Source organism: Notamacropus eugenii, chromosome 4 (genome assembly GCF_028372415.1).
Source record: "Notamacropus eugenii isolate mMacEug1 chromosome 4, mMacEug1.pri_v2, whole genome shotgun sequence".
Taxonomy (NCBI): domain Eukaryota; kingdom Metazoa; phylum Chordata; class Mammalia; order Diprotodontia; family Macropodidae; genus Notamacropus; species Notamacropus eugenii.
This window is the reverse complement of record NC_092875.1, coordinates 49,669,854-49,741,942: the sequence shown is the minus strand read 5'-3', so window position 1 is coordinate 49,741,942 and position 72,089 is coordinate 49,669,854.

The window sequence follows — 72,089 nt, the reverse complement described above, 5'->3', positions numbered from 1 at the left end:
CCTTGATGTCATGATCATGACATTATAAGATCACACAGCTAGTCATGACAAGAAATGATGTCATGACTTGTAGTTGATTTTGATTTGAGCGAGGGAGGGCTTTGCAAGGTCACCAGTCTCACTTTCTGCTCCAGAGCCATCTGTGTTCAGTGACCACATATTCATCAGGATGGCTGGGGATGGCTCAGTGTGCAATGGGAGACCCTGGACCTTTTAATGGCCAATTCTTCAAACTCATCCCAATACAGTGGAAGTACTTCACACCTTTTTAGTTTGAGTATCCAAGTTGTTGCATCTGGTTTATCCTCTGATTGACTGACCCATTCTGTAACTCAGTCAAAGAGGCATTCCCATCCCCTGATAAAATACATCAGGGCAAAGAACATATTGATTGGGTGTGAATGGGCATGAAACCTCTGCCTTACTGTGCTAAGTAAGCTGAGGATTAAAAAAAAGGCAAAAACAACCCCCACCCTTGAAGAACTCACACTTTAGCGGGGTTTGTACATGCAGCTATGTACAAACACAGTCTATACAAGGTATATTGGAGATAATTCAACTGGGAGAAGACGCTGATATTAAGGGATTCCGAAAAGTCTTCTTGAAGAAGGTGAATTTTAACTGAGACTTGAAGGAGTTCAGGGAGACCAGGAGGTACAAATGTGGGGGGAAAATTCCAGGTTACCCCCTGGAACAGTCAGAGAAAATGCCTGGAGCTGGGAGGGGGAGTGCCTTGTGTGAGGAGTAACCAGAAGGCCAGGGTCACTGGATCCAAGAGTACATGTCAAGAAATAAGGTGTAATAAGACTGGAAAGGAGACCTGAAAGGGTTTTTAAAGCCTAATAGGATTTTGTAGCTGATCCTGGAAGGTGTAGGGAGACACTGGAGTTTATTGAATTTTTTTGAGGGGTGACATGTTCATGTCTGTGCTTTAGGGAGACCATTTTGACAGCTGAGTATAGAAGGGACAGGAGTGGGGAGAGATTTGAGTCAACTGGACCCACCAGCAGGCTGTTGCAAAGTCCAGGCATGGAGAAATGAAGGATTACATCAAGATGGGGGCTGTATGAGTACAGAGAAGGAGGCTTAGATGAGAAGTGATTGCACAGTCATGTCTGACTCTTCATGACCCTGTTTGGCATTTTCTTGACAAAGATATTGTATTGCTTTTGTCATTTCCTCCTCCGGAACATTTTACAGATGAAGAAATTGAAGCAAACAGAGTTAAGTGACTTATGCAAGGTCACACAGCTAGTAAATATCTGAGGGTGGATTTGAACTCAGGAAGACGAGTCTTCCTGATTCCTAGCCCAGTGTTCCATCCATTTAGCTACCTAGCTGCCCTATAGAATTGATAGGACTTGACTATTGCTTGGCTGTTGGGAGCATGTGTGTGAGAACTTAGGCCCATTAGTTCATATAAGTCTTCCCAGGTTTCTCTGAAACCATCTCTCTCTTAATTTCTTACGACACAATAGTGTTCCATCCTATTCATATACCATAACTTGTTCAGCCATTCCTCAGTTGATGGGCACTCCCTTAATTTTCAGTTCTTTACCATTACTAAATATTGTACACGAGTCCTTTTCCTTTTAATTTGATCTCTTTGGTGGCATATGCCCAGTAGAGGTATTTCTCAGGTATGTATGGATTACCATAACCATTGTAACTGTGTCAAAGTGGGTTACTTAGGAGGTGATGGGATCCCCCCTCACTGAGGCCTTCATACAGAGGATGGATGAACACTTGGCAGTGACCTCATAGAGGGGGACTCTCAGTCAGTTACAGTTTGTCCTCCATGATCTTGGAGCTTCCTGCAGACTTCGAGATTCTGTATTTACAAAGGAAAGGCGAAAACATGCCTTCAGTGATGATATTCCATGCACACTTCATTGCAAACACAAAAGTTCTAGGCTTAGCAGTGCCCATGCTTTCTAACCCAATATTCACTGAGGAACTAAGGTTCCTCAAGTCTAATTTGGTCTTCATGATCCATCCATCCATCCAACAAGCCAACATTTATTAAGTGGCTATGACCAGTGGGACACTGTGCTGGATGCTCCCTCTCTGCACCTTGATCCTTGCCATCCCCTATGCCTGAATTCCTTCCCACCTCATTTACACCTCATAGAAGAATCCCTAGAATCCTTCACAACTCAACCACCATCTTCTACATGAACCTTCTCTTGATCTGCTCCAATACTAGTGCCATCCCTCTCTTTCTTACATTAACTGATTATTACAGAGAACAGAGCATGTATCTCATATTCTTTCTCTTGGTAAAAATATGGAAGACTATGGATGCGGAATATAGTATATGCTGTTTGACTTTTTTTTCTGTCAGTTTTGATTAAATTTTTTCTACTGTTACAAGAGGTCAATAGTGGTGGGGAGTATATGAGGAATGACACACACATATACACATATGTATATATGCACATATATGTATATTATAATATATAATAATATAGCTATATGTCATAGTTTATCTGTATATGTATATATTATTATGAATGGCATACATCACATATAATGTGTGTGTATACATTATTATGTATAAATCGCATACATGTATATTAAAGAGCATACCTAAACGGTATCAACTGAAAAACAAAACAAGATACGAAAGAAAAAAAGATTAAGACCTCAAGCAGGTCATGCCTGAGACAAGCCCAGCAGACAGTTCAGAGCATCGCTGAGGGGATGTGCGTTGCTAAGTAGGGAAGCAGTTAAAAAGAAGGATCTGATACACAGAAAGAAGAAAAGTGTCCTATTCTGGGGGTGACTAAATGGATTCATTTAAGTTTTAATTTCACAGGCTAACATGAAAATGCTTCAGAGATGTGTTTAATCTTCAGATCTGAGTACACCCCATCCTCCAGCAGGAAGAAGAAAAAGAGTCCTACAAAAGGGTTTTAATTAAGTAAAAAACAGTAGTATCATCCAGGGACCAATTACTATATTTTATTCTGTCTCAAGTGAAGAAGCTTGGGAAGAGACAACCCGCCCCATCTAAAGACTTTTTGGCAACTATAGGAGTTAAGACCACATCTGGGCTGCTAAGGAGTTTTCCACAAAGGGTGGGGGAGCAGGGAAACCCCACTCTGGTACCTTGTGGCAAGAGAAGCAAGTCAGGTCCAGTATGAGTGGTAGAATCTTAGTTGGAATCTCTTGGTATAATCTCCAAGTTGGAAGAGACTTCATTGGCTATGGCTAACTCAGACTTGGATAGTGATTTCCTCTATGCATACCCATCAAGTGGTCATTCAATCTTTGTTTAAAGACCACCAGTGATGGGAAACTCACTATCTCTCAAGGCAACCATTCTGCAGTTTTTCAGATCTAGATAACCCACCAGAGGCCATCTAGTCTAATCCATAACTGGATAGGAAATTCCCTCTGGAACATCTCCAACAAATGGTCATCTAGCTTTTGATGAGAGATCTCCAGCTATAGGGAAACCACTATTCCCAAAGTAGTCCATTCTATTTTTGGACAGCTCTATTGCTTCTGAAGCTTCTGCTGAGGTAAGACGCCTTTTCTGAAACCAGCTGATTGCCAAAGGCACAATGGGGAGTTGGACCAGCATGGTGGAATGGAGAGAGTAGTGGGTGTAGAGTCTAAGACCTGGGTTCATATCTCAGCTCTGTCATTCACTACCTGTGTGACCTTGGGTAAGTCACTAAAACTTGATGATTCTTAGTTTACTCATGTATAAAATGAGAAGTGTGGATTAGATGACCCCTGAGGTCCCTTCCAGCTCTATACGGCTAATACATACTCTATATAGCTAATCTGACACAGAACATTTACTCTCTCTGGGCCTTAGTTTCCTCTCTGTAAAATTAAGGAGTTAGGTTGCATATTTTTTGATGTCTCTTTCAGTTCCATACCTATGGTCCCATCTATGAATATAATATATGTCTATAAACCATAAATGCTTGTACCTGGGATAAATATATGAGGTTGGACAGACTTTGAGAGATAGTGGAGGATAGAAAGGCCTTGGGTACCATGATGATCCATGGGGTCACAAAGAGATAGACATGACTAAACAACCGAACAACAAAAAACCTAGGACAAATTTAGTTTGAGAGGGAAAGAGACAGGCCATATTATAAAAGGAAATGAATATTTTTTTAAAAGCACCAGCTATGTGCCTGGCATTGTACTCAGTGCTTTGCAAATATCTCATTTGATTCTCACAACAACTTTGGGAAGTAGGTGTTGTAATTATCCCCATTTTACAGTTGAGGAAATTAAGTCAGACGGCAGTTAAGTGACTTATCCAGGGTCTCACAGTTACTAAGTGTCTGAGGTCAGATTTTAGCTCAGGTCTTCCTGATGCCAGGCCCAGTGCTCTATCAAATGCACCACTTAATTGATGTTTTAAACACAATTCCTCCCTGGCTAGGGATCATTCATTGACCTCTACTGCTGAGAAACAGTTCACTTGCTGGGAGGATAGATCATGGGATTCCAACTGTGTGGAGTCATTCACTGGCCTTTGCTGCTGACAGGTCATTCAGAGGTCTCCCTTGTGTATTCATCATTCACTGGACTCTTCTGAGGAGAGGCTATTCAATTAATGATCAATCAATCAATCAAAGGGCGCTTCTTAAGTGTCCAGGATGTATCAAGCATTGTTCTTGGATTGGAGAGAAAAATACAAAGAATGAAACAATCTCCACACTTGAATAGCTTTTAGATGTATATATGCAGAATAAATGTAAAGAGAATAGAAGAAAATCAAGGTAGATAAATAGACCATAGTTTGGGAGGGAGGGCACTAATCATATGGAGAGCGGTGAAGGGTTAAGAAAGGGTTCCTGGAGATAGTGGTGCTTAGGAAGGAATCCCATGGCATGAAAGGGAGGAGGGAGGGCATTCCAGGCAAGGGGGCATGGCCAGTGCAGAGACATAGAGAAGAAAAGGGAGAAGACCAGCTTGTCTAGGTTAGAGAATGATGAGGTAGGTGGGGTAATGTACCCTGAGAGTGGAAAGATGGGCTAGGCCCAGGGCTTTAAAAGCTTAACAGAGGATTTTTGATCCTAAAGGCAATGGGGAGCCCCTGCAGTTTTAATGAGTAAGGGAGTGGCATAGTTAGATCTGGACTCAAGGAAGTTTGGCAGTTGTGTGGTAGATGGATGGGAATGCAGAATGATTGAGGAGATGTCTGCCTGCCCTATTCCTGGAGCTTGGCAGAAAGGAGGGGAAAGAAGAAGAGGAGGGAGGGAAAAGAGGAAGAAGAGAAGCAGAGGGAGAGGGAAGAAGAAAGAAAAATGATGAAGAGGAGAAAGTGTGAATGAGAAAGGAGGGGAGGTGAGAGGAGGAAGAGGAAGGAGAGGTGGAGAACTATGGGTATAGAACATGGCATATATGTTCAGACTTCTTTGAAGGGTTGTTTAATTTGATGAAGTGGTTTTTCTTCCCTTAAAAAAATTATTTGATATAAAACCATGACTATCTGTGGAAGGGAAGGAGGAGGGATATAATGGGAAATGGAAGTGATTTAGAAAAATGTTTAAAATGTATTTTTTTAAAAAAAGGAGAAAAAAGAAAGCAAGGGAGAAGATGAAGAGCACAGAAGAGAAAGGAAGGGGAGGAAAAAGAAAGAGGAGGAAGAAAGAGTCAAAGGAAGGAGAGAGAGGAGAGGAGAAGAGGAGGAAAAGGAGAGAGAGAGAGAGAGAGAGAGAGAGAGAGAGAGAGAGAGAGAGAGAGAGAGAGAAAGAGCGCGCCTCAATGGACCTGTAGTTAGAACCTTGGCTAGCTCAGGGAAGACAACCTATCTAATCACTTAGCTTATTTCATGTCCAACCCACTTCAAAGAAGGGAAACCCATTTTCCCTTCTTCCAGCCCCTGAACCCTGTGGGGAAGTTCCTGGCTGATCTCTTCAGTAATCTAGATGCTAGGTTGTTGGGGTTCCAGTTGGGGGAGCGGAATATGAGCATGAAGAGCTGGCTGACAGCTGAGCAGGTTTAGAGGTCAGGGGGATGCATCATGTTTAGCATTTCCAAATACCTGGAATCACCTCCACACTTTTGCTTTCTAAGAAACTTATCACAGAATCATGGACGTAGAATTGAGGGCGGGGCATGGTGTGACTTTCCTTAGAGTTACTTGCCCAGAGTCACGCTGCTAGTAAGCATCAAAGGTGGGATTTGAACTCAGATCTTCTTGATTTCCAGACCAACACATGATTCACTATTGTCTAAACAAGATGAGAGGCCATGTGGTGTTAGTGCTTTTGGGCACTGCAGCATGGCAACTCCTGCGTACTACCATAAGAGAATAATGGGACAGTCTGATGAGCTTCTGGTTGGATTTCTCCCCTGCTCCTCCCTGACAGCCCCCACCCCCAGGATACCAAACAAAATAGTATTGAACTAGCCTGGGAAATCATTCTGCCTCTCTTAACTTTAGAGCTGAAAGGGGCCTGAGATGTCACCCTCAATTTAGAGATGAGAAAACTGAGGCCCCAGGTGGTGAAATGACCCAAGTTCATGTAAGTTTAGATGGATGAAAATGAGTAGGGGGTATATTCTAGTAATAAAAGAGGGCAAAAAAGTGTTAGCCTCACTTACTGGAGTCTTTCACACAGCTTCCCCCTTCCTCCCTTCATCGTTATCATCATCGTTGTCATCCTCGTCGTCCTCCTCCTCCTCGTCGTCGTCGTCATTGTCATCACTAGTGCTTAATATGTGCTGAGTATTGTGCAAAGTACTTTGTCATCTTATTTGCTCCTCACAACAACCTTGGGAGGTAGGTATTATTATTAGTCTCATTTTTTCAGATGAGGAAACTGAGGAATGCCTTCTGACAGCAGAGAAATTATTCAGGACACAGACTCAGGGGCTGCACCATGGAGCTGTCCCAGAGCCATGTGCTGGGGTCTGTTTTCCTGATGCCACTTAAGGAACAGGAGGGGAGGTAGGGACCAGGGCCAGGGTGAGGAATCTTTCTTACCGTCTGCTGTCTCTTTTCTAACGGAGTTTGATTCCATCAATATTGTTTTTGCAAACACTCAATTATGATTGACCAGAAGGTATTGGAGTTTTAGCAAATAATAAATAAAGGGAGCTACCAAGCAGTGACAGATCTCAATTGATCCCTCATTACTGTCTAATATTCACTTAATTAATGGGAAACCTTTGCCTTTTCAGGGATTAATGAAACATCAGCTGTATTCAAAGGCTACATGGGACAATTAAGCCTAATCAGTATTTCTGGCCCAAATGAGACATCCTCTTCCCCCCAAGTTGCCAATGGAACTGTGACTGCATCCTTCTGTCATTGGGTCATGCTTGTCTCAAGGAAGCTGGAGCTGATGGCTCCAGACTGCAGGTGCAGAGGGTTGGGGTATTTATTTGGATTTATATCAGGATTTATATCAGGTACATACCCTTAGGTATGAGCAGGGCAGGAGATCTGGAGTCACTTGAAAGCACAGACTGAGAGCCACAAGGACACATGTGCTGATGAGCTTCTGGTTGGATTTCTCCTCTGCTACTCCCTGACAGCCCCCACCCCCAGGATACCAAACAAAATAGTATTGAACAAACTAGCCTGGGAAAGGACATGTCTAGTCCAATGCCCTTATTTTTGCAAGAGAGATTACCAAAGAACAGAGAGGGAAAGGGAGTGGTGAATGGTCACACAGCTAGTAAGCTGCTGAATTAGGAAATGAACTCAGGATGTCTCTCCTTGTGTGATCTTGGGCAATCACTCAGTGTCCTTTCCCTTAAACAGACGACCCATCAGTAGCATAGAAAATATAATTTAAATTTGATCAAGCCACCTCCTATTAGCTGGTACACGTGTTCTGAGGGTCTTTGGAGTCTGAGTAGCTCATTCTTGGTCTCACACTTCTGTTCTGCCCTCGTAGTGTAGTAGAATGAGAGTTTGGATCCCACTTCTGGCACTTTGGGCAAATCACATTGCTTCTCTGAGGCCAAGTTTCCCCATCTATAAAATGGGGACAATATTAATAAAAATAGATATTTCTAGATCTTTAAGGTTTACAAAGTGCTTTACATGGACATATGACCAAATCTGAGCCTCACAAAAACCCAGTGATTTTTATATCCATAGAGATTATCCATTAGAGTATAAGCTCCTGAGGACATTTTTTAAAACCTTTTTTTGTATCTCTAGTGCCTGGTACATAGTAGGTGCTTAATAAATGTTTTCTGATTAATTGATTGAGAAAGAATCAATTTATGGCATCCCTGGCAAGGATTTTTATTGAAGACATATAGTGAGGGGGAACCCGCTCTGTCCCAGAACAGTCCATTCAGCTTTTGAATAATTAATTGTTGGGAAGCTCTTTACCCACAAGCTTCCTAAATCTCTGCCTCTTGACAACTTCTGCCCATTGATCTTGGTTCTGCCCTCTGGGGTCAAACAAACAAACATAAAGCCTAATGTCTCTTCTGAATACATGAAGATCCGCATCAGATACCTACCAAGTTTTTTCTAACTATGCCCAGTTCCTCCCACTCATGTGGCATGAAGTCCAGATCCTTCCCCATCCTCCTTTCTGCTTATCAATGTCCATCCTAAAACATGGGGCCCTGAATGAGCACAAGAATCTGTAAGTAGTCTGACTAAGGCAAAGCACAGTGGTACTATCATCACCTTACTTCTGGAAACTATGCCTCCTCCTCCCCCACCCCTCCTCTTTCTTCTTTCTTCTTTCTCTTTCCCCCTTCTTCTATTTCTGTCTCTCTTTCCCCCTCTCTTTCTCCTCTTTCTTCTTCTTTTCTCTCCTCTCTCTTTCTTTCCTCTTCCTCCCTCCCTCTCTCTTCTTCCTCTGTCTTTCTTTTTTCTCCCTCTGTCTCTTTCCTCTCTCTGTTTCTTTGTCTTTTTATCCCCCTCTATTCTCTTCCTCTTTCTGTGATTTTATAGATGTAGGGAACCCCCTACCTACATAAGCCATCCATGCATTTCATGCATATTTGGAGTCTAAGGCTGGTTCTCCACTATTACATGCTATCTCTCATCCCTTCTAATGAAGCCTAAATCCCATAAATTCTCCATTATTTATACATGAGGAAACTGAGGCTCAGAGACACCAAGTGATTGACCTATATGACTATGCAACTGGTGTCAGAGGTTCCATTCCAATCCAATCCTTCCTGCCTCTAAGATCAACCTTTTCACTTACACCATCCTGCTCCTCTAATCCCTGCACTTCTCATAGGGCTGTATGAGTCTAGAAAAAGATAACATATGTAAGCTTAATCTACTTTTATTACTCTCCCCTATTATTTTTTAAGTTGTCCCAAGTAAGTGTTGAGTGCTTGGAGTAGAGGAGAATGGGATAAGGCTGTAGACAGAACATGGACTAATTGGGGAGACAGAACATGCATCAATCTCATTTGTGTTTCTACTTCTATTCTTAGGGATGATTTTTTAAAAACTTGCTTAAGTAAAGCCATCATCTTTGTTTAGAAGTATTTATTGGACCTCCTTCCTGCTAGGAAGCCCAAGATATGGGACTGCAAACACATTTCCTATCTAATCAAGGGAGAGGCTCTTCCTCAAACATTTAATGTAGATATAAGTGCAATCTTCTGTAATCCTTCCTGTATTTGGTTCTCAAGACAGGAAGAAGTCAGAGGAGAGGGAAGGTGGATGTGGTTTTGGCCATGTCCATGAGCCATGCATGAAGACCAGGAGGATGAAGGACAACTTCACCCAGGTCTCCTAGGGATGTACCCATATGTACCATCTCAAGTGCAGTTCCTCTGCTACTTTCTGCCTTATTTGCAGGGCTGCTTTTTAGTCAGCATGTGTTTACACTGACTCTGTACCAGGCACTGTGTTAAGCAATGGGGTGACAAATTGTCTCCAAGGGCCATTTGCATGGGACTATCCTCGTTGCTGGAGATGGATTGCTGAGCAAACCCATGCAAATGGTAAAATCGCATTTCCTGCTCTCAAGGAGCACATATTCTCATGGAAAGGACCAAAATAGAGACTGGAGCTCTGATTTCATAGATATAGGGAATTCTTGAGTGAGGAAACCACTTCTACCAATGCAGCTTATAGTCTTAGGAAATTGTCTAAAACACTCTCATCAGTGGGACCTGCACCCAAGTCTCTTTGGCTCCAAAGGCAGATCTCTATCCACTATGCAACACTACCTTTGTTTTGTAGTGTAATTAGGGTTCTATAGCTATGAACGTTCTGATGACCACAGATCATTGTGAACGACCTTAGGCTGACCCTGCCCATCAAACCAAAAAACTGGGATGTGACACACTTTTTACACATTAGAAATGAATGTTCCAACTGTAAAGATGCAAGTGAAGAATGATAGAGACCCCTTCTCCCTGCCAGGACCTGTTTTTAAGAGCATTTCCTTGATCCACAATCAATGGACCAGACACAGTTAAGATCTCTGCCAGGGAATGCCAAAGAAACAAACAAAATGAAAAAAACATTGGTTGCAGGAACTTCTGTCTGCACTGGGTCCTAAGTCTATGTCTCTTTAGGTTAAGGAGTTGTCTTGGGTTATCCAGAGTTCCTGGGTTCTTCATATAGTTATAAACTCTGTTGGAGTCAGGAGCTAAATTGTATTTTTATACTCCATTGCTTGCTAGTGAGAATGGCTATGGCAAAGGGGAAAGGGATTAAATAAATGAACTGTATTTTTTTCTGGAATTCTTGGATTTGGACCATTCATAGTCCATACTGTATGGATATGGAGTGTTAGGAACACAGGTGCACTTTATATGGTCTATTACAACTTCTTGTGCAAACATATTCAAAGCTTTCCTTTTTAATTTTACTAATTGAGATGTTTAAGAAACAAATGGGTATGTTCAAGTATGATTTTCTTTTTAAGAATATTTTGAATGCCTCTATTATTGAATGTCCATCTTTTCTCATTTATGGTTAGACTTAGATGTGCAGGGTAGGTCACCTTGGGCTATGCCTTGAGCTCCATTATTCTTTGGTACACATTATTCCATTCCCTCCTGCATTTTCTGGTAGGTGCAGAATAGTCTTGTGTTATTTGAATTTCCTTTTCTTTATACTTGAAGGTTTTTCTCCTGCTCACCTGCAGAATTTTGTCTTTCTCAATGGAATTGTTAAATTTAATCATTCTATTTCAGAATTAGGAATGGCCTCTATAGGTCTTTTTTTTTCTTTTCTGGAGCTTATCTATGAATTCTTCATATTGGTCCTTTTTTAGTTTGTTTAGCAGTTCTGGGTAGTTTTTTTGTATTCTTTCTTGCATTACGGTGTTCAATATTTTTTGGCTTGTGTTCTTCTGGGTGACCTGTAACCCTTAAGTTGTCTGTATTCATCTTGTCTTTGAGATAATATTTTGCTTGGATGGAGAGCATGCTTTCTTTGAATGTGATAACTTTGTCTTCTCTTCTTCCAGATTGTCCTTCATTTCAATGTGTTCAATGTGTCCCCAGCAGGTATTCTCTCTTTTGTTTCTTTGGTGAGATTGCCACAGTGGAATCACATTTTTCCATTATACCAATACCTTCTGTTGTGAAAACAAAAATTCTGCTTTCAAAATTTTATTTCTATTTTAAACCATTCAGGTCCCAGGCTCTCTTTAAAATCCACAGGATCCCTTGCCTCATCAGGTGTTGAGTCATTTGTGTTGTTTTGCAGTATTTATTCATAGATGCCTGAACTCTTCTACTAAATCTGGAGGTGTTATTTTCCTTTCCGTGCCTTCCCTCTTGGTTTATCTGTTTATACTTAAAGTCTTTGAGTGTTTTTCCTCCTGAGATCTTCAGCAACTTCAGCTTTCCCCTTTATTTCTTTCTCTGTTGTTTAGTTTGGATTCCCTTCCCTCTGATGGTAGTTTTTCTGGGGGCTGGATTTCATCTCAGCCTCTCTCCAGCTTGGGCAATTCAAGGGTTCACTAGCCTAGGTCTCTACCTCAGATGACTTCTAGGTGGGTAAAACTGATCCTAGCTGGAGGCTGGAGTTTTCTCCTCAGGCTTAGTGGAGTGCCATATATCCCCAGGCATATTAATCCTGCCCACTCCCTCTGTTCCTCAGTTCTCTGGCCCAATATAGAGCATCACCACACTGTTCTCACAGCTTGATAAAATTCCTGCCTTTTGAAGTTTAGATCCCTATGGCATTGGGAAAACCCAATGTGGGGAGGGGAGCTTGCCACATGTTGTGCTTCGTTCCCTTTGTTTCTACTCTGGGGTTCAGGTCTGTTGTAGCATGTACCTGTCTTGGCCTGAGCACATATCTACCTTTGGACTTTGGATCTCCAGAGTACTGGGAAGGGGTAGTGGTAGTTGATTTGTGGAGTTGAGATGCATTGCAAACCTGAGAGTCAGCTTGTACAACCTTGCTGCTGGGAACATGACAGCGCAGTGGGGAAGGACTGACTGAGCACTCTCTAGGGGTTGGGGATTATTGACCTTCTCTGCTATCAGTCCATTGAGTTTTTAACTTGTTTGAGTTCTTGGATTCCTAGATAATGGAGACAGCCAAAATTGCCTTACCTCTGGCACATCATTCCTATTTGGAGAGATTTGAGAGGTGGTGAGGCTCAGACAACATGCCTAGTTCTCCATCTTGCCTATTCCATTTACTAAAAGGTTTGAGGTTTAGGTCAGAGGCAGGAAGTGTCTTCATTACTTCAGTTATCAGCCAGAGAAGGGAGGAGAACCCTTGAGGGTGAAGTGTCTAAAATGTGAGTTAGTGATTCAAGGAGGACAGTTGTCTAGATTAAGGTGCTATTGTATTAGATCAAGCAGAATTTTAGTTCTATACTATGTAACTATGTCCTGAAATTTTATTAAGTTCAAGAATTCTATAAATGTAACTTTGAAAATGTCTTGTGAGAGAGGTATGTCTGAGGGGATATGGGGGCTTTTGTCAATTTAGAAAGTTCTGTCAGAAAGAAAAATGCTTGAATTTAGAATAAAGTGAAATTCTAAAAGATGTTTCTGTTAAACATGCTCAAAGGCAGAGTGCTTTGTTTATGTTCTTTTGACATTGTTTGACTTTATTTGACTTGATGCAAAAAAGTTAAATAGTGTATACCATGTCCAAACCCGAGGGTTGGTTTTAATGAGGGCTTACTTCATCATGTCAAGATCGTTAACTAGACCCAGTGAATTATAAGAAATTCAGGGATGAGGCAGAATTTTTCAGCAGGTAGGGGCTTGGAGTTCATTTTGATGAATTGAATCCATCGTAACCATATCTTTTAAACTAGTGAAACAAGCATGGCCACTCGGGGAGAGGCAGAATTGGGGGACAAGAGGTTGCTAACTCTCTGGTAACGTCAGAGAACTTGAAACTTGTCCTATAGTCTTCCTCAGAAGGATAGTATTTATACTGTCCAAAGTAAGTATGAGATTTTTCAGTCTGGTCTATTTTTTCCTTTTCTTTTTAAAAAAAGTTTTAATTATCTTTTGTTTTTCCATCATTCCTCATTTCTGAATATATTTAGACTCCCTTCCTTACACAACAAGTCATCCCTTCTAACACAGAATAAAAAAGAAAGAGGAGGGGAAAACCCAATTAGTCATGGTTATGGTTGAACATATAAGGTGCTGAATTATAAATCCATTGGGGTTTCCCTGAATGGGTTAAAACTCAGCCAGTTATAGGTGCATTAAAAAAATACTCTCACTGATGGATGACTACACACACACACACACACACACACACACACACACACACACACTTATTCAGTGACCTCTTTATTGGAAAGACATGTTGGTACAGTGTATGGATTTGGAGTCAAAAAGGCCTAGGTTCAAATCCCACCTCAGATATTTGCTAGCTGTGTGACTGTGAGGAAAGTCACTTCACCTTTTTCTGCCTCAGTTTCCTTATCTTTAAAGTTAGGGGATAGGACTTGATGACCTATAAGGTTTCTTCTGGCTCTAAATTTAGAATTCAAACCAACAGATCAATTGAGTCTGAATGAAATATTTCATAACACAACATTTCCTAGCTCGCAGTGAAGGGAGGAAGAAGCCTTTTCTTATCTCATCTTGGAGGGACAAACTCAGTCATTATGTTTATATAGCATCTAATGTTTTTTTGTTGTTTTTTTCTGTTTACTTTGCTGAGGTTATTATAAAAATTGTTTTCCTAGTTCTTACTTTGGGCAGTTGGGTGGTTCAGTGCATAGAGTACTGGGCTTGGAATAAGTTGAATTCAAATCTGGCTTCAGATACTTACTAGCTGTGTGACCCTGGGCAAGTCACTTCACCCTGTTTGCCTCAGTTTCCTCATCTGTAAAATGAGTCGGAGAGGGAAATGGCAAACCATTGCAGTACTTTACCAAGAAAACTCCAAATGGGGTCATGGAGAGTCAGACATGACTAAAAGATGATTGAATAATAACCACAACTGTTCTTCCTATACTCTGCATCAGTTCACATAAGTCTTCTCATAGTTCTTTAAAGTTTTCATTTTTTCATTTCTTACGCCACAGTAATATTCCATTACCTTCATGTTTAATAATTTTGTTGGCCTCCCTGGTTGCAGGGCCTCTATTGAATTCCTAGTATTTTACTACCACTATGCTATGAAAATTTTGTTCTGTAGGAGAACTTCTTTCGGTCTGGTGAGCCTGGTCCTTATTAGAGAATAGGGTCAGATTACCTTGTAGTTATACAAATCTCCTCTGTGTCCTATGAACAATATGGCTGAGACCTAGGTGAGCTCTGTGAGGAAAGAGTTTGTGTCATGGCCATCCATCATCCAGGACCTGGAGATGAGCTTGGCCCATCAGTGATGTTTCTCTTTTCTAACTTGAATAACTTCTCTTTTGTAGATTGATCAACCTAGTCTTACCACCCTATTCCTTCCTGGACTTATGAGGAATTGGACTTTCTCTTTGTAGTTAACTTTCAACCTTTATGTCCTCAGATGGAGTCACAGGGTGAATTGACTCCCTCAAAGGAAGACAGAGAACTTGTCCAGGAAACAAAGGAAAGGAACCCCCTCCCAGTTGAGAGGATGTGTAATCTGGGGAAGAGAAGATTTAGGAGTACATGGGAGGTGCCTTCAAGTTTTTGAAGGACTATAATGTGCAAAAGGGAAGAGACTTCTTCTACTTGGTCCCTGAGGAAAGACCTAGCTTCAATAGGTAGAAATTGTTAAGAAGTCAATTTATAAAGGGGAAAGGATCTATTTGTACAAAAAGTATTTATAGAAACTCCTTTTTTTTTGTGGTAACAAGGAATTGGAAATTGAGGGAATGCCCGTCAATTGGGGAATGGCTGAACAAGTTGTGGTATATGATTCTAGTGGAATATTACTGTGCCATCAGAAATGATGAACAGATTGATTTCAAAGAAAACATGGAAAGACTTCTATGAACTGATGCAAAGTGAAGTAGAACCAAGAGAACCTTGTAGGCAGGAACAGCAATATTTTAACAATGAACTGTGAATGACTTAGCTATTCTCAACAATAGAACCAAAACCATTCCAAAGGACTCATGATGAAAAATGCTATCTACCTTTAGAGAAAGAATGGATGGAGTTTGAAAGCAGATCAAAATGTACGATTTTTCACTTTCTGTATTTTTTTCATATCTTCCCCCGTTTGGGTCTATGTCTTTTTTCACAACACAATTAATGTGGTAATATGTGTGTGTGTGTGTGTGTTCGTCCTTCGTTGCCCAAGAAGACCATACCATCAGAGAAATGATTTGCACACGACTTGCACTTGACTTTGTTTTGAGTGAGGGAGGGCTGTGCAGGTCACCAGCCTCACTTCTCCTCCAGAACCATCTGAATCCAGTGACCAGATATTCATCAGGATGACTGGAGATGATCCAGGATGAAGCAATTGGGATGGAGTGATTTGCCGAAGGTCACACAGCTAGTGAGTGTCAAGTGTCTGAGGTGAGATTTGAACTCAGGTCCTCCTTACTCCTGCACTGGTGCTCTACCCACTGTACCACCTAGCTGCCCTAATGTGGTAATATGTTTTGTATGACTACAATAAACTACACTAAACATTGTAACCTATATCAAATTGCTTACTGTCTTAGGGAGTGGGAAGGTGATAGAAGGAGAGATAAAATTTGGAATGCAAAAATTTTTTTAAACTAATGTTAAAAATTGTCTTTACATGTAACTGGGAAAAACAAATTTTTTTTTAAAAAAGAAGCCAATTTATACTTAATATAAGGGAGTAGAGCTGCTGAGAGGAGGGAGGGGTCATCAGGTTCCAGAGTGACTCCTGATGTCTAGGTTCAGCTTCTTGGGTCTCCTTTCATCAGAGCAGATCTGCTTCTGGGTAACAACCTGTTGGCTTACTGTTGAGGATGGTTGGAAAGCAGAACTGCTGAAGTCTTTGGCTACAAGAAGTTGTCCTCCAGTAAAGTTAATTTTTAATAAGGGACCAAATCTGTCCAGGCAGGTGAAAAATGCCCAGGGTTTCCAGTCAGCCATTGGGCTTGTTGTTGAGCGGCACTCACTTTAAGGTGAAGGCTCCCTTTGTTTTTGCAGGAAAGAGCATTCCCATCTTTATTATTTAATAATGACAGATGAAATTCTTGCTTGCTCCCTCTATATTTCTCTGCTCTCTGACATTTTTGCCTGGGAGGGCTGAATAGATTGCATCATTATTTGTGTTTTTAAATGGGGATGGAGTCAAGTTTAGACAGTTTGGATGATGCCATTGAAGAACCATTCCAAGGACTGGTGGGGGGCTGGAATGAGGCAGGTCCAGAGTAAGGCCAAGTTGGCAGGCAATTAAGCTTCTGGCTTTTTTTTTTTTTTCAAGGGATCCTTTAGCCTTCAGTGACAGATCTTCCTTTAACTACTACTTTCACTAAGAAGACTTCTCTGATACTACCCCCAAACACCCATCCATCCATCCATCCAAACAACCCATCTCCTCCTCCCTCCAGTTTTCCTTGGGTGCCTTATTTGGATCTTGCCTTTGTCCTTTCCTTGTTATCGTATGAAATTCTACACTGCAGTAAAAGACTTGGATTCAAACCCTGCCACTAATATTATATGACCATGGCTAGGGAGGTCACTCATCCTCTCCGAATTTCAGTCTCCCTGTTTGTGGAATGGAGATAATAATGTCATATCTTATTGAATTAATTTGGAAGTGGCTTCAGAGACCATTCAGTCTAGCCCTTTCATTTTATTTATAGAGAAACTGAGTCTCAGGGGGTCTCATAAATAATTTGCTTATTGCCAGAGGTAAGTTTGGAACCCAGATCATCCTTAATTCAATTCAATAAACATTTAATAAGTGCCTACTATGTGCTAGACACTGTGCTAAGTGCTAGGGGATACAAATAAGAAAAAAAGAGTCCCTGCCCACATGGAGCTTCTAGTCTAATGGGGGAAGACAATCCACAGAAGGAAGCTGAAATGGAAGGAGGGGAGCCATAGTGTATGAGGTGAGGCAGGAAGATATTCCCCGGAGTTGAAACCAAGCAGAGACACTGATAGAAAATTCTGCCAGTTCTGAGCCCTCTACACAGGCAGGGCTTGTTGCTCCACCCTCCAGTCATGATTCCAAGTCCAGCTTGTACCATACAGTCTTTGTTGCTCCCTGGGGATTGGTGATCAGCCTTTCTTGACTTATATACTCCTCCAGTGCTGAGAGAGAGAGAGAGACAGACAGAGAGAGAGAGACAGAGACAGAGACAGACAAAGAGAGAGAGAGAGAGAGAGACAGAGAGAGACACAGAGAGAGACAGAGAGAGACAGAAAGAGAGACAGAGAGAGACAGAGACAGACAGAGAGAGAGACAGAGAGAGACAGAGAGAGACACAGAGAGAGACAGAGAGAGACAGAAAGAGAGACAGAGACAGAGAGAGACAGAGAGACAGAGAGACAGAGACAGAGAAACAGAGACAGAGAGAGAGAGACAGAGAGAGTCAGAGAGAGACAGAGAGACAGAGACAGAGACAGAGAGAGACACACACAGAGAGACAGAGAGAAAGACACAGAGAGAGAGAGAGAGGATTCAGGAAACCTCAGCTGAAATGCATTCTCGATCATTCAATAATAACAACTAACATTTATGTAGTGCCTGTTATGTGCCAGGCAATGTGCGAAGTACTTTACAATTATTATTTTATTTGATCTCACAACAAGCCTGGGAAGTAGGTGCTATTTGCATTTTACAGATGAGAAAACTGAGGCAAGCAAGTGAAATGACTTGCCCATTGTCACACAGTTAGTAAGTGTCTTAGGTTGAATTTGAACTCAGGACTTCATGACTCAAGACCCCAGCACTGTATCCACTGAGCTGTGCTGTTTATGGACTATGAGACCTTTGGAAAGTCATTCTACTTACAAGAGGCTCTAATTTCTTGAATGTAAAATGGAAATGGCAATACTCGCCCTTCCTTTTCCCTTTTCCTCTCTCATAAGGTTGTTCTGAGGATTAAATGTGACACTAACTAACTACATATGTATATAAAATATATGAAAAAATGTAATATCAATATGTTGTATCTATAATATGCATATAGATACAATATATTATATGTGATATGTAGATATATAATAGAATATGTTACATATTATGTCCATATTATACATTATATATTGACAACATAAATATAATGGATATAAGTGATATATAGATAATAGATATAGAGTGATAGATATGGATAAAATAATAGATAGAATAATAGGTAATAAGATATATGTTTATCCTTGCTTGGTTTTTGTCAACTTTCCATTTTTTAATCCTATGCCTTCTTTGTCTTAGAGAGATACTGGGGGACCACTGAAAACCTAAATAATTTTCCTAGAGACTTGCAGCCAGAGTATATCAGAGATGGAATCTGAACTGGCAAGGTTTTGATACAGAACAGGTGGGTGACTCAGTGGATAGAGTGCTGGACTTGGAGTCAGGAAGACTTGAGTTCAAATCTACCCTCAGAGGCTAACTGTGTGACCTTGGGCAACTCAATTAGCCCTGTTTACCTCAGTTTCCTCATCTGTAAAATGAGCTGGAGAAGGAAATGGCACACTGCTCTGGTATCTTTGGGAAGAAAACCCCAAATTGGGTCAGCAACTCTCTCTTTCTCCCCTATTCCAAAAGCTGCCTTTTACACATTGTATTTAATCTGTAAATATTCTGCATTTGCTTATCTGAGCACATGTTGTTCTCCCTTCTCCCTCTACCCAGAATATAAACTCCTTAGGGAAAGACATTCTGTTATGTTACTTTTTGTTTTTTTCCATGTGAATTCTCAATGCTAGCACAGTCCCAGGCACATGGACTCTGAATCTGAAGGATTACTTTAGGATGAGGGTTTTGAACCTTTTTTTCTGTGCTGGCCTGCTCTGGCAGTCTAGTAAATCCCATGGACCCCTTCTCAGAATCATGTTTTTAAATTCACAAAATGAAATGACCCAGAATTGCAAAGGAAACCAGTTCTATTGAAATAAAACTGTAATTTCATCTCATCTACATTTATGGACCTCTTCAAAATCTTTCCTTGGATTCTTTGGGAGTCTACAGACCCCAGATTAAAACCCCCTGCTCTAGGGTCATGCCTGACAGTGTCACTGACTTGTCCCACCCTCTTTCCTAGAAATTTATCCCATAAGGTTTTGCTTCCATTTCTAGGCTCTGTCACCTGCCTGGAGGAGCCCCAAGTTGACTAGTCTGAGGACAGGAGCCAAGTATTGTCTCCTTTCAAAAGCTCCTAAACCCCAGGCTCTTGCTGGTCTTGGTTAGAAGAAGGAAGCTGCCAGAGATGCTCTGAGATGTCACTCAGCATCCCACAAGCAGCCTCCACTCTGGGAGGATCAGTGCTCCCACACTGCCTGGCCCATGACCTGTCCTTGGCTTCTCCCTAGTCTGAACACACAGCTATTATTTCTTCTCAAGCCCAGCAGCTATTCCATTTGATCTGGTCAAAGCTGGAGAAATCTGAACTCATCAGATGTCTTGGAATCCCAGACAGAGAGCTAAAAGGAACCTTAGAAATCACCTAGTCCACCCCTTCCACATTTTACAGATGAGAAAATTGAGACTCAGAGATTGATGATTTTCCCCAAGTTCACACAAGTAGTAAGTGGTAGACCTAGATTTTAAATCCAAGTCTTCTAATTCTAAATGCAGTTCTCTTTTCAGTGATTCCTAAGCTGTGTTGAAAAACAAGGAGTTGAAACCACAACAACATAAAGGGTAATGCCCTGGAAGATGAGAGACCTGGGTTCTAGCCCTGGTTCTGCCTGTGTGACCCAGGGCAAGATCCTCGCTTTCTCTAAGCTTTAGCATCCTTCTCTGAAGGATAAGGGGGTTGGCATTAGATTATCTAGTCAGTAAGGTCCCAGCTAGTGCTGAAGACTGGGTGATGAAAGAATATAGCCGTGCTGAGGACAGTGGAAGAGAAAACAGAACCATCCCTACCCTTAAGGGCTGGTGGGAAGACAAGGTTCAAACCCATAGAACAAACTGTACAAGACAGGGCAGGATGGAATGCTTGAATGATTGCTGTCCATGAAGGGATGGAAGAGGACAGAGGAGGGAGGGAACAGGGAGCCTGGAGGTGGCAGGGTGGGTGTTCTGGAGGCTATGAAGAGATCCATATCTCCTTCTCTTCCTTAGTTTTCCTATATCTCTGTCCTTTGACTGTTTCCACCGTTTGATTACTCTATCTCCCTCTGTATCTCTGTGTGTCTCCATCCCTGCCTTCTCTCTCTCCTGATCTATATTCATTTCTCTGTTGCCTCTAGGAGACAAGTCCTCCCATTTCTCTCTCTAACCCAATCTTCCTTGTCTCCTTCCCCATCTGTCTGTGTTTTCTCTCTGATCCCACCTTCTCAGTCTCCTCTCTCTTTCTGCATCTGACCCATCTCACTCTGGCCACCTCTGTCTCCATCTCTCTCGCCTCCTCTTCTCCATCTTTCTGTCTTTTTCTCTGTCCTTCCACATCTCTGTTCCCCTTATACCTGTCTTCCTGTCTCTGATTTTCTCTCTGTGTGTTCCTTTCTCTCATCACCCACTCTTACGTCTAGTTCTGTCTATCCCTGGTTTCCTTTCCCATTTCTTTCTCCCTCCAACCTGGGCCTCCTTATCTGTCTCTCTGTGTATACTCTGTGCCTCCATATCACTGTCTCCCTCTCTGGGTTTTCTTGTGTGAGTGTCTCTCTGTTGTCCCATTTTTCCTTCTAACCTTGCTCTCTTTGTCTGTTTCTCTCTCCCTGATGCTGTCTTTCTGCCCCCTTCCATTTTCTTTCTCTGATCCCTTAGATAGCTGTATGTCTCCTATTTTTCTATTTCTGTCTCTGTCTCATTTCCTTTCTTTTGATAACTCTGCCTTCTTTTTTCCCCTTGTTTATGTCTGTTTCCTTGACTTCTTGTCTCTGCCTCTCTATCCCTGTCCATTTCTTTCTCTGACCCATTCTCTATCTGCATGTCTTCTGTGTCTTTTTGTCCTCCTATCTCTTTCTGTTCTCTGTCTCTCTCTGTTTTTCTCTCTCTGTTTCTGTCTGTCTCCCCTCCAATTTCTCTCTTTAATCCTATCCTCTCTCTTTGTCGGTGTCCCTTGTCTCTGTATCCCTGTCTCATCAAGTATGGTAGTAATGTGAAAGGAGCAATCAATGCCCCTGAAGTCAGAAGTCCTGGGTTCAAATTCTACTTCTGGTGCTTTCTGCTTGTGTGATCTTGAGGAATTCATTTATCCTTTAAGGCTAACATTTACAACTTCAGTTTTCTCCTTTGTAAATTAAAGGATTGGACCAGATGGTCTCTGAATCCCTTTCTAGAGCTAGCCTTATGATCTGATGTCTACACTCCTAAATCAAGTACTGGATTGAAGGCTCTTTGGGGTCATGTAGAGAAAAGGATACCACTACTGATAAGGGGACCTCACCCTACTACATCTCGGCATTTAAGTAGCACTTTTCAAAACTTCACTTTCACCTTCATTAACTTCCCTCAGATTCACAGTCAGTCTTCGAGGCAAACAGCAGGGTATCATCCTCCATCTGGAAGATGGATACATCGACACCTAGAGAAGTGATTTATCTAAGGTCACAAAACCTTAGGCTGTCTAGTGGAAAGAATGCTAACCTTTGCACCTGAGTTCATAGCCTAACATAGATACTTACTACCTGTGTGACTCTGGGTAAATAATTTGCTTTCTCTCAGCCTCAGTTTCCTTGAACGGAGATAATAATAGGACCTACATCACAGGGTTAGCCTGAGAATCAAATGAGGTTACATATATGTATATGAAAACACACAGATATTACGTATACGATATATATGCATATATATGACATATATGTGATATGATATATGGCATATATGATGTATATATGAGGGAAGAGGGAGAAAGAGAGAGTGCTTTGTCAGCCTTAACATATTATATAAATGTCAGCTATTGTTATCATGGTTATTATTAACCAAGAGGATTTGGGTTTGAGTCTCAGCTCTGCCACTTACCTATGCAATGTGGACAGATCCCATCACTTCTCTGGACTTCAGTCTTCCTCTCTTTAAATGAGGGGGTTGAGTTAAATTGGCTGCAAAGTCCTTTCCTTTCCTAAATCTCCTACTCCTCTCTGTCTCTGTTTCCTGGAGAGAGCTCTGTTTCTGGGTCCCAGATGTGTGATCTGCCCTGGAGGACATGGGATGGAGACTCTGCAAATCTGGAGGGCAGCTTCATGCCTCATTGAAAGGTGAGCTGCCATTAGCCCCAGCCCAGCTGGGTCCCAAACCATATTCCTCAGTATTTAGCTTAGGGTCAATTATTCGGCAACACACATTTGTAGAGGCCAGAGTGATGGGTAAGTGCCCTTCAATTAGGGAGGTTGCTATGTACTTAAGTAGTCAAAGGTTATTGTAAACACAGAGTTTTTCCTCCCTGGGGAAAAAGGGACCCCTGCTGACTTTGGAGAGAGAGAGAGAGAGAGAGAGAGAGAGAGAGAGAGAGAGAGAGAGAGAGAGAGAGAGAGAGAGAGAGAGAGAGAAAAGACATGGACAGAAGGGGAAGGAAGAAAAAGAAGAGAGAGAAGAAGGAGGGAAAGAAAAAAGGTGGGAGGTGAAGAGAGGGAGGGAAGGGAGAGAAGGTATAGATAGGAAAGAGGAAGAGAGAGAAGGGAGGAGGAGAGAAAGGAAAACTGGAGAGAAAAGAGTGGGAAAGGGGGAAGAGGAAAGAAGAAAAGGGGAAAGAGAAGGGAACAAGAGAGAGAAGGGGAGAAGAGGGGGAGGTGGTAAAAGGGGGAAGAGAGAGAAGGGAGAGGAAGAGAAAAAGAGAGAGAGGAAGAAAAAGAAAGGGAGAGAAGGAGTGATGGAGAGACACTACTTTTGGATTTACTGCAGAGAAAGGTATCCTTCCTGCAACTCTGAGATAGGTGCTTTAGTATTACCATCTAGGTGGAAAAGGGGACAGAGCTCTAGACTTGGGCACAAGAAGACCTGAATTCAAATTCTGGAGCTACTTCCTAGTTAGGTGACTGACCCTAGACAAGTCACTTAACCATTCTGTGCCTCAGTTTCCTCCTCTATAAAATAAGGGGTTTGAATCTCTAAGGTCCCTTCTAGCTCTGGCTTCTATAGCTTCCATTTCATAAATTAGGAAATATAAGATTAGAGAGGGCTCTTGATTTGCCCAGGGTTACGCAGCCAAGAAATGGCAGAACCTGGATCTGAACCCAGGACCTCTGACTCTAAATGTAGGTCTATTTCCAAACACAGCAACAACAAAGATATATTAAGTGCTTACCATGTGCAAGGTCCAGTGCTGGGAGCCAGTTATATTAAGCCAAAAGTGACACAGTCGTTGCCCTCAAGGACTTACTTCTACATGCACTTCTAGATCTTCTATGGGGAGATGTCATTAGAGCAAGTGAAAAGTAACTGAGTGGGGAGGGAGAAGGCTCAAATAGCTGAAAAGATGAGGGAAGTCTTCGTCATGGAGGTGGCTCCTAAGCCTTCATCAGGTCAGAATTTTTGTGAGAGGTGTATCAACCACTGGCCATCGAGACAGGACAGACCAACAGAACAGATCTACCTCTCTGTTCAGAGGACCAAGGCAGACTCCCGTCTCATCTCCCCTGTCCTACTTGCCAGTCTGGGAGTGATCAAGGAGCAGAGACCTTGCTGTGAGCACTGGCTGCTGCCAATTATTTGGTCCAAGCAAGACTGATGGAGAGAGAGGGAGGCAGATCCACCACCATATTTCTTCTGTCCTGGTCCTTCCGGGAACCTTCTTAGCTTGCAAGGGTTGGTGCAGGGTACTGAATTTGGTCAGAAGACCTGAGTTCAAATTCTGATTTTTATTACAGACTACTTATGCCTCTGGAAAAATCACTTCTCTTCTCTCTGTACCTCAGTTTCCTTATCTGTAAAGTTAGAAGTTTTGACTAGAATAGCCAAGTAGCAGACTGAATAGAGTGTGGACTTGGAGTCCTGAGTTCAAATCCAGCCTCAGACACTTATTAGCTTTGTGACCTTGGGACAGTCACTTAACCTCTGTCTGACTCAGTTTTCTCATCTGTGAAATGAGGATAATAAGAGCACCTATCTCCTAAGACTGCTGTGAGAACAAAGTGAAGTAATGTTTATAAATTTCTTTGCAAATCTCAAAGTGCTGTAGAAATACTAGACATTATTGCATCAGAGATTCTTAACCTTTTTTTGAGGTCCTGGACCCTCTTGACAATCTTAGAAAAATATTTTAAATATATGAAATAAAACAAATACGTAGGATTAGAGATGACATTGATTATACTGAAATACAGCTATCCAAATATTTTTAAAAGTCAATTTCATGGAGCCCAAGTCAAGGACTTGTGCCTAGTGGACTCTGGGGAGGTTCATTCTAGTTCAGATTAAAACCACACAATAAGATTAGTGGGGAGTCAGAGGAGCATAGAGCTAGAGAGGAAGGGACCTTCCCAGAGGCTTCTGCAGTCCAGCCCTCTCTTTTTGCAGACGAGAAAACAGCTTCAGGGAGACCAAAGGGTGGAACTAAATCACAGAACGAAATGTGGAAGGGACCTCTGGGGCTAGAAGCCCCTGGTGCCACCTCCTTGTTTTATAGAGGAGGAGAGCTGGCCCCAGGCGCACCAAGCTAGTTGTGTCAGAGCAGGATTGGAGCCCACGTCTTTCTAGGGCCAGAGGGTTGGGTTCTTTCCCTTGCAGTATTCTTTACAGTTTACATTGTACTTCGTATACTTGTGTTTAGTTGTTTCATTCAAATCTGACTCTTTGTGATCCCATTTGGAGTCTTCTTGGCAGAGATACTGGATTGGTTTGCCATTTCCTCCTCCGGTTAATTTTGTGGATGAGGAAACAGGCAAACAGGGTTAAGTGACTTGTTCAGGGTCACACAGCTAGTAAGAGTCTGAGGATGGATTTGAACTCAGATCTTCCTGACTCCAGGACCAGTGCTCTCTCCACAACTCTTTGAAGTGGATGCCATTATTATTCCCATCTTATAGATGAGAAAGCTGAGGTTCAGAGAGGTTGCTTCAGCTCACACATTCTGCATACACAATACACACATGCGTGTGTGTGTATACACACCGAGTGAAGTGACATAGTGGATAGAATGTTGACCCTGGAGTCAGAAAGGACTCCGAGTTCAAATCCAGCCTCAGATACTTACTAGCTGTGTGACCCTGGGCAAGTCATTTAACCCAGTTTGCTCAGTTTCCTCATTTCAAAATGAGCTGGAGAAGGAAATTACCAGCCTCTCTCGAGTCTTTGCCAAGAAAGGCCACATGGGATAATGGAGAGTCAGACATGACTGAAATGACTCAACAAAAAAATTATGTGTGTGTGTGTGTGTGTGTGTGTGTGTGTGTAACACGCACATATATTTATGTAGGTCTTGTTTGTAATTAGTTTTTTGCATTTTGTTCCCCCATTATACTGTGAGCCATTGGAGAGAGCAGGGACTACTGGTTTGGCTTTCTTTGTATCCCCAGTGTTTAACACAATGCTTAGTATACAGTAGTACTTAATAAATGTTTATTGACTTTGTAAGTGTCTGAGGTGGAATTTGAACTCAGATCTTAGGGACTCCAAGTCCAGTACTTTATCCACCATAACCCATGAGTTGCCAGATTGACCTGATGAGAATGTTCATTGCTTTGGCTTTTGGGAGAGATCAGAGGCTGATGAGAGCCTGTTTTGTTTTCATGGTCTCTTTGAATTAATCTGTAGGTGAAGATTAATAGATATTATATGATGAATGCCACTCAATTTCATGCCAATTCCTAATGTGTAAGTTAGAATGGATAGATGGAGGTCTGGAAGGCAAACGGATCACACTTTCTTCTGAGCCCCACTCTATCGCTAAAAAAGGGTGAAGGGCCCCAGGGCAATGTAGGCTGGGTGGGGCCCTTCATCCACACACAATCTCCACAAATTGCTTTGTAATCGAAAGCTTCTGTTCTCCTGTCAAGTGGTTAAGTATCGAGTAAGAGGATCTATCCTGCAAGACCAGACAAGATCTGACAGAGGAAAGACTCACTTTCAACCACTATCACCATCAACAAGGGAGAACCAAAGGTGCTCATTAGACACTGCTGTTCTTAATTAATTGGCCCTTCAGCCAGCCTCCTTTAAAACTGCTAACAGCCCAGAGCCCAGAGTTCCTAGATTAATTACCAAGGGCCAGCAAATCAGAGTAATTAGTTTAGCTTCAGGCCAGGCTCAAGCCTCTGACCCAGAGACTATGGCTCCTGCTGCAGAGGAGAGAGTGGGGGAGAAAAAACGAGGGGGAAGGGGGAAGGAGAGAAGGAGAGAGAGGAAAGAAGAAGGGAGGAAAAGAAAGGAGAGAAGAGGAGAGAGGGAGAGGTAGAGGTAGAGATGGAGAGAGGAGAGAGGAGGAGGAAGAGAGAATGGGAGAGAGGAGAAGAGAGACAGAGAGAATGAGAGAAAGAAGGAAAGAGAGAGAAGAAAAGATGGAAAGGAGGAGGACAAAGGGGGAGAAACAGAGACAGGATGGGGGAGAGGAAGATGGGGGAAAAGAATGGGAAGAGGAATCAGATAGGGAAAGAGAAATGTAAGTCCTGAAGGTGAGCTAAGGCAGATTATGAAAAGACTTGAAATGTCAAATGGAAGAATTTCTGTTTTCCCCTGGAAAACTGGATGCTTCTTCAACAGAGAGTGAATTCAACTCCATGCTTTAGGAGTATTTGGCAGCGATGTGGAGGATGGCGTGGAGAGGGGAGAGTCTGAGGCATGGAGACAAATGAGGCTATTTCAGTAATCCAGGGGAGAGATAATCAGGTTCTAAACAAGGCTCGTGATTGTATGAGTGAAGAGAAAGTGGACAGAGGTAAGGGAGGTTGCCGAGGTAGAACTGACAAGACTCCGAACCTGCCTGGATCTGGGTATGAGAAAGAATAGTTTTTTAAGGTTGGCTAAACAATTTCTATACACATGATCTCATTTGATCCTCACAGCACCCTCGTCCCACTGGTAGGATCAATTAATCAACAAACATGTATTAAGTGCCTACTGTGTGCCAGGAACTGTGCCAAGTGCTTGAAGTATCAACAATGAAACATTCTTATGTATCATAGTTGTAGAGCTGGAAAGCATCCTAGTGTTCCTCCATCATATACCAGATGAGGACACTTATGCAGAGAAATGAAATGACTTTCCTAAGGTCACATAGGCAATAACTCAGAACTATACACTGCCCTTCTCTTGATATTTTGATCCTAATTTGACACAAAAGGAAATGGAAAAAGTGAAAGGACTTGATCAAGGTCACAGTTAGTAAGCATGAGTTGCTTTTTCTACTGCCTTCTGGCGAAGGGGGTTCACAAGGTTGGGAGAAATAATAGCTTGACATTCTTTTAAGGAATTATTTTCTTCAGTAAGTTTTGTACTTCCTTTTCCATTTGGCCAATTCTACTTTTTAAGGAGTTTTTTCTTCAGGGAGTGAATTTTTGTGCCTCAGTTTCCATTTGGCCAATTCTGCTTTTTAAGACATTTTTCTCCTCATTGACTTTTTATGCCTCTATTGCTATTTGGCTTAGTCTGTTTTTTAAGGTGTTAATTTCTTCAGGATTTTTGTGTCTCTTTTACCAAGCTGTTGACTTGCTTTTCATTGTTTTCTTGCATCACTCTCATTTCTCTTCCCAATTTTTTCTCTACTCCTTTTACTTGATGTTCAAAATTCTTTGAACTCTTCTATGCCCTATTTTTCTTGAAGACTTTGGATGTTGGAACTTTGACTTTCTTGTCTTCTTCTGAGTGTGTTTTGAGCTTCCTTGTCACCATAGTAACGTTCTGTGGTCCGAATGTCTTTCTGCTGCTTGTTCATTTTCCCAGCCTGTTAGTTGACTTTTAACTCTTTGTTAAAGTACAACTGCTTGCAGAGTAGAGGGTGCACTGTCTCAAGTTTCAGGGTTTTTTTGAAGCTGTTTTTAAAGAAAGCCCTGTAGATTTTCAGTCCTTTCAAGGTGGTATGATCTAAGGAAAGGTGTTTACTGCACTGCTGACCTGTGTTCTTTTCTGCATTGGAATTGTAAGGAGGATCCCTGTTCCACTGTGGCCTCAAGCTCCATGCTAGTACTCCTCCTAGGATCAGAGTATGGGCAAAGCAGCAGAGTCCTGCCTCAGAGCTAGCAAAGAGACCCCTGTAATCTCCTTCTGACCAGTTGTTTGACTCCCTTACTATCTACGGGCTCAGAACTCTGAAAGCAGCCATTACTGCTGCTGATTCAGTGACTCCCAAGGCCTGCTCCTGGTTTGCTGGGGCTATGTTGGCTTGGCCTGTGCTGGATTGCACTATTTATCTCTCTCTCTCTCTCTCTCACACACACACACACACACACACACACACACACACACACACTCAGGTGTGACAGATCTTTCCTGCTGACCTGCTAAGTTGTCTTTGGCTGGGAAATTATTTTATCCCCTTCTTTTGTGAGTTCTCTTGCTCCAGGAATTGTTTTATGATATTATTTGAAGGTATTCAAAGGGGTTTGGGGAAATCTCTGTCTTTTCTCTGCCATCTTGGCTCCATCCTTTGACACTGTTTTCTCTTCCTTTTCTCTCTCCCTTTTCTCCCTCCCTCTGTATTCTACTCTTTCTTATCTTTCTTTGCACTCTCCTTTCCTCCCTATTAAGAATAGGTGCGACTGTCCAGACCTGTCCCCAAGAAGTTGGACTCCTACAAGCCAACTCCATTGCCAGACAATCAAACTTTCATGATACTGTGGAGGGTAGAGACATCCCAACCTCCATGTTGAGTTCCACCCTTCACTCTCAATCCCATGGCTAATCTGTTCCAAAGTCCTGTTGATTCTACCAGAATTTCTCTTCTACACCTCCTTCTCTCCTCTGATGCAGTCACCTCACTGGTATAGCCTCTCCTCACCTCATGCCTGGATTATTGCATCATGGCTGGCGAGTCTGCCTGCCACCAGTCTCTCCCCAATCCACTCCATCCCCCACTCAGCTACCTAAATTCTCTTTCCAAAGAGCATGTCTGACCATGTCGCACTCCCCTCTCATTCAATAAACTTTAGTGGCTCTCAGGATCAGATAAAATAAAATAAAAACCCAATCAAATCCTCTGGCTTTTAAAGCCCTTTACAACCTGGTTCTTCCCTACCTCTCTAATCTTCTTACATGTTTCTCTCTTTCACATACACTATAATTCAGTGACTCTGGGCTCCTTACTGTTCCTCAAATAAGACACTCTGGACACTGTGGTTGTGTATTGGGATATCCTTCATGCCTAGAATGCTGCCCCTTTTCATCTCTCCTTCCTGGCTTTCTGTGTTTCCCTTAGTGCTAGTACCTTAATTGGGATTGATTCTAATTTATCCTGAATGAATGTATCTTGTTTGTATATAGTTATTTGCATATTGTCTCCTTCATCAGCAAGCAGGGCTCTCTGAGGTCAGGAGACTTTTTTTGTATCACGTGGGGAAGCTGGTCCTGGTCTCAGCAGGCAGCTAGCAAGGACTTGGACAATGAAGGTAGTCTGGGGCCATTGTTGATGACAGAGTCATGAGCAGATTCAAACTCACCTCTGACTTCTAACCTTAAGGCAGTTTCCTTTCCCAGACTGCCTGATGGGCTCTTCCCTAGTAGTGATCTCTCTAGCTGAGTAACCCAGAAGACAGCCAGCCAGGGAGTGACTGTCAACAGTGTTCTGTGTGGGGAGGTGACTTCCTAACAATAGCCTGGTCAGACCTCAACTGTGCCTTGTGTGGGAGGCTCATGGTGGTAAAGATTTCCTGCCATCTGTGGAGGCCCTATGCTGCTTATCTCTCTCTCTCTCTCTCTCTCTCTCTCTCTCTCTCTCTCTCTCCCTCTCTCTCTCTCACACACACACACACACACACACACACACACACACACACACAAACATACACACCCCAACAGGGCCTAATGCCACTCAGTACCTTTCTATTTATTTCACCTTACTCTCCCTCATGTACCCAGGAATAATAGGAGTTATAATTACCGTTTGTTTTGTGCTTTAAAATTCTTTCCATGTGCTATTTCCTTGGCTCCTCACAATAACCCAGTGAGGCAGGTCCTCTTATAATCACCCCCATTTTACAGAAGAGGAAACTGAGCTAGACAAGTTAAGTGACTTTCCTGAGGTCACATGGCCAGTAAATCTTTGAGACAGAATTTGAATTCAGGTCTTCTTGCCTCCAAGTCCAATACTCTACCCATGGAGCCACCTGGTTGCCACCAGGCAAATAAGCCTCCTTGCTGTTCTCTGTATACGATATTCTAATTTCTCCTCCGGGCTTTTGCTCACATTTGGAAGGCTCCGATTTCAGTCCTACCTCTTAGAATCTCTAGCTAACACCAGAATTAATAAGAATTAAGCTCTAACCTTAGTTCCAAGGCTCACATCCTATGGGAGGCTTGTCCCTATCCCTCCAGTTGCCCCTGCCCTCCCCAACTACTTTACATATACTTTGCATCTCTTTTATATTTACCTGTGTTACGCTCTTCTCTCATGGCAACCCCCTCCCCTCAACAGAAACTTTTGAGGGTGTGGATTTTTTTGGGTACTTGTTAAATACATACATACATACATATATATATATACACACACACACACACATATACATTATATACTTGCTCCTGGGACTGTGTTTCCTTTTTGTCTTTGTTTTCTTACCTCCTAGCCTGTAGTAGTAGGTGCTTAATAAATGTTGGCTGAAGTTTAATTGTTTGTTGAATGAATGAATGAACCAGGCTCAGGATCCCCTCAGGGTCAGGGAGCTAAGTGTCCATGGTCCCTTACCCTTTCTGTGACCTATGCACATACATGCCCTCAGGACCCTGCAGGACTACTGGGTCTTGCAGTGCTTACTCTATCCTTTGGAAGCCTCCTTTTAGTACTAAGGAAGCCTAAAGAGGTCTTTAAGTGACCACCCAAGTCCAAGCACTGCAACCATCTTGAGCACCATCTCTCCACAGACTGTAATGGGGACAGCCCATGATCCAGAGCCCAAGAGTCTTAGGAGGAACAAGGTTTCCAGCCCAGGGCCCTCATTATCATTCCAGGAAGCAGCCCTTCTGGAAATGCAACCTGGCACAAAGAACTGGAAATTGAGGGGATGCCCATCAATTGGAGAATGACTGAACAAGTTGTAGTGTAAGATTGTAATGGATTATTATTGTGCTATAAGAAATGATGAGTAAAATGCTCTCAGAAAAACCTGGAAAGACTTACATGAATTGATGCAAAGAGAAGTAAGAAGAACCCAGAGAACAGTGTACACAGTAACAGCCATATCATACTGATTATCAACTGTGAATGAAAAGGGTTAGGGCTAGACTTAGCTATTTTCAGCAATGTGGTGATCCAAGACAGTTCTGAAGGATTTATGATGAAAAATGTTATCCACCTCCAGAGAGAGAACTAGTGGAATCTGAATGTAGATAGAAGCGTACTTTTTTAAACTTTTATTTTTCTTGTTTGGGTTTTTTGATTTACGTTTTCTTTACAACTTGTCTCATATGGAAATACATTGTGCATGACTGCACTTGTATTACCTGTATCAAACTGCTTGCTATCTCAGGGGGGAAGGAGAGAATTTGGAGCTCAAAATTTAAAAAAAATTTTAAAATTGCTTTTACATCTAATAGGAAAAAAAAATAGGAAAGAGAAATGAAACCTGGCAGTTGCTCCTGCAGGTGCTACAGTCATAGCTACTGAAGATCCAGAGAGGAAAGTTCTTGTCACCCAAGTCCTTGGCCCTGTCATATGGTCCAAATTCAGAAAATGATATGATTTTATCAGTGAAAATTACACTAAAGACATTACCACCTGCTTTGTTGCTTTGCCCTAAGGACCCTGGGAACTTCCCATCAGATTTACAACTGGAACCTTCTGAATGTTTTGTCTTCCCTATTAGAATGTGAGATTCTTGAAAGCTGGGGCTGTCTGACTTTTCTATGTGTATCCCTAGTACTTAGGTGAATGCTTTGTACATAGTAAGCATTTAATGTGTTCTTAATTCACTAATTAATTTATTCACTCATTCTTTCAATCACTCATTCCTTCCTTCCATCACTCATTTATTCTTTCAATCACTCATTCCTTCTTTCCATCACTCATTTATTCTTTCAATCACTCATTCCTTCCTTCCATCACTCATTAATTCTTTCAATCACTCATTCCTTCCTTCCATCACTCATTTATTCTTTCAGTCACTCATTCCTTCCTTCCATCACTCATTTATTCTTTCATTTAGTACCCCTGAAGTCACTACCTCCCTTTCCTTTACTTTCCTGTCCTTTCCTTTCCTTTCCTTCTCACACCTTGCCTTGCCTTGCTTTCCCTCTGGAGTCAAGACCTGGGTTGGAATCCCAGCTAACCCCTAGGCCTCACTTTCCTCATCTGTAAAATTAGATGTTTGGACTAGACGAGGCTCTGAGGTCCCTTCTAAGCCTTGGTTGATGACCTAAAGATGTTCAGTTCAACAATCATTTATGAAGTTACCCACTAAGTGCAAGACACTGAGGGAGGGGCTAAGAATGCAAAGACAGAAAGGAATCTGCCTCTGCTATCAAGGAACTTGGGTCCTACAGGAGGAAATACAACTTGTAAACAAGGAAACGAATGCAAAGCAATTTCTGGAGGGAGAAAGTGATAATCACTGGGGGTGGGGGAAGGGATAAGGAAAGGCCCGTCGTAGGTGGTGCTGCCTGAGTTGGGTTTGGAAGATCTGGGGGCTGCAGAGTTGCTATTTTTGACGTTTCTGGTTCATCTTGAGGTGGAAAAACAAAAACAAAAACCCAAACCCAGCTGCTTCCTCCCTCCTCCAGTAGCCTGGCCTCCCTTCCCCTTTCTCAGTGGCTTTAAAAAACAACTCTATGTATAATCAAAGAGAACAAAAGGAAATCCTTCTCTGCTCTAAAAACCACCGAGAAGTGGCTCCAGTGGAAGACAAGGAAGGATCTGATAAAGGGCTAAAGGGGAGATTAGGGATATGTGGAACAACCTCTGGTCTGTGACTGAGATGTCCTGTCTCTCTGGAGAGACAGCGCCTGGGCCCTGGGTCTATGGGGCTGAGCCCCAGCTTTGGGTTTAAACCTTTGCTGATCCCAGTGTCAGTTTCCCATGATGCTAACTCCTCCACCCTACAATTGGTCCAGGAAGCCTTCCCAAACTGCCCCAGGGTTTTCCCTTTTTACTACACCCCCAACTTCCCCTAAAGTGAGCCCCCTCAAGTGGCAATAGCTTACACCGGATTCTTGTAGACATCTAAAATGGCTGACTCTGCTTTCTCTTCACCTTCCCACTTTCTCAGCCTCTTGTAATCCGGTTTCTGATCTCTTCCCTCTTCCCTCAACTGAAATAACCCTCCAAACTCTCCAATATTCTCTCCATGACTTCCAATAGCTTTGTCTCAGTCTTCATCCCTTGAGACCTGTCGGCTGATTCTGACAGAGCTGGTCAACCCCTTCTGTTGGACAACCTTTCCTTCCTTGATTGTCTTGACTGCATTGCCTTGGTTCTTCTCCAGTCAGTGACTGCTTTGTCTCATTCATCTTTCCTGCTTCCTTAGGTGTTCTGAAAGTTTCTGTCCTGGCTTTCCTTTTAGCCTCTCACTTGATGATCTCTGCTGCTCCCATGAGTTCCATTTCATCCCTGTGATGAGGACACCCAAATCTATCTATTAAGCTCTCATTTTTTCCCTGATCTCTAGTCCTTCTTTAATAGCTACTTCCTGGACATCATCAGTATAACCACCACCACCACAACCACCACCAGCACCACCACCACCAGCACCACCACCACCATCATTATCTTTTCTTCTTAACTTCACTCCTTATGGACTCCTCCCTCTTCCTCACATGCAAATAATTATGATGATAATGATACCACTAAGTCACTTTGCAAACCTTCGAGTGATTTGTAAATATTAACTATTATTATTTTTGCTATTGTGCTAATCTCGTTGGTATTCCTTCTTCCAAGCTTTCTCTTCTCCAATTTGTCTTCCATACAGCTGATAAAATAATTTTCCTGGAGCACAGACCTGACCATCTTGCTCCTTTCCTCAAAAGACTTGTTGATCTTTATTGCCTTTAGAACATAAGGTCTTTCACTTTCTGTGTCTAGTCCACTTTCCCAAATATATTTTACATTGCTCTTTTGATAATCTGTTCTAGCAAAACTGTCCTACTGGCTATTTTCTGTATGAAGCATTCTGTCTCTCCTCTTCCACCACACCTTTGCCTAGGCTTTGACTCATGCATAGAATGCACTCCCTCTTTAGAATCTTTTATCTTCCTTTAAAGTTCAGATCATGTAAGCACCTTCTACACTAAGCCTTTCCTGATCCCTTTAGTTGCTAGTACTCTCCTCAAATTACTATCTGTGTAATTTTATATGTACTTATTTTGCATAAACCTATAGGTATACATGTTGTTTCCCCCTTTAGATTCATAAGCTCCTTCAGGGCAGGTCTCCAGCATCTGGAACAATGCCTGGCACATAGATGGTGCTTATTATATTCTTGTTGAATTATTTTATTTGAGCCTTACAACAATCTGGTGGTGGTGGGAAGTATTGTATTGTTGTCTTGGTTTTATAGATGAGGAGATGGAGGTTGAACATGCCCAGTATCTGACAGCTGCTGAATATCAGAGCCAAGACTTGAACCCAAGCCCTTCTATGCAAATGAAGGAAAGATGTGCATTTTATTATCTCTTCTTCAGGGTCAAGCTTGGTCATTATAATTATATAGTATTCAGTTGTGGTTTGGTTTTGTCCTTTCCATTTATATTGCTTTCCTTACTTTGCATCAGTTCTTATAGGTCTTCCCATGCTTTTCTAAGTTCTTCTGAGGTCTCTTCTCGCTCTGAAGCTACAATCCTGTGACTTTTGAGGGGTATATGTTTCCTTTCTCTAAGAGTTTCTTATGGCATAGTAATATTCTATTACATTCACATACCATAATTTATGTAGCCACTCCCTATTACTTCTTTGTAAGGGAACAGGGAATAAATAGAAATATTTTGAATAACACCCCAGAGTAAGGCAATTACAAATACATGCAAATCCCCTATCATAGACTCTTTCAGTTTACAAAGAACTCAGCTACAGAATTTTCCCATTTTCTTCCAGTCTGGGAACTCTGGAGAAACATATGTAGGAAGCTGATGAGTTTACAGAGTGCCTAGCCTTGATTGGGGACTTTGAGTCAAGTCATCATGGGAAAGGTATGGACATGGCCCTTTGTGCCTTGTGGAGGACAGATCCGAATGAGGGGATGAATTGGTGGGTTTGAATTCTCATTAGAGAAGTCATCCCATTGTACTTACTAATAAAAAGGAGGCTGCAATCAAAGACTTGGACTTTCCCCTTTGTTCTCCTTTATGGGATGAGCAGCTAAGTGGTGCAGTGGATAGAGCACCAGTGCAGGAGTCAGGAGGACCTGAGTTCAAATCTCACCTCAGACACTTGACACTCACTAGCTGTGTGACCTTGGGCAAGTCACTTAACCCCAATTGTCTCATCCTGGGTTATCTCCAGTCATCCTGATGAATATCTGGTCACTGGATTCAGATGGCTCTGGAAGAGAAATAAGTCTGGTGACCTGCACAGCCCTCCCTCACTCAAAACAAAGTTAAGTGCAAGTCATGTCATCAATTCTCTGACAGCATGGTCTTCTTGGGCAATGAAGGATGAACACACACACCTTTATGGGGTACAGACCAGAGTGTAGCAGAGTTAAGAGCATTTCTGGGTTTTGAAGATGGGGGGGACTAATAGGGACTAAATTTATTGGAGCTGCATGTGTTCTTGCCTCCAGGGAGATTTCCAGACCTCAAGTTCCTGACTATCCCCTCCCTTGGTAAAGCAATGTCATAACTGTCCAATCATTTGGCAGTTAAAGAGAGAGGGGCCCCATGTTCTGAGTTTGGAGACCTCTCAGACTCCAGCTTTCTGGACAAAGGAGCGAGTTCCTAGACAATGAAGATTTGGGATAGGATTTCTAGGACCCATCCTGTTTAAGAGAGAAGGGGAGTTCCTAGCCAGGGAGATCCCTGGGGAAATTTCTTGGGCAGGGCCAGTGTCAGAGAAGAGAATGCAGGAACCCACCCTTCTGGAAGAAGAAGGGACCAGAGGATCATAGGGTTATAGGATCATAGATCACAGACCAATCTCTCTTGGTTATCAGTCTCACTCTCCCGATGAATCAGAGAAACTTTATTTTTCCTAGTTACTCAAAGGAAAAAGAGGGCAAGAAAGGCAACTGTCTAGTCCCAGACTAGCTGGTATCAAAGGTAATCCTTAACTAAAGTTTCTTGGGTTTAGCTCTGTATCCACCCTTTTCTATAGGCCAGGAGTGGCTTCTTCATAGCTACTTTGACTCTAGCTGAACTGCAGAACAGAAAAGTGAAACACACTGGCTTTGGAGTCAGAGGCACTGGGTTCAAATCATACCTCTGATGCTTAATGTATGACCCTGTGCAAGTCACTTCACTTCCCTGGGCCTCAGTTTCCCTCTTTGTGAAATGAGGAGGTTAAACTAGGCAACTTCTGAGGTCCTTTCTAGCTCTGTGACTTTTGAGGGGTATCAGTTTCCTATCCTATCCTAGAATTAATGGATTGGATTGGGATGACTTTGAATGTTTCTTGCTGGACACAGGTAGACAGGGGAAAGAAGAGGGGTATGCAGGACTCCTGAATGGGGCTCTTAATGAGTAAGGGCTTCTATTGATTCTGGTAACTGGATTTTCCCAAACCTGCAAAGACCTGTAGCCTCTATGTGGACTCTGTGGTAGTGAGGGAGCAGGACAAGGGCTAGAATGCTAGGTTTGGAGTTGAGGACCTGGATTCAAGTCTAGAGGAATGCTGGCAAAGTCCCTTTAATTTTTCTAGTCCTCCACCTTTTGACACAGCCATAGTATCTCTAGAAATCCCCACTTGGGAACACTGGGGGTAGGAAGATCCTCATTGGTCCAGACTATAATTCCAGGCTCTCTCAGACAGTCAGGGAGTGTCCCATGGGCATGATGGGCTTCGAGATATTTCTCCCACTTTTCTATGGAATTATTTGCCATGAAATTTTGAGTTTCCTGAACTAGGGGGGTAAAAAAGCACCGGAAAATAGGTGTGGTCATAGTTCTAGTCTATTCTAAAATTGAGTACAGCTCTCCTGCAAGTTCCCCTCCAACCCTCAATGGTTCACACAGTCTAGCTTGTTTTTCATATGACTGTGAGAAGAAAAGGTCAGAAAAGGGCTGATGTATGCATCATTTCTGTCTGGGAGAGCCACTGGGGGCCAGAGAGAAGAGCACTCGATCTGCAGTGGGTTGTGTGACCATGGACAAGTCACTAAACAGCTGTGGGCCTCTTTTGCAAAAAGGGGAATAGGCTCCAAGGCCTCTAAGGTCGTCTCCACTTCTAAATCTATGAACCTGAGAAAGGGAGCTGTGAACAGGGGAGGGGGACTTTGCTTCCTGAGTCAGGGCAGGGGACCAGGGCATTCTAGCCATTGTCCTGCTCCCTCACTACCACAGAGTCCACAGAGAGTCTACAGGTCTTTGCAGGTTTGGGAATCAGTTACCAGAATCACTAGAAGCCCTTACCCATCCAGAGCCCCATTCATACATAAGGCTAGCCCCTTCCCTGGGCACCTCAAACCTATGGAGGAATGGGTTACATCTGAGGTCTATGAACCTGGGCTGGAACCCTTGTAAGGCCTAGAGCAAACTCTTCTGAGTCTGATTCCTCCTTTGTGAAGTGAGGTGGTTGGACTAAACGATGCTGATGTCACTTTCAGCTCGATCATAACTAAGATTTATATGGTGCTTATTGTAAACCAGGCATTGTGCTATATTATCTCATTTGATCCTCAAAACAATTCTAGGAAGTAGGTGCTGTTATTATCCCCATTTTACAAATGAGGAAACTGAGGCAAACATATTAAGTGCCTTGCCCATGGTCATATAGTAACTAAGTGTGTGAGGCTGGATTTGAACTCAGCTCTTCATGACTCCAGGCCCAGCACTCTATTCACTGCAACACCTTGCTATTACTGTTGGTCAGTCCTTTTTTCAGTCATGTCCAACTCTTCATGATCCATTTGGGGTTTTCTTGGCTGAGATACTGGAGTGGTTTGCCATTTCCTTCTCTGGCTCATTTGACAGATGAGGAAACTAAGGTAAACAGGATTAAGTGACTTGTCCAGAGTCACGCAGCCAGTAAATGTCTGAGGCTGGATTTGAACTCAGGAAGATGAGCCTAACTCTGTGTGCACTGTGGAGACACCTAGCTGCCCCTAAATCTATGACTATGAAAATTAGGGTAATAGGATCTGGTGGGTAAGAGGAAGAGGTACAGCAGGGACTGATGGATTTTTATTGAAAAGTGCTTATTCATTTTTTCCCCAATATAATTTGGTTTTTGTCAATTAATGAGAATTTATTTTCTCTTATTTTCTCTCCTTACAAACCACCCCCATTAGAAAACAGGAAAAGAAAATCTTCCTAAGAAATATACCTTGTGAAGCAAAAAATTTCCACACTGTTCTAGTTGAAAAATGTATATCTCATTCTTCAATCTGAGTCCATCACCTCTCTGTTGGTGGAGGGGAGGCTCAGTCCTCTGGAATTGTGACTGGCCATAGCATTGATCAGAGAGCTCTTGTCCTTCTAAGTTATTTGTTTTTACACTACCATTGTTATTGTACAAACTGTTGTCCTGGATCTGCTCATTTTTCTCTGCATCAGTATGTAGAATTCTTTCCAGGTTTCTTGGAAAACATCTCTTTTGTCATTTCTTATGGTACAGTCATATTTCATTCCATTCATAAACTATATTTTGTTCAGATATTCTCTATTGGTTGATACCTTCTTAGTTTCCAGTTCTTTGTACAGTAAAAAAGAACAACTATACATATTTCTATACATATATATGGGTCTCTTGTTTTGTTTGACAAGTAGCATGGCATGGCAAGTACTTGGTATACAGGACTTGGAGTCAGGAAGAATCCTGTTTCTCATACTAACTAGTGATCTTGAGGCAAGTCACTTAACCATTTTCACCTTTAGTTTCCCCATATATAAAGTAGAGATAATAAAGGCACCTACCTCCCAGGACTGTTCTGATGATCAGTGAAACTGTATCTAGAGAGTTTTGTAAACCTTAGACTCATAGCTCTAGAGTTGTTGGGGACCTAAGAAGTCACCTAGTTCAATACCTCCATTTTACAGAAAAACATCACTTCATCATTTTTGGATTTCAGTTTTCCAACTTTAAAAGGAGTGAGAAGGTGGTCTGGATGATAATAATTTATAACAATTTAATAACAATTTATAATTTGTTATATCATTTGATCCTCACAACAACCCTGGGGATGTGTTATTGTTATTTCTACTATACAGATGAGGAAACTGAAGCAGACAAAGATGAAATGATTTGTACAGAATTACACAACTAGAAAATGAGGCAGGATTTGAGTCTGAGTCTTTCTGACTCCAAGTCTACTCTTAATTGGTTGGTTGTTGTTCTTCATGTTCAAAGAGAACTAAAATGACATCAATATGTTGGGGGTCAAGCCAATATGAGATTGGAAGGCTCTACCATAGGTCAAGCACAAATAGTTCATAGGAACATTTGGAGTGGATTTGTCTCTAAATTTGTACATCTCATGTTTCTTTTGAGCTACTGTAATTCTCCTTTGCATAGCACCTTCTTTGACGAGGGCACACTATACTAGGCAATCCCATGCCAGTATCTCCCATATCTCACAACTGGTTCCAAAAGTTCTTCAGAGAGACCTTGAGAGTGTCCTTGTATTTCTCCTTCTGACTTCTGTGTGAATTTCTGCCTTTTGTAAGTTCTTCATAAAATAATCTTTTAGGCAAGAGTATGTTTGGAGTTTGGTCTATGTGACCAGCCCATGTAAGTTGCACTCTCTCCAGTAGAGTTTGAATGCTTGGCAATTCAGCTTGAGAAAGGACCTCAGTGTCTGGTACCTTATCCTGCCAGATGATCTTCAGAATCTTCCTAAGACAATTCAAATGGAAATGATTCAGTTTCCTGGCATGGCACTTGTAGACTGTCCAGGTTTTACAAGAATACAACAATGAGGTTGGCGCAATAACTCTATAAACCTTCAGCTTGGTAGGCAGCTGAATACCTCTTCTCTCCCACACTTTCCTTAGGAAATTCCCAAACACTGAGCTAGCTCTGGCAGTGTGTGTGTCAATATCATCATGTTTGGGGACATCCCTGCCAAGGTGAGTGAACTTATCCACAGCATTCAGAAATTCTCCATTTATTGTAACTAGTTCCATGTATGGATGGTGTGGTGCTGGCTGGTGAACTTGTGTTTTCTTGGTGTTGTTAGACCAAAATTAACAAAAGCAGTGAGAATTGATCCATACTTTGTTGAGTATGAACTTCAGAGGCTGCATTTGGAATGTATAATCATCTGCAAACAAAAAATCATCAACTCTCCCTCTACCTTAGTCTTTACTTGTAGCCTTTTCAAATGAAATAATTTACTGTCTGTGAGGTAGCTCACCTTTTTGCCTTAATACGTTGATCTTTCACCTCAAAGATGGTCATCTACCCAAGAGCCAGTGTGACTTCAGAAAGGGCCAAGAAATGTTCAGTAAGGTCTTTGCTGCCTAACAACTCCAAGAGAGATGACAGGAGCAGAAGACAGATCTGTCCACAATGTTCATTTATATAACCAAGGCCTTTGATACTGTCAGTCATGAGGACTTATGGAAAATTACATCAAAATTTGGTTGACCAGAGATGTTCATCAGTCTTGTATGTCAGTTTCATGATGGCATGCTTGTCTGGGTTCTGGATAATGGATGATATTTTCACACTTTCCCAATCACCAGTGAAGTAAGCAGGGCTGTGCACTTGCTCCCATGCTTTGTAGCATGATGTTTTCAGCAATGTTGTCAAACACCTTCAATAAGGATGGACTCTTAGCTATTGTATCACTTGAAGTCTCTCTTAATTATATATGATCCTTTGACTCTAAGTGTGGTATTCTTTCCATTCCCTTTAAGGTGCTATATAAATGTGAGCTATTATTATGCAAAGAGAAAACCATAGGTCATTCATTACAAGGGAGGATACAGTAGAAGGATGAGCCCACCTCCCTTCCCTGTTGGAGTGGAGAAAGCTTCCCTCCCTCTCTCACATTTCCTGTTCTGTTTGTGGGTTTTCACTACCTATAATGTTCACAGCTCATGTCGGGAAGCCTTGAGGTCAAGTCAACACAAACCAAAAATACCCTAACCCATAACCACCATAAACTAAAGGCTGGAGTCAGAGCAAACCCTGGACTTTCCCTAGCTGTGGGAAGTGGGAAAGATTTGACTCTTCTGGGAAATCAGCCAGCGTCTTTGAGCCAAAGGCCCAGTCACTGCAACCTTTGACACCAGAGAAGGAGACACTTGCCTTGATCACTTGGGATAGAAGCAGAGATTTTCCACGTAGAGGATTTCTAGGTAGTTGAGAGGCTGCCCCCTCCTCCATGGCTAGGGAGGGACCTCTGGAAATGAGTGGTCCACATTGGGCTTGGTTATCTAGATTTGATACAGTCTAGTCTCAGAAGGACTGAAATAAATTTTAGGGTTTGCAAAGCTCTCGATTCTCATTCACCTTGACCCCTGCCCTTAGGTTATGAATAAGTCTCTAAGGAAAGCTAAAGCTTCTGGCAGATCCTCAAACCTATTTAGGGGGAGAGGGAAGAGATTAGGGCTAGAAGTGGTTCAGCCTTCATTCTTTACCCCTCTTTCACCCCTTCTACTCCCCTAATTTGGATACTGTGAAACAATATCTATGAACTCCTTGCTTGACTCATCTTACCTGTCTAAGCCTCAGTTTCCTTTTCTGTAGAATGGAAGTCTTAGACTGGATGACTTCTAAAATCTCTTTGAGTTTTATATCTTTTAGTCTATGGTGACTAGATGGCTGAATTGAATTAAATCCTTTGCACAGCTACTCAATTGATTTTTCTAAAGCTCAGATCTGACTAGGTGGCCTTCCCATAGCTTCCAGGACAGGGATTCTCACTGTTCTTTTAGGGGGGTCATGGATCCCTTTGGCATCCTGGTAAAGCCTACAAATGCCTTCTCAGAATATTATTTTTGAGTAATTGAACAAATGCTAAATTTCAGTTTGATGTTGGTGAAAACAAAGATACAATTACTCTCCCCATCCAGGTGCACAGAAATCTTGCAATCTCTCCACAGACACTTTGGTCCATGAACCCCAGGTTATGAACCCTTGCTCTAGGAGAAAATGCACATTTCTTTGTTTGGCATTTAAATTTCTTGGTAGTCTGGCTCTGACTGATCTTTGCAGATTGATTTCACATATTCCTCCTCATGGGCTGTATACTCAAGGCAAATTGGACTATTATTCCTCCTACCTGGCATTCCATTTCTTCTTGACTCATGCCTGACTCTTTTCCATGCCTATAATGTTTGTTCCTACCCCTCCTCACCTCTACCTCTTGAAATTCCTAGTTCCTTTAAAAATTCATCTTAAATGTGACCTCCTACATAGGGCTTTTCCTGATTAGGTAGATTAATAGACAGATGATGGATGGATGGATGGATAGATAGATGAGTGGATGGATGGATAGATTAGTAGATAATGGATGGATAGATTAACAGATGATAGATGCAGAAAATAGACAGAAAGATATAGATGGGTGGATGGATAGATGGTAGATAAATGGATGGATAGATTAATAGATAGATGATAGATAGCTTGCTAGATGGATAGGCAATAGATGATGAAAGAACCTTTATTAAATGTTTACCCATTTATGCAAATGTCTTGCTTAGATATGACAGGTCATAGGAAGTTTCAGGCATGTCACACACTTCCCTCCCAGCACACTGTCTTGTCTATTTTTTTCTTTGTTTTCATCTCCCTAGCCCTTAGCATGGTGCCTGGCATGCCGTAAGTGCAAAATAAATGCTCATTTCCTTTCCAGTCCACTTGACTGGTGCTAAGGGGGTGATTCTACTTTGGGGACCATTCAGTGATTTGTAAGTCACTGTCTTGATTCTCCATCTTGGGAGAAGGCCTAGCTGGGCTGCTTTGTCTTGGCTACCAATCTACCTTCCAGCCCATCCTACCTGCATATCAGCTGCCTAGGCCCCTGGGGATAAAAATCAAGTTGAGACAGCAAGTATTTTTTTAAGCCCTTACTGTATACAAGACATTATGCTAAGCTTTATATGTAAATATAAACAGAGAGAATAATGGTCCCTGCCCTCAAGGAGCTTACATTAGAAGAAGACAATCTTCCAGAATTCAAATTTGAGTGTTTAGCAAACTCTCCCCATCCCAGTGATTCTGAAGCCCTGGATATCATTGTACAAACCTGATTCCCTACTCCATCCCACTGCAACTCCTTTATTTTCATACTCCAGATCTATACATCCCCTGTGCTGTGCTCTCTGGAATGCCTATTTCATAATAGATCAATTGAATTTCATTTTAAACTTTTTCCTTTACCATTCCTTCCATCTTCTGGTTCTCTCTTGACAATACAGTTTCCCTTTGTACTTGACCTATTGCACTATTCCACCATTGGTCTCTGGAGGATTTGGAATATTCCTTGATCCCTATTATCACTCTGACTCTCCCTTTACCACCATTACTTAGTAACTTCTCTTTCTTTGAAGTTTGTACAATCCATATTCATCACCTAATCAAGATTCTCATGGCTGTTGTATACTGATCTCTAGGATACTTTCCTTAATGAGCTCAGTGCCTGGACCATAGTATTTATCTCCTCCCCAATTACTGCTGTTAAACTAGGGGACTTGAACATACATACTGATACTGACTCAGTATACTAGCTTTCCAGTCCTTGGCTTACTCATTTCCCATGACCTATTCCTTCACCCCACCACAGTTACACGAACCATTGGTGTTGCTATCACTCACAAGGGTTCCACGAATTCTAAAATTCCTTTATCTGATCATAATCTTTTATCATTCATTCTCATCTCCCCCCCTTCCTCTCTCCCCACTTTTCTGTCCTCTTCTCTCTCCTTCTCTCCTCACCTCTTTGTAATCTCATCAAATCCCATGAAGATCATTTCTATGTGGATGATTCTTGGATCTATTTATCCAGCTCTGATCTCTTTCTTGACCTCCAGTCTGCCATCTCCAACTATTAACTGGATGTCATACATATGTATATGTGTATATATATATATATATATATATGTATATATATGTATATATATATGTATGTATATATATATATATACACACACATATATATATATCTACCCCATATGTCCACTATGTACATAGTATGTGTATTTATATCTTCATGTATATATCTACATCTATCTGAAACTCAATATGTCCTGCACTGAACTCATTATCTTTCCCCCAAACCCTTCCTTCTTCTTAACTTTCCTATTGCCATCCAGAATACCATTGTTTTTCCACTCACCCAAGTTCTTAACATAGGTCATACTGGACTCCTGATTCTCCCTTACCTTCCCCTCACCCCTTGACCTAATTGGTTGTCAACTCCTGTTGACTCTACTTCCACAACATCTCTTGTATAAACCCCCTTTTCTATCACTACCATTGCCTGATCTAAGTCTTTATCACTTACTGCCTGGACAGTCTGCCATTTGCTCTCCCTGCCTCCAGTTTCTTCTCATTCCACCTCCTCTTGCCTTTCAAACAGCTCTTCTAAAGTTTGACCATGTTACTTCCCCTACTCAATAAACTTCAATGGCTCCCTAATATTTTCAGGATCAAATAGAGGATATTTTGACTTTTAAGCCCCTTCATTAACCTGTCTGCTTCCTACCTTTCCAGTCTTACACTTTATTCTAAGATCCAGTGACACTGACCTCTGTTTCTTTTACAAGACACTCCATCACCTTCTTCAGGGTCTTTTCTCTGGCTGTGCCCCATACCTGGTACTCTATCCCTTATCTCCATCATAGATTCCCTGGCCTTCTTCAAGCCTCAGCTAAAACCCCCCCTTCTACAAGAAGATTTTGTTGACCCCTCTCAATGCCTTCTCTCCATTGTAGGCTTCTATATCTATTTTGTACATACTTGTTTGTGTGATGTTTTCCCATTAGAGTGTGAGCTCCTTGAGAAAAGGAACTATTTTTGCCTTTATTGGTTTCCCCACTACTTTACACAGTGCCTGACAGATAAATGCTTATTGATTGTTGACTGAATAACTAGCAGGGAGGAGATAAGGAAAGTAGGAAGACGTGATTTAGAGCTGGTCAGAAGATTCCCTTAGTTAAATCACTTAGTTAAGTCCCTCCTTTTTCATTTCTTTTCTTTATATTTTGTAGTTATTCATCTCTCTCTCTCTCTCTCTCTCTCTCTCTCTCTCTCTCTCTCTCTCTCTCTCTTCTCTCTCTGTCTGTCTGCCTGCCTGCCTGCCTGTCTGTCTATCTATCTATCTATCTGTCTATCTATCTATCTATCTATCTATCTATCTATCTATCTATCTATCTATCTATCTGTCTGTCTATATCATCCATCCATCCATCCGTCCTTCCATCCGTCCATCCATCCATCCATCCATCCATCCATCCATCCATCCATCCATCCATCCATCCATCTATCTATCTATCTATCTATCTATCTATCTATCTATCTATCTATCTATCTATCTATCTATCCATCTATCCCCTCCCAAGTGAATGTAATTTCCTTTACAAGAAGGGACTGTTTGATTTCTTTCTTTATACCTTCAGTGCTTAGAATACTGTTTGGCACATAGTAGCCACTTAATAAATTTCTGCTGAATTTTGCTGAGTTGAATTAAACTGTGAGCTCAGGTGGAAAAGGTCAGGACCCAGTTTCCATGTACCATGTCCCCAGTTGGTCAGCACAGGTCACCCATTTGGATCACTATTCCTTGGTCTCCAGGCTCTGCCACAGTTAACACAGAGCATATTTTCCACTCCTTATAGCCTGCTCCTTCTCTTCCTCTGTGGTCCTGGAAGGGGCTCATTTGTGTTTGCCTTTGGGACATTGAGAGATTCCAGAGGGGCAGAAAGTTCAGGTTGTGATGGGAGGAACCTGTGGGAAAGGCTGACTTAAGGAGCTCAGGCCCCAAGGCAGAATCATTCTGATCTCCTTCCCTTGGGTTCCAAAATGCTCAAAGTGTAGGACTGTGAAGGGGAAATAGCAGATGAGGTGAGTTTTCTTTAACCTCCTGCGTGTTGAACATTTTAGGGCTCCTGGCTCCTCTCTGAAGAGGCCATTCACTGTGAACCCTGCTTCTATCCTCTTCCTTGTCTCATCTTACTCAAGTGACTTCCACTCTTTCCTTCGTCCCTTTTATAACATGATGCAGTGGCTTTAGTCCTTACCAAGTACTGTATTGCCCCCTCTGTCATTCCCTTTTCTTCTCTTATTTTCAATCTTTCCCTTTCTACTGGCTCATTTCCTTTTGCCTATAAACACACCCATGTCTCACATATCCTGAAAAAACTCTCACTTGATCCTTCCATCCCTGTCAGCTACCAGCCTATATCTCTTCTGCCCTTTCTTTCCTCTCACTGTCTTCTTAACCCCTTACAATCTGGCTTTTAACCTTATTATCCCAAAGTTACTAAAGATCTCTTAGCTGCCCAACCCAAAGACTTTTTCTCAGTCCTCATTCTCCTTGACCTGTCTGCAGCCTTCAGCACTGGTGATCACTCTTTCCTTCTTAATACTCTCTTCTCTCTAGGTCTTGGGGCTATCACTCTCTTCTGGTTCTCCTATTACCACTCTGACTGCTCCTTCTCTGTCTCCTTTGCTGGATCCTCACTTAGATCATGCCCTCTAACCATAGGTGTCCCTCAGGGTTCTGTCCTATCTTCCTCCATATGATTTCACTTGGTGATTTCATCTGTTCCCTTGGAGTTAATTACCATCTCTATGCTGACAATTCTCAAATCTATGTTTCATTCCCCAAATTCTCTGCTGACCTCCAATCTTGCATCTCCAAACACCTTTCAAACAGCTAGAACTAAATGTACGGCAGACATCTTAAACTCAATCTGTCCAAAACAGAAACCATTATCTCTCCCTCTAAACCCTCTCCTGGACCATCTTCCCTATTTCTGTAGAGGACGCCACCATCCGGCCAGTCCCTTAGGCTTCCAACCCAGGAGTCATTCCGGACTCAATTTCTCACCCCCATATCCAAGCTATTTCCACCATCTACAAAGTTCATCCTTGTAACCTCTCTCGAATATGTCCCTTTCTGTTTTCTGATGTTGCCACCCCTCTAGTGCAGGATCTCATCACTTCTCACCTGGATTATTTCAATAGCCTGCTGGTGAGTCTGCCTGCCTCAAGTCTGTCCCCATTCTAATCCATCCTCCATTCAGCCACTAACGTGATTTTCCTAAAACTCTGGCACAACCATGTCACTTTTCTATTCACATAGACTCCAGAAGCTTCCTATTCCTCAGGAGCAAATTCAAAGCCCTTCATAGGCCAGCCCCCTCCTACCTTTCCAGTCTTTTTACACCTTAGTCCCTGACATGTACTGTTTGATCTAGTGACACTGACCTCTTGACTGTTCCACAAACAAGACCCTCCATCTCTCAGCTCCAGGCTTCTTCTCTGTCTGTCCCCCATGCCCAGACCCCTCTCCCTTCTCCCTTCTGACTACTGATGTTCCTTTAAGTCCTAACTAAAATCCCACCTTCTATAAGAAGCCTTCCCTAACCCCCTTTAATCCTTGTTTTTTCCCCTATGAACTATTTCCTATTTATCCAGTATAGAACTTACATTGTACACATTTGCATATTGTCTCTCCTTATCAGATTGTAAGCTTCTTGAGGGCAGGGCTTGTCTTTTGCCTCTTTGTATCCCCAGAGTTTAGCATAGTAGAAAAGTCAGCTTGAAGTGTAACATCAAAAAACCCAAGATCTTGGCGACTGGTTCCATCATTCTCTGGCACATGGAGGGAGAAGAAATGGAAGCAGTGTCAGATTTTATATTCTCGGACTCAAACTGCAGACAGCAACTGCAGCCATGAAATTAGAAGACACCTGCTCCCTGAAAAGACAGCTATAGCAGATCTGGGAAGCATACTGAAAAGCAGAGACATCACCTTGTTGACAAAGGCCTGTGGAGTCACAGCTACGGTTTTTCCAGGAACGGTGTATGGCTGTTGAGAGTTAGATTAAAGGAAAACTGAGTGCCACAGAATTGATGCTTTCCGATTGTGGTGTTGGAGAAGACTTTTGAGAGTCCCTTGGACAGCAAGAATATCAAATCAATAGATACTTAAAGAAATTAATTCAGACTATTTATTCACTGAAATTTCAAATATTGAAGCTGGAGGTTAAATACTTTGGCCACATATTGAGAAGACCGGACTCATTGGAAAAGACCTTGATGTTTGGAGATTGAAGGCAAAAGGAAAAGGGGATGAGAAAGAATGAGATGGAAACAACAAAAATGAGTTTGGAAGTCATGCAGATAGTGGAGGATAGAACGGCCTGGTGTGCTATGGTGCATGGAGTCAGCAAGAGTGGAACGTGACTAAATGACTGACCAGCAAAATATTAACGAATTTCTCGAGCCAGTCCCCAACCTCATTGCCTAGGGGTGTATGGGGAAGACCTTAAGCCAAGTGGCAGAATAGAAACTGGAGTCAAAGGTTTTGAGTTCAAATCCCACCTTGGAGGCTTATTTATATATGTATTTTTGGGCAAATCACTAAGTGTCTGTGAACATGTTTTGCCATCTATAAAATGAGGGAGTTAGAGATTAAATGATCTCTGAGATCTTTCCTGCTCTAAATCTGATCCTTGTTCAGCTTATGAGTCCTACACCTGGTCTCAGTCTTTCTGGAAGCTAGTGCTAAGCACCTCAGCCTCTTCCTGGCTCTGGATGTCAGTTTAGAACACCAAGCGTAGGGCCAAAGGCTGATGTGTCTAGGGTCTGTAGGTAGGAGTATGTGGATGCCTGGAAACCGAGAGACACGTTTGTGGATGAATGGGCTTAATGGGAAGCCACTTTAAGAATGGCGTGTCTGTGTAACTCTGTACTTCTGTGTGGTGAGAGCAGCTCTTGGGGCCTCCTCAGGCCACTTGGGACGACTTTGTAAGCCTGCAGAAGGAGAAGGAATTTTTGGCAAGCCTTGCTGTTGCTAATTTCTGTGGGTGTACAGTTTCATGGCCATATTCAAATATATAAATATTTCCTGGGGGTGAGGACCTTATGTTCCTGGTCCAGAATTGGGTAGTATGGGAGAAAGGTGGGAGGAGGGAAACCCCATTCCCTGTGTTTGCCCTCAGGGAGCTCATAGTCTTCAGAAAGACAGGACTCACACACATAGACTATGGCAGTGGAGGAGATGGTAACCATCATTTCTGGTCCCCTTGCAAACTAGGTTCAAACAGACCCTAGAAAAGGTAGTAAGGTATTAAGAAAACAGTGTCTTTGTCTTCCACCCCCATGAGTGATTTTGAAATCTGTGGTTGCAGAGGTAGGGTGATTTGGTGGAAAGATCACCGCAACTGCAGGAAAGAAGGAAGGAATTAGTCATTTATTAAATACCTACTATGTTCCAGGCGCTGTGTTAATCACTTTACAAATATTTAGACAACAACCCTGGGAGACAGATGCTATTATTATCCTGCTTTACAGGTGAGGAAACTGAGACTGAGAGACTATAACTTGTTCAGGGTCATAGAGCTCAATCCTAAGGAAGGATTTGAACTCAGGTCTTTCTGACTCCAGACCCAGCCCACCATCCACTATATGACCAGCTGCCTCTGGAGTCAGAGGACCTGATCTCAGAGTCCTTAGAACCTCAGATCTTCCACTTGCTAGTGCTTTAGCACAGTGCCTGGCACATAGTAGGAACTTAGTAACTTCTTATGGGAGATAGATTTGTACTGGATCCCTAAAAGGACCCCAAATCCCCAAGTCTCTGGCATTTGCCTGAAGCCCATCCCAGTATAATTCTGTGAGCTGTCCTTTCTTTGTGGCCCTCATTTTCTGTACTTGGTCCCACCCAGGCTGTTTCACTACCCTTTAATTCCATCTAGACCCCTCCTGTTTTCTCTCAGTCTCTCAAAGCTATTTGCCACTCCTTGGTCATGTCCAGATCTTTCCACAGTCTTTCTGTGTATAAGTGTCCATCTTGGTATTCATCAAATTGTGCAGATTTCTTAAGAATCTGGCCCACTTACATAAGCTATACAAATGCTTAGATTCTTAAGATCTGATCAATAGGGTGGATTCTCCAAATCTTGCCCACCTCTACTGGTATTTTAATAAACCTTGTCTCTGACTGAAAGAAAGCTTGAGTCTAATTCTTTCGAGGCAGACCTGCACCTTTTGCCCTTGAATTTTGGGATTGTCAGCACCCCTAGACCATAACATTCATGAACTAGTCACTTCCCCATATAATGGAACTGGCCAAGGCAGCCTGAAGTCCCTTCCAGCCCTAGATTTATGATACTGTGATTCTAAGTGACTTAGTTCGTGCTCAGGTCTCAGTTTCCTCATCTGAAAAATAAAGGAGTTGGATTAGAGAGCCATTGAAGTCCCTTCCAGTGCTAATTAATATGATCCTTGTGTGAGACTTAACACTCTTTCCTCCAAATTCTTCCACCTGATTCTTTAGATGAAAGGGAGTTGTGGAGGGGAGGTAGCAGCAGGAGAGGAGACAGGCTTCTTGGCTCCTAAAAACATTCAAAGAGCTTTGGGAGCTGAGGAGGCCTGGGACAATTGAGCCCTTCTGTCCAGCTTAGGAAGGGATAGGAGCCTGTGTGTAAGGGTGTTTGGGAGTCAGGGTGGAAGTTGCTGATCTCATTGGAGGTTGGTGGGATGGATCTGGTGACTCATGGATCTCTGATGACATCAACACATTTTACACATAAGGAAACTGAGGTCACACAGATATTGAATGGTCGATTTAGGGATTCAAACACAGATCCTTTGACTCCACAGACAGTGCTTTTTCCATCATGCTTTCCCATCCCCCCACCTCCCAAAATGGTTTTGTAAAGCAAATACTTGTCCCGTTTTTATCCCCCCTCCCACCAGGGACTTCAGAGCCCAGTTCGATTGCTATGGAATCTTTCATGCCTGTGCTTTTCCCTGGGGAAAACCCAGCCAAGGCAGCTCTGAAAGCCTGATGGAGGAAACTCTTGATTCGGGGAGGAATTGGTTTTGTTTCCTCTGAATTTTGTTGGCATTTAAATGGGAAACGTTGTGTCAGCTTAGACAAGCTGGGGCCATTTATTTTCAAACAATGTCCACTAATTTCTCTGCCACAAATAGACAGGGAGAGGATTGTCAAGTGTTTTGGTGAATTTTCTCCTGGTTACACACCATGTTTATTGAGTTACACACAAGTTACTCTGCAATAGTGAAGGTAGTTTCCATGCCAGGAGTTTCCTATGCAGATCCAGTCCTTACCAACACCTCCAAAGAGGACCTAACGAAAATCATGCCCTGGCTCCTTGTTTGGTAGGTCCAGCCATGACCCATCCCCTCAACCTCCTAGAGGCTGGTATCTCTTCGAGTTGCTGTATTTCAGGTCAGTCCTATGGGGAACATCTCCTGGTGCTGGACAGGGGGCCCTCAAGTTTTGGGGTCTAGTCCTGGCTCTGGCACTCCCTAGTTGTGTGACCCTGGGCAAGCCACATAACCTCTGTTTGCTTCAGTTTCTTTGACTGTGAAATGAGGTTAGTAATACCTACCTCACAGGGGTGTTGTGAAGATCAAATGATGTATGTTTGTAAAAAGTATTTAGCACAGGGCCTGGCACAGAGTAGGTGTTTTATAAATATTTACTCTCTCCCTCCCCTCCCCTCCCCTCCTCTTCCCTCTCTTCTCTTTCCCTCCTCTCCCCTTTCTTTCTCTCCCCTCCCCTCCTTCTCACCTCTCCTCTCTCATCCTTTCCTCTTGAGCCACTCCCAGGTCAGTGCTGTTTCCAGCACACCATGAGGACAGAAGTAAGCATATGGAGGAAGCAATACTATGAGGCTGGGTTTTTGTTTGTTTGTTTTGGAAAAGAGGAAGGCTGTTCCCTCCATATAAGGATCACTGAAAGGAATTGGGAATGTTTAGCCTGGAGATGAGTCAGTCAGTCAGTAACCATTGATTAAGCACCTACAATGTGCCAAGCACTGTGCTCTGAGGATATGAAGAAAGGCAAAACACAGTTCCTGGTACAGGGGTATGTCGGGAAGGTCCAAGGAGGGCTGCGAGACTGGAAATGAAGAGCTCGATAGCTTGGGGGCCCTTATTAAACGGAGGTCCTGGGAGGAGCCCTCTGCTGCCTACTCCCAGATCAGAGGGAGGGAGGGACCCTGAGGAGAAGGTTTTGAAAAGATGTGAGGTCCATGACTGAAGCAATCTTACAGGATGAAGGGGTTCCTGGGACGTGTTGGAAAAATCCAGAGGAGTGCAGCCTTTGGGTAGGAAATAAAGAAAAGACTTAGGGTGGGCTATGCTCACTGTTATGGCACTTGTCATGGGAAGAGGGACTAGATTCCTCCCACCTCTTTCAGAGGGCAGAACTCGGGGCTGAAGTGGCAGAGAGGCCAGTTTGGTCTGGATCTAAAGCCTTCATATTTGGGCTTGCTGACAGACTCTGCCTCCACTGTCTGATGACCAACCTAGTTAAGACTGTAGAAGCTTCTCATTGGGTTGGTTATTGTAGGGTAATAAATTATTTTCGACTATCACCTCTGGAAGATTAGTCACCAGAGCCAGAAAAAGCAGAGCAAAGACCAGTGTGGAGGGAATCACCTGTCCTTAAAGTACTGAAGTGAGTGGAAAATGTGATGCACTTGAAATCAGAGGACCTGGGTTTGAATGCTGCCACAATCACTAGCTAGCTGCGTGATCTTGGACAGTAATAACAGCTGATATTTTATTGTGCGTTAAGGTTTGCCAAAGCATTTGGTATGTACTATTACTATCTTCATTTTTTTGGGGAGGGGATCACTATTTTATGAGGAATATTCCTGCTTTATGAGAAAACTCAGGCTAACTAGCCCGGGATCAATATGACAAGCAAAAACCTGTGGCAGAATTAAGACTCAGATTGTCCCTTCTCTGAGGCATTTGACTCTCCATTTTCTCATCTATAAAATGTAGGACTAGATGACCTGAGGTTTCTTTCAGTTGTAAAACCAGGCTTCTATGTCCTAAATAATATCTGAAAATAGAATGGTTCTCTTTGGGAGGTAATGAGTTCTTCCTCAATGGAAATTGTTAAGCAAGAGGCTGGGTGAACACTTTCTGGGGATGGTGAAGAGGTGAGTCTTGTTCAGGTCTGGGTTGGACTAGATGCCCTCTGGGATCCCTTCCAGCTCTGAGATTCTGTGCTTCTGAAAAACCCTTGACATCTTCACCCCTTATGCCCATCAAGGCATGCTTTCTGCAGCATGTGACACTGTTGACCATCCCCCCTTCCTGGATATTCCCACCTCTCTTGGATTTTCTTGACTATCTATCTCTTTGCTCTCCTACCTGTGTGACTGATCTGCCTCAGTTTCCTTTGCTGGCTCATCATTTGTATCACCCCCCTCTCAACTATAAGTGTTCCCCAAGTTTCTCTTCTGGGTTGTCTTCTCTCTCTTTACTCCTTCTCTCTTGGTAACCTCATCCCCTCCCATGGAGTTTCATTATAATCTATAGAGATGATTCCCAGATTGATACATCTGGCTCCAGTCTCTCCCATGAGCTTCAGTCTCATGTCACTATTGGACATTCGAAGTGGATGTCATCTCAAGTTCAACATGTCCAAAACTGACCAAGCTTATCATCTTCCCTCGCTTCTTGAAAACTCCTTTATTTCTGTCAAAGGAATCACTATGCTCTGAGTACACCAGGTGGATAACCTTGACATTATCTTCAACTCCTCACTCTGCCTCACTCTACAAATCCATAAAGTGGATAAATCTTGCTATTACCACCTCTTGATTTTTTGCAACCCACCTCTTTATTCTACTTGTGCAATTACCCTCTTTATTTCAGGTCTTCATTATTTCTCACCTAGATGGCTAAGATAGCTTCCTGATGAGTCTTTCTGCCTTTTCTCTCCTCTCTATAGTCCACTCTACTGCTGGAGTCATTTGGCAATCCACACAACTCTCCATCCTCTAGGTCTGAGTCTTTTCTATTAACCATCTCACACACCTGGAGTGTGCTCCCCCTTGCCTCTGCTTCCCTCAGCTCAGGTGCTGTGTTCTGCAGGGTCTTTCCCGATCTTCACCTGCTAGTGTCCTCCCCAAGATGTTTTGCTGTTATCTGGTCATTTTTCATTCTTGTCTGACTCTTCCTGACCCCATTTGAGATTTCCTTGGCAAAGATAGTGGAGTGATTTGCCATTTACTTCTCCAGCGCATTTTACGACTGAGGAAACTGAGGCACACAGGGTTAAATGACTTGTCTAGGGTCACACAGTAAGTATCTAAGATGAGATTTGAATTCAGGTCTTCCTGACTCCACTGCACCATCTAGCTGCCCTCCCAAACTACCTTCTGTTTGACTATCATATATATCTTTGTATTTATTCACATCATGTTTATGCTGTATATATTTATATATGTACTTGTTTCCCAGTTTAGAATGTAAGCTCCTATTTTCCCAATTCTTTCTCAGGTATTGATTGTTTTTTGCTGATTTTTCCCTTTCTATTTCTTTTAAAAGAATTCTTTGGGAGGGGTGGATCCAAGATGGCAGAGTAGAAGCAGGGACCTGCCTGAGCTCTCCAACAAACCCCTCAAAATACTTGTAAAAATGACTAAACAAATTCCAAAGCAGCAGAAACCACAAAATGACAGAGTGAGACAGGTTTCTAGTCCAAGACTAGCTGGAAGGCCAACAAGAGGGGTCTATTGTACTGGGCTCTGAGTGGAGCACAGCCCAAGTGTGGGCTGTATTAGCACAGAAGGAACTGGAGCAGGTCTCAGGGTGCTGAATCACTGGCAACTGTAGCAGTTTCCAGACTTGTTAATTCACAAGTGCCAAAGACAGCTTCAAAGGTCAGTTGGAAAGTTCTTTCACCTGAGTGAGAGAGGAACATGGTCTGACTCCAACCCCAGCCCCAACCCCAGGGTTGTGGCACCCACTTCTGCAGCCCTCAGCTGCTTCTGGAGCTCTTGGTCTACAGATGGTGGGGGAATCAAGTGGCTAATCTGGGTCACAGTCCTGGGTGGTGGTCCTGGGAGGAAGGGGAGTACTGGTGTGGCACAACTGGTGGTGGCTGTGGGGAGGGAATCCTACTCACAGTTTGAGGACAAAAAAGAGTGCTTTTGCTTGCTCACAGACAAGAGAGCAGACCAGGAGAAGAGTAAACACCTCGCCTTTGATCATACAACTTTGGAGCAGCTGAGAATTTACAAATCCCTAGAGATATCTCTGAAAACAGCTGCATAAATCTCTGAAACTTGAGGCAGTACAACCTGCACTTAACAAAGAGCTCAAAAGTCAAGTAATTGGCTGGAGAAGTGACCAAAAAGGAGGAAAATGAGTCTATAGAAGATTTCTTTCTTGGTGAAAAGGTATTTTCTTATGATGAGGAATATCAAAGTATACAACCAGAGGAAAACAGCAAAGTCAAGGCTCCTACATCTAAAGTCTTCAATAAAAATGGTCTCAGGCCATGGAAGAGCTCAAAAAGGATTTTGAAAATCAAGTAAGAGAAGTAGAGGAAAAGTTGGGAAGAGAAATAAGAGTGATGCAAGAAAAGCATGAAAAGCAAGTCAATATCTTGCTAAAGGAGACCCCCAAAATGCTGAAGAAAATAATATCTTTAAAACAGAATAACCCAAATGGCAAAAGAGGTCCAAAAAGCCAATGAAAAGAAGAATGCCTTAAAAAGCAGAATAGGTCAAATGGAAAAGGAGGTCCAAAAGCTCACTGAAGAAAGTAATTCCTTAAAAATTAGAATGGAACAAATGGAAGCTAATGACTTTATGAGAAATTAAGAAATTATAAAACAAAACCAAGAAAATGAAAAAATAGAAGACAATGTGAAATATCCCACTGGAAAAACAACTGACTTGGAAATAGATCCAAGAGGATAAATTAAAAAAATATTGGTTTACCTGAAAACCATGACAAAAAAAGATCTTAGACATCATCTTTCAAGAAATTATCAAGGAAAACTGCTGCCCTGATATTCTAAAACCAGAGGGTAAAATGGAAATGGAAAGAATTCACTGATCACCTCCTGAAAGAGATTTCCCAAAGGAAAACTCCTAGGAATGTTATAGCCAAATTCCAGAGTATCTAGGTCAAGGAGAAAATATTACAAGCCATCAGAAAAAACAATTCAAGTATTGTAGAAATGCAATCAGGATAACGTAGGAATTAGCAGCTTCTACACTAAGGTATTAGAATGCTTGGAATATGATATTACAGAGGTCAAAGAAGCTAGGATTGAAACCAAAAATCACCTACCCAGCAAAACTGAGTATAATACTTCAGGGAAAAAAATGGAATTTGAATAAAAGAGAGGACTTCCAAGAATTCTTGTTGAAAAGACCAGAGCTAAATAGAAAATTTGACTTTCAAATACAAGAATCAAGAGAAACATGGAAAGGTAAACAGGAAAGAGAAGAGAAGCCATAAGAAACTCTCTCTCTCTCTCTCTCTCTCTCTCCATATATAAATGTAAATATATACATGTATGTGTGTGTATATATGCATGTGTGTATGTATATGTATATATGTATGTATTTCTACATATATTCATACACACATACATGTACATACACATGCACATAAACACGTACACACGTGTGTGTGTATGTGTGTGTATGTATAGACAGAGGGCACAGAGTGAGCTGAATATGAAGGGAGAATACCTAAAAAATAAAATTAAGTGTTGAGAGAAAGTAGTAGGAGAAAGAGAAAGGGAGAGGTAGAATGTAGTAAATCATCTCATATAAAAGAGACAAAAAGCTTTAGGGGAAGAAGGGGGAGGTGAGAGGGAATAAGTGAGCCTTACTCTCATGGGATTTGGCTTAAGGAGGGAATAAAACACACATAATTGGGTATGGAAATCTATTTTACCCTGCAAGAACGTAGGGGTGAAGGGGATAAGAGAGGGAAGATAATAGAAGGGACAGCAAATTGGGGAAAGGGATAATCAGAAGCAAACACTGTTGTGGGGAGACAGGTCAAGGAAGAGAATGGAATAAATGGAGGATAGGACAGCACAGAGGGACATGTAGTTAGTCTTTTGCAACATGACTGTTATGGAAGTGTTTTGCATGGCTACACATGTATGATGTATAATGAACCACTTGCTTTCTTAGTGAGGGTGAGTGGCAAGGGAGAAAGGGAGAGAATGTGCAACTCAAAGCTTTAAAAATGAATTTTAAAAATTGTTTTTGCATGCAACTGGGAAATAAGTTATACAGGTAATGGGGTATAGAAATCTATTTTGCCCTACAGGAAAATAGAGGGGAAGGGGATGGAAGAAGGGGGAGTGATAGAAGAGAGAGCAGGTTGGGGAAAGGAGTGGTTGGGGTACACGCTGTACTGTGGTGGGGGAGGGGAGAAAATTTGGAATTGAAAATATTGTGGAAGTGAATGTTGAAAACTGGAAATAAATAAATTATATTAAAGAAATTCTTTTTTATATGGGATGGCTCTCTGGGAATGGGGAAGAGGAAGGATACAAGAGGAAACATGGACAAAGTAACATTTTATGTTAATAAAATTAATATGAATAAATAAAAAATAATAAAAGCAGCTTATGTAATAAGTTCTCCATGAGTAGAGATTGTTTTATCTGTATACTTGTGTCTCTAGGGCCTAACGCAGTGCTTGGTATAAAATAGGTGTTTAATAAATGTTTATTTACTTGACATTTCCCCTCTCTCTCTCCAGGGTCCTGGGTTCCTTGTCTGAGTGCAGGCTACTTTTGTCCAGGAACCTCCCTACTTGGAGCAGTTGCTTAGGATGCTGCCCACAGGGGCGGGCATATGGGTCTGCTCCATAGCAACAAACATGCCTGATTACCGTGGTGCCTGTATGCTCTGTATAATGAGCCTCCCACAGGATATTTCTCACTGTGCCTCCTGCATCCTAATCAGAAATCAGGCCAGAGCCAGCCGGTTTTGGGGAGTGGGCTCCACACACACCCTCCTGGCTCCCCCTGGGGCAAAGCAAGTCCTAGGCAAGCAGGGATGAGTGAGAGAAGCAGAGGCAGCCAAGGAGAGCCCACAGCATGGCTCCTATGGCTGCGTGGGCATCCTGGAGCATCCTGGCCCATGTCGGAAACACTTATCCTGTTCTTCTTGGCAGGCCTCCCCCGCCTTTCCCCCACCCCTCTGCTTTGAATGCTTTAATCCTTTGGACTCTGGTTTCCCAGGCAGCAGGGCTGTTTTCTTTCTTCCTTTTTCTTTTCTTTTCTTTTCTTTTTCTGGGGGAAGCATTCCCTGCTGTCTGGGGCCCCACTTGTTCCCGATGTTTCACTTACTGTGTTAATGACCTCAGACACATTCGGCAGCCCACTGATGAAAACTCAGGCTATGCCAGCGTACATTCAGCTGGGCCCAATCTAATAAGGAATTGTCCTCATCTGACAAATTGAATCAATTTTTCTCCTCAAGTAGGCCAGTGTTTGGATCTGGAGACCAGGTAAGAACGACGGGTAAGCAGTGTGGTACAATAGCAAAAGTACTGGCCCTTGGGACAGAGGAACCTGAGTTCAGGTCCTTATAATCTGCATGACCTTGAACGAGCCATTTATAGCTCACATTTACATAGTCTACACGTGCTAGGCACTTTACGAATATTATCTTATCTGATCTTCGCAACACCCCTGAGAGGTAGGTGCCTTTATTATCCCCATTTTACAGATGAGTAAACTGAGGCAAGTAGAGGTTAAGTGGCTTGCCCACGGCCACACAGCCAGTCACCTAACTTTTCAGGTCCTCAGTTCCCTCATTTGTAAAACTGTGGGGTTGGACTAGACATCCTCTAACGTCTCTTCCAACTTTAAAACTAAGATCCAATGAAGTTGAGAGTTCTGTAACTGATTCTAGGTTCTGAGTGCTAGGGACAGGTGGAAAAGTCCTCCCCTGACCAGCCCAGGTACTGGTAACCAGCCTCAGTCTTGCATCAGCCCTGCTCTAGGAGTAAGATCATTCTGTCTAGAGAGACAAGTTAATGGCATTTGGCAACATTGTTAGGGTCACTTTGGCCCTTCTGAAGTGACCGGTAGATTCTCGTCATGCCCGAGAAGACTCCACCAATCATTTCTGCCTCATCTCTGGCTGGGGCCTTCCTCACGTCTGAATGACACAGTCTTGTTCTGTTATCCTGGCTGTCCTGCATAGCCTGGCAGATGAAGCTGTATAAAATCCAGTTCTAGACTTACCTCTCCTGTGTTCAAAAGTATACAACATTTCCCTTTCTCCTAGAGAATCCAGTCTCCACTCCTCTGCTTATTGTTCAAGGCCCTTCATGATCTGGCCCCTCCTGGTCTGACTAGACTTCTTAAAGCAGCTTGTTATGGCAGAAAGAGCATTGATTTTGGAGTCCAATGTCCTGAGTTCAAATCCTAGCCGTGATATTCCCTGTGAGACCTTGGGTAGGTTCCTTAGTCCCCATGTGCCTCAGTTTCTTTATGTGTAAAATCATGGAGTAGGACTGGATGACCTCTGAGGTCATCTCCAGCTCTAAACCTTTGACTATCACTTTTGGGGTGTTCATTCCCCTCTCTATGCCTTTGCTTTTGCTCTGTCAGTTCATTTGGAATATTATTTCTCCTTCCTGGAAGCATTCTTCAGGGCCTGCCTCAAGTCCTACTGGGTCCTGGAAGCCTTCTCTGACTGCTCTAGTTCCCTTCTATCTAATTCTATTTAATCAACATTTAATGTGTTTCTTGTATGCAATCCACAGTGCTAAGGGGTAGAGGGTAAAATGAAGGGGTTGGAGGGGGTTGTATGTTCCTAACCTGTGCTCTATGAACTTGATTTTTAAAAAGCCTAGTTTGATCACTATATTTATAACTGATTTTCTTTTTAATCTTAGGTATTTTGTTTTGTGCATTTAAGACAATTGTTCTGAGGAGTCCATACCAATGGTAACATTCTCAAGTTCCCTTCCTGAACTAGATTGAAATCTAATTGGGAAATATTCAGTAAAATAAATAAAAATACAGTGGAACATAGCTAATGTTAATATGTGGTTTTCTACATCACTGTGCAGCTGGTAGGGATCCTTGGGGAGGGTTTAGTGGACCCTGATTCTATCTGAGTTTCCCATCACTGGTCTGGACATAAGAAAATGACAGAAAGAATGATAATAATGCGGATTAAATTTGAAAGTATGCTATGTACACACCTTTTTTTTCCCCATTTTCCAGAGTCAGTTGTTAAACATTTACCAGCGTACCCCTTCCTCTACCCTTCTCATCTTCTGTGAGTCACTCATTTGTTTATTGTTCTTCAGTCATTTTTCAGTCTTATCTGACTCTGTGACCCCATTTGGGGTTTTCTTGGCAAAGATACTGGAGCAGTTTTCCATTTCCTTCTCTAGTTTATTTGACAGGAGGGAATTGAGGCAAATAGGATTAAGTGACTTGCCCAGGGTCACACAGCTAGTGAGTGTTTGAGGCCAGATTTGAGTTCAGCTCTTCCGGACTCCAGGCACTATATCCACTAAGTCACCTAGCTGCCCCTAAGATAACAGTAAGAAGATATGGGGTCCTAAATGTAGAGCTTGAAAGGACCTGAGAGGTGATCCAGATCCAACTCTCTTATTTTATAGATGAGGAAACTGAGGCACAGAAAAATCAAGTTACCCAGGGTCTTATAGCTATTATCCAAGAAGGAATTTGAATCCAGATCATCCTGACTCCAAATCCAGCACTCTTTCTATCAAACCATGCCACGGAGAAAGTCACTTTACTCTCATGGCCTCACTTTCCTCTGCTGTAAAATGAGCAAACCCATGCAGTATCATTGCCAAGAAAACATCAAATCTGCCCTTAGATACTTACTAAACTGTGTGACCCTGGGCAAGTCCCTTAACTCTGTTTGCTTCAGTGACCTCATCTATAAAATGAGCTGAAAAAGGAAATGGCAAATCGTTCTGGTATCTATGCCAAGAAAACCCAAATGGAGTCTCGAAGGGTTGGATACGACTGAAAAATGACTGAACAGCAGCAGCTTGAAGGCAGCTCTCACATCTCCCCTGAGCATTTATTCTCAAGGCTAAATGTTCTTAGTTTCATCACTGGGCATGATCTGGAGGTCCTTTGCAGCCTTGTTTGATCTCCTTCAGATGCTCCCCAGTTTATCAAGGTTCTTCCCCAAATGGTGTGCCTGGAAATGAATGTACAGCCTGTGTGTTTTGAATCCAGATTCCCCCTCCTAGCTGGGCTTCTGACTATCTGGACTTTGCCACTATGACTCAGCTGCCTTCTCACCCTGGAACATCCCTCTCCCCCTCATCCCCCCACTTCTTCCATTGGTGAATTCCTTCCAGAGCCTCTATTTTGGGTATAGCTCCATGTCTCCTATGCTTCATTCTCCTGGCTCTGCTTCTGACTTTATGGGCTTTATTACTAGATTCCTACCCACCCGGAACCTTTTTAGCTGCCTTTTCATGTGTTATCTTCCTTCATTAAAACATAACCTCCTTGAGGGCAGAGGTTATCTTCCTTCTTGCTTGTATGTGCTTGGCACACAGTAAGTCCTTAATAAATACTTGTTGCTTATCTGCTGAGAAATACTTTACCCAGATTTTAACAAAGCTTTTGATGAAATACCTCATACTATCCTCATGGAGAAGATGGAGAGACACGAACCAGCTGAGACTATGATTAGGTGACATCAGAATTGGTTGGATGGCCATCCTCAAAGAGTAGTTTTGAAAGATGGTGTCAACATGGCAGATGCTCTCCTGTTGGAGTGTTCCAGGCATCTGTTCTTGGACCTGTGCTGGTTACCATTTTAATCCATGGTTTGAAAAAAGGCATAAGTGGCAGGCTCATTCAATTTGCAGGGGACACAGGGCTGAAACGGAGAACTTGCATATTGGATGGTAGAGTCAACATCTTGACAGCTTGGGCATTAGCCACATCTACTTAGACAAGATTCAATAGGGATAAATTGAAAGTCTTCCATGTGGGTACCACAAGATCAACTTCACAAATATAAAACAAACATGGGAATTGTGGCTAGACACCTGCTGTCCTGAAAAAAGACATGCCAGTTTTAAGGGGCTGAAGCTCAGTGTGGGTCAGTATAACATGGAGGCCAATGGGATCTTGGGTACCATTAAGAGGGGAAGAGCTTTTCAGAATAAGGAGGTGATACCCTCACTGTTCTCTACCCTGGTTAGCCTTCATCTGGATGCAAGGGTGGGGAACCTGTGGCCCTGAGGCCTCCTGTGACTCTCTAGGTCCTCAAGTGCCAAGGCCACAGGTTCCCGACCCCTCAACTGGTGTAACGTGTTTGGTCCTGGGTGCCATGGTTTAAGAAAGACATTGATAAGTTGTAGAATGTCCAGAGGAGAGTAATCGGCAGAGTGAAAGACCTTGGCTCCATCATATGAGGGCTGGTAGAAGGATCTCATAAGTCTCTTCTAGCTCTCAATCTGTGATCTTATGATACATGTCATATAGAGCAACAGGGTGGACAAGACAAACATTGCTTTACAATACAAACTCATCTGTAAAGCATTATAGAGGAGAAAGACAAAAGATTATAGTAAACATCACCTCATTAAAAAGCAAAAATTAGTGGAATCAAAAACAGCTATATAGAAATCTTGTCTAAATAAGACCCAGCTGAGTCATGTAATCCCGAGAGAGCATTCAAAGACAAAACTGGCAAGAAGACAGCAAAAAGATGGAAAAGGAAACAGACATGCCAACACTTCTTAAGGAATCTATTTTCATCATCCATAAAAATGGCACCACAACATTGCGAGCTTAGAACAAAGTCTCTGCTATGGGAAGAATTTTAAATGGTGTTTAAGGAATACTTAGGAGAAAAAGTCAGACCAGACTAGGTGTATATCAAGAACAGGAGTGAATATCAAACGCTGATTTTCTCATCTTTATAAATGAATATGACCTAGAAGACAGAGAACCAGCCTCAGAGTTGGGAGGACTTGAATCCAAGCCCCATCCCCAGCACCTACTAGCTGTGTCACTTACTGTCTGAGTGCTCACAGGCAACTCTCTAAGAATATATGTCTCAGGGCAGGTGATGATTTGTATTGGTAAGAGGTGTTTCCTTACCTGGGGAGGGAGAGGAGGAGGAAGAGGAAGAAGAAGAAGTAGAAAAAGAAGGAAAGAAAGAGGAGGAGGAGGAGAAGACTTATGAGGTCAAATGGTGTGGCCCTTGATTTTATCAATGGGGAACTGAGGCCTAGAGAGGCTAAATGATTGGCCTAAGTTTTCATAGCTAATGAATAGCGGAGTTGGGATTCAAACTCAGCTCCTCTGACTCCAAAACCAGTGTTCTTCCCACTGGATCTCTTTGATTCTTAAGTATAAGATGGTGTCTAGGCTCCCTTGACTTCCTTATTGTGGCAACTGCTTTAGATTATTTAAGTGTTTGCTGGAAATGCAACAGTTGAGGTCAACATCTTTAGCTTCTTTCAGAATTATAAGTAGGAATTTTTGCTCCCAGGGCAAGTAGCTCAAAAACACCCCATGTTGGGAGAGGAAGGAAAGAAGGAAATAAGCATTAATTAAGCTCCTACTATATGCCAGTTACTATGCTAAGCACTTTACAGATATTATCCTTCTTGATCATCACAAGAATTCTGGGAGGTGGATGTTATTATTATCCCCATGATACAGATAAGGAAACTGATACAAACAGGGGTTAAGTGACTTGCCCAAGGTCACATAGAGAGTAAGCAATCACCCAAGTGATCCAATTCCAGATTGAGGGCTCTTTTCACTATAATTTCTCATCCCTTTTCTCCATTCACAGCCACCCTTCTAGCACAGGTCCTCATCACCTTAAATCCCCAATAGTGAGAATTTCTTCTAATTGATTTTCCTGGGGTTTAGGAAGACCTTCAGGGACTCTTTATTATTTTTAGGATTAAAATGCAATCTCCTCTCTTTGGCATTGAAAGCCCTTCACAATGTGGCTCCAATTTATCTTTCCCTACTCTCTCTCTGTCTCTCTTTCTCTGTCTCTGTGTCTCTCTCTCTCTCCTTTCTCTCCCATCCTCTCTCCTGAAATATTCATTCTAACTCTTCTGACCTATTTGTTCCCCATATAGGATAGTCCATTTTCTACATCTGTGCCTTCCCTCAAGCACAGAATGCTCCTTCCTTCTGATTTCTTCTTCTTGGAGTCCTTAGCTCCCTCCACAGATCAGGTCCTGTGAGTGAGCTGTTTCTTGATCCAATTGTTCATATTCCCCCTCCCGCTCCAATATTTTGTTTACTTTGGAAATATTTATTTTTATTCATGTTGCTACATATGATTTCCCCACTCGACTATCAACTCCTTGAAAGCAGTAACAGCTTTTTTTGTCTTGTATCTCTGGTACCCAGCACGATGACTGGCATGTAGTAAGTGCTTAATAATTTCTGAACTGAATTTAGAAGATGACCTAAGACTTCTTCCTCCTATGATCTCCAACACCACTTAAGACTCAATCACAAATATAATTGGTGACTGTTTTATGTATCTGACGGATCCAGTCAGTTCATATTTGTACAAAGCAATTAGCTTGGTGCTTGGCACACAGTAGGCACTATATAAATGCTTATTTTCCCCTCTCCTCCCACCTTCCACTTTCTAATTTCATCCTTTCAAGAGCAGACTGGTTTCCTCCCGTTGTCTTCCCCAGGATGAGTCTGTAAGTAGATACAGTAGAGGCTTTTCAGTTGGTTGCCTTGGCAAAGACTCCTAAGTCGGTTGCCTTGGAAAAGACTTGTCAGTTGGTTACCGTGGTAAAGACTTGTCAGGCAGTTGCCATGGTAAACACTCATCGGTCAGTTTGGGACTTGGGTTCCTTATCTCTCTCCTGGGCCTGTGGAGCCAATCCCTAGGCTAAAGACTTCAGCCCTTGCCAGAGATTTACTGAGGATCAGAATCAGGTTTTGTAAGGTGTCTTGGATCCTCGTAAAGACAGATAGACTGGTAATTTATTAGTTCAGCTCAACTGGGCTGGAAGCTGAGAAATGATTACAGGAGTCTCTTAATAAGATTCAGAGGGATTTTATAGGTCTCAAGCTGCCTTTAAAATGCAAAAGAAAATGGAGAGTATTACTTTGTTAACCCACATAATTCTATTCTGCCTAATGAGGATGGGAGCTGGTTGGCAGATCTCTGGTAAGGGATGAATATAAATTCTTGGAGCAGGTGATCTTTGCTAAGACCTGAGCTCCAGCCAATACATTCCTTTTCTCGTCACTTCAGCTTGAGCTTGTATCACCTTTACTTTGCATCCCATTGTAGGTAACTTCCAAAGTACTGAACCTACAACATGGAAGGCACTGACTGAGGTACTGGAGATACAAAGATTTTTTAAAAAAAAGAAACTTTCCCTGACCTCAAGCAGTTTACATTCTGTAGGAGTAAATACACTGGTAAATACAATACAAGGTAAAGAGTAGAGGTCCATAAGACGTGGTGTTGAGGAACTATTTAAGGAGGAAGAGATCACGAATAGCCAAAGGTAGGGTGAAATCAGAGATGGCTTCGTAGAGTAGGTGGTGTCTGAGTTGTGTTTTTAAAAGGAAGATAAACATACTCAGAGGCAGAGGAAGAGGGGTATTTGAGTTTAAATCTGGTCTTAGAAGATTCTTAGCTATGGAACCTTGAATAAGCCACTCAACCTCTGTCTGCCTCAGTTTCCTCAGCTGTACAATGGAGATAATAACAGGACCTACCACCTAGCATCATTCCTTGCTTCTTTCTTCCTTCTTTCCATCACTTCTTCCTTCCTTCCTTCCTTCCTTCCTTCCTTCCTTCCTTCCTTCCTTCCTTCCTTCCTTCCTTCCTTCCTTCCTTTCTTCCTCCCTTCCTTCTTTCCTCCCTCCCTCCCCTACCCCACTAGCGCAGGGGCAGCACCAGGCATCCTCTACCAGCCTTGTAGAATGGCCATCACTGTGCTGATGGGGGTTGGTGAGAGCTAGGGCCACCACTCCTTTGAAGCATCAGAGCAAGGAAGCAAGGAAATAAACATGTATTAAGTGCCAGGCATTGTGCTAAGCATTTTATAAATATTATTTCATTGAACTCCATTAAGTTCAAAGAGTTCTAGCTACCAATCTGAAAGGGATTTCTGAGGTGATCTAATCCAGTCCTTTTATTTTATAGAGGAGGAGGCAGTGACTATCCAGAGGAGTTGTGACTTGCCCAAGGACAAAGATGAGATTTGAACTCAGGTTCCCAGATTCCTTTCTCTTGTACCAGAGTGGCTCCCTTGTGCCCTCCAAAGCAGCTTATAGGTTTACAAGCTTATTATAGGTTTACAAGACAGACTCTGAGTTGAAAGTGGGACCACTGAGTCCAACCTCCACATTTTATAAAGGAAGAAACTGAGACCCAGAAAGGGGAAGTTACTTGTTCAAAGTTACACAGAAAATTAATGGCAGAGCATGAATTAGAACCCGGGTCTCCTGATTGCCAATCCAGGGCTTTTTCCATGACCATAAAACGACCCTTAAGGAGTGTGAGATCATAGATCTAAAAGGAATCCCAGGCAATCTAGTCAACCATCTCCCTTTATAAAGAAATGAGGCCCAGAGAGAGATTAAGTGATTTGCCAAAGGTCACACATTAGAGGCAGGATTTGAATTCAGAACCTCTGACTTCAAAACCAGTCGTTATTCCACTATATCGCATTGCTGTCCTTGTGAATACACACAGGTGGATTAATGGAAAGTACAATCCAGGTGTACAAGAGGGACTACTTTTCCAGTCAATCAATGGACAATAATTTTTAAGCAGCTACTAAATGCAGCCAGAGTACTACACCCTGGGAGAACACAAAGACAAGGTGATATTTACACTCTGTAAAGGATGAATGAGTTTTCGGGAGGAGTCCCCGTTCTTAAATGAAGGTCTGAGACTGAGCTTGCCTTCATTCTGACAGTCATCACCCCCTTGTCCCCTCATCACCCCAGTGAACCTGTTTGAAGGAGAATCTGTTCATTCTTGGGCAGTGAATGTTCGTGTTCCTTTGCAAGGAGCTGACTGAGCTCGGAGTGTGCAGAGTCACAGGGGGCCCTGGCCTGGGGAGCTCTCCCTCTCCTCCTCCTTTCTCTGTGTCCCAAAGCCAAGAACTCAAGTCTCTACCTGCAGCCAGCACACCTGGGTTTTCTCAGGAGTCACAAAAACAGCATCTCTCCCTTTCTTCTCTTTTAGAATTCTGCTTTAGATGAAAGAGACCAGGAGATTACATGAAGAGGTAGTCATCAGGCAGGATTACTTGTTACCCTGGCTCAGGGCACTCAGCCTTCAAAGCAGAAAACCAGACAAACCCTGCCCTCAATTCACTTCATTTCAATTATTTAGCACCTATTGTGTACAAGGCAGGTACTGGGTTGTGGATAATGAACAGTTTACAGTGAAAAATTCTTACCAACTCACATTCTTTTGAGAGGATGGGAATGGAGTGATTGAGTGGTATGATTGGTGTTCAGGTAAGTATTATACAAGGCAGAACTCTTTGGAGGCAAACCAGATATCTGGACTAAGTGCTCTAGGAAAGTTGGAGGAAGGGCTGGAGCCCTGAGGATGGCTGGAAAGAGTTTAGGAGACAGCACTGTGGAGTACAGAGAGCACTGGATTTTGAATCGAAGAGATCTGGATTCAGATCTTGTCTCAGATACTTTTTCTTTCTCAGACACTCAGACTATTCCGGCTATGTTACCCTGGGCCAATCGTTTCACTTCTGCTGGCCTTAATTTGTTCATCTATAGAATGAGGATAATACTAGCACCTCCCTCATAGGGTTGTTGTGAGAATCAATTGAGATATTTGTAAAGCACTTTGTAAATCTTATATTACTGTGTAAATGCTGGCTAGCTGGCTCTCTGGGTTTCAGTTTCCTCATCTGTAAAATAAAGGGTTTGGACATTATTCCCTCTAAGGCATTCCTAGCTCTAAATCTATGATCCAGTGCACAGAGAAGGCTACACAGAGGATGTGACAGCAGAACTGAGCCTTGAAGGAAGAGAAGGATGATGCTAAAAGGGGCAGATGAGGAGAGAGGGCTTTCAGAGGATGGGGAAGGGGCTGTTTGATGAGAGGTGGCCTATTTTGGCAGACAGTTAGTTATCTAGTTTGGGAGTATAACTGGAAGAAGAGTCATATGAAATAAAGCTGGAAAAACTGGAGAGGAGCTGGATTGTGGAGGGCTTAAAATGCTAGGCTTAAGGCTCATCTTTATATTTTGTACAGGACTTGCAGTTTATTCCAGAGACACTAGGGAGCCATGGAATGTTTTTGAGCAGGGGAGGGACATGATCAGACCTGTGCTTTTGGAAGATTATTTGGTAGACTGCATTGAAGAGGGGAGGGATTGGGGGCAGGAAGCCAAAGTGGGAGGTTATATATTGTTTTTGTTGTTAAGTCATGTCAGACTCTTCAGAACCATAGCACTCCCAACCCTTCTTTCCTCCACCGTCTCTCAAAGTCTGTCTAAGTTCATGGTCGTTGTTTCTGACACTATCTATCCATCTCATCATTTTCTGCAGTCCTTAGGAAGAGGTCTTTAAAATGATCCTAACAGCTAGCATTTGTATGACACTTTAAGGTCAGCAAAGAGCTTTGTAAGTATTTTATTTTGTTTAGCTCTCATAACAACAAGTAAGGAAGATGCTAATTGCCTTTCCATTTTACAGATGAGGAAACTGAAGCAAACAGAGATTAAGTGACTTGTCTAGGGCCACAAAGCTAGTCAGTGTCTGAGGAAGGATTGGGACCCAGATGTTTTTGGCTACACCTCTTGCACTCTGTCTAGCCTGCCACCTCATTGCCTCTCTGTCCCGAGCAACTAGGGAGTCCAAAACAAAGCCCAGTGAACAAGGTGATGCTTGAGCTGAGCGCTGAAAGAAACTAGAGATTCCAAGAAGTGGAGGGGATGAGCACTAGATGGCATCACAAAGGCCTGAGTTCAAATTTTGTCTCAGACACTTAGCGGTTGTATGACTGGAGAAATCACGTGAATGCTTTCAACCTCTTTTTTTTCATTTCAAATGAGATATTATTTGTAAAGCACTTAGTATCATACCTGGCACAGAGAAGGTACCCTATTCCTTCCCCTTCCCCACTTTATCTGTAGAAGGAGGGGGTTAGGTTTTTGGCTACTTCCAAAGGAACTCCTAGCTCTAAACCTATGCTTAGAAAGGAGCAGGGAGAACATTCCAGGCAGGGAGAGTTTCAAGCTTGGAGGGACTTTGGAAATGACCTAGTTCAAGGCCTTCCTTCACAGATAGGAAGACAGAGGTCTGGAGGTTGAAGAGAAAGTAAATAAAGAGGGAGTGGAAGCCTTAGGGAAAGGCTGCTTTTTATGAGAAGATCAGTCTGAAGGGAGGAGAGAGATGAGACTTAGGCACACTAGGGGGTCTTCTCATCCTTGAAAGCACCAGAGCCCTGGGGCTGCTGGCATGGCCTTCTGAGAGAGGAGGAGCAGTGAAGTTGTAGGCCTGCCAGAAGTCTGGCCCCAAGGGGTCTCGCTGGTTCATCATCCCCTAAGCCCTGCCTCTTGCTCTGAGATCTGGTTTGGGAAAGAAGCCAGCTGGCCTCCTCTTTCTTCCTCTCTCTGTCTGTCTGCTGTCTCTCTCCTCTTTCTGTTTCTTTATCCTGTCTTTCTGTGTGTCTCTCCCTCTCCCTCCCTTTTTCTCTTTTTCAGTCTCTCTCTTCCTCTTTCTCCCCTTTCCTTCCTATCTCTCTCCCCTTTTCTATCTTCTTCCTTCTCTCTCTGTTTTTCTCTGTCTGTCTCTCTTTTTCTTTCTCTTTCAGTCTGTCTTCCTCCATCCTTTTCTCTCTCCCCTTTCCCTTCCTTTCTTTTTCCCTTTCTTTCTCTCCTTCCCTTCTCCTCTCTCCTTCTCTCTCTCTCACCTTCTCTATTTCAATGTGCTCTATCTTCCTCTTTTTCTCTTCCTCCACCTGTCTTTCCTTCTCTTTCTCCCCCTTCCTTTCCTATTGCTTTTCTTGCCTCTCTCCTTCCCTCCACTTCTCTCCTTCCTTCCTTTTCTCCTTCCTCCCTCCTTCCCTTCCTTTCTCTTCCTCTCTCTACCCCATCCCTCTTTGTCTGACACACACACACACACACACACACACACACACACACACACACACACACACACACACACACACACACCCCCTACTTGCTCAGAGCCAGCACCAGGGCATCCTGTACCAGCTCTGTAGAGTGGCCGTCATTGTGCTGATGGGGTCTGTGAGATCTGGGACCACGACTCCTCTTCCCTTTTTCTCTTCTCCCAGTTCTTCCATCTCATTTTCTCCTTTCTTCATTCCCCACAGGCTGGCAGGGCCTCTGTTGACCCTGAATCCGTAGCTGACTTCACCTCCCTAATATGAGGCCTACACCTTGAAGATCCAGGGAGCAGAATGGAGGATGCTCAGTGCCTAGACGATGTTGTACAGTATGGCTTCCACCAAGGCCAGGGTGCTGTAGTAGAAAAAGCTCTGACCTGAACTTAGGGTTAGGAAACCTGGGTTCAAATCCCTTTGAGGTAGCATGAGGAAGACAGTGTAAATGAATGAATGAAAAAACATTTATTAACTGCTTACTATTTGCAAAGCTAAGTGCAAGGGAAGAGATAGAAAAATAAAACAGATCTTATTCTCAGGGATAATGTTCTAATGGGGGAAGCAGCATTTGTAGGAGGCTTTATGAGCAGGGCAAATGGAAAGGCTCAAGCTGGGGGCCATCTCTAGTTGTCCTGATCTATATCTGGCCATTGGACCCAGACAACTCTGGAGGAGAGAGTGAGGCTGGTGACTTTGCATAGCTCCCCTCACTTAAATCCAGTTCACTTGCTAGTTGTGGCATCATCTTCTTGATGTCATGGTCCTCTTTGAGAATGAAGGACAAATGACAAATAGAAAGGCCCAGTGATCCCAAGGATACCACTGCAAGATAGATGGGAATTCAGTTTCTTTTAGATCATTTCTATTGAAATACTATTGTTACTAATGAAACTTGGTAGCATCTCTATGGAAATGATGTTAAAGGCTTACAACTTAGGAGTCATCCTATATCCAATGTGGTGCCGAAGCCCCTTGATTTCACCTGTATAACACCTCTCAGATATGCCCCCTTTTCTCCTCTGATGCTGACACCTCCCTAGGCAGGCCCCCATCCCCTCCTTCCTGGATTGCTACAATAGCTGCTGGTGGGTCCTCCTGCCTTGAGCCTCTCCCTCCTTCCATCATCCTTTATTAAGTCACTAAAGTGATTTTCCTAAAACTCAGGTCTGATCATGTCACCCCCTGCTCTTTAACCTCCAGTGGCTCCCTACTACTTCCAGGATCAAATACAAAATTCCCTATTGGACATTCAGAGCCCTTCATCACCTGGTCCCTCCTACCTTTCCAGTCTTCTTACATCTTAGTCCTCAGTACATCTTCTTTGATCCAGTGACAGACACCAGCCTCCTGGCTGCTCCAGGAATAAGACTCTCCATTTCTCAGCTCTGGGCATTTT